Here is a 72,089-nt window from a genome sequence, read left to right as displayed (position 1 = left end):
CATGACAGGTGCTCAGAAAGTCAGAGCTGCTTCAAAAAGCGGAAATTCACATTTTTGTACCATAGTTTGTAAACGCTATAACTTTTACCCAAACCATTTTTTTTTACCCAAACATTTTTTTTTAATCAAAGACATGTAGAACAATAAATTTAGCGCAAAATTTATATATGGATGTCGTTTTTTTTGCTAAATTTTACAACTGAAAGTGAAAAATGTCATTTTTTTGCAAAAAAATCATTAAATTTCGATTAATAACAAAAAAGTAAAAATGTCAGCAGCAATGAAATACCACCAAATTAAAGCTCTATTAGTGAGAAGAAAAGGAGGTAAAATTAATTTGGGTGGTAAGTTGCATGACCGAGCAATAAACCGCTAAAGTTGTGGAGTGCCGATTTGTAAAAAAGGGCCTGGTCACTAGGGGGGTATAAGCCTGTGGTCCTTAAGTGGTTAACAGAGGTACCGGCTGCAACATAGGAGGAGTGCTGCCCCTATTTCCACATTTAGATATATATATATATATATGCACCAGCAGAAGGTCCCGGATTTGCCCGGGAATATTTCATCTATTTCATTTAATGTTTCTGTGTGTCGTTAAAAGGTATTGACAGTATCCCCCATAACAGTGACCTCTACAGCACCCCGCCCCTTTAACAGTGACCTCTGCAATGCCCACCCCATTAACAGTGACCTCCACAGCGCCCGCCCCTTTAACAGTGACTTCCACAGTGCTCCGCCACTTTAAAATGGGACCTCCAAAGCAGCCCATCCCCTTAACTTTGACCTTCACAGCAGCCCACCCCTTTAACAGTGAGTTTCACAGCACTCTACTCCCTTGACAGTGACCACCTCAGGGGCCCGCCCCCTTAACAGTGACCTCCACAGCTCCCGCCCCTTTAACAGTGACTTCCACAGTGCTCCGCCACTTTAAAATGGGACCTCCACAGCAGCCCATCCCCTTAACTTTGACCTTCACAGCAGCCCGCCCCTTTAACAGTGAGTTTCACAGCACTCTACTCCCTTGACAGTGACCACCTCAGGGGCCTGCCCCCTTAACAGTGACCTCCACAGAAGTTACCTCTTTAATTGTTGCCCCTGCCCCCTTAAAAGTGACCTCCACAGGGCCCACCCCTTTAACAGTGACCTCCACAGCGCCTGCCCCTTTAACAGTGACCTCTGCAATGCCCACCCCTTTAACAGTGACCTCCACAGCTCCCGCCCCTTTAACAGTGACTTCCACAGTGCTCCGCCACTTTAAAATGGGACCTCCACAGCAGCCCATCCCCTTAACTTTGACCTTCACAGCAGCCCGCCCCTTTAATAGTGAGTTTCACAGCACTCTACTCCCTTGACAGTGACCACCTCAGGGGCCCGCCCCCTTAACAGTGACCTACATAGTACCCCACTGCCTTAACAGTGACCTCACAGTACCGTGCTACTTTAACAGTGACCTCCACAGAAGTTACCTCTTTAATTGTTGCCCCTGCCCCCTTAAAAGTGACCTCCACAGGGCCCACCCCTTTAAAAGTGACCTCCACAGTGCCTGCCCCTTTAACAGTGACCTCCATAGTGCCTGCCCCTTTTACAGTGACCTCCAAAGTGCCTGCCCCTTTAACAGTGACCTCCACAGTGCCCGTCCCTTTAACAGTGACTTACACAGAGCCCACTTCTTTAACAGTAACCTCCACAGTGTCTTCCCCTTTACCAGTAACCTCCACAGTGCCGGCCCCTTTAACAGTGACCTCCACAGTGCCAGCCCCCTTAACAGTGACCTTCTTAGTGCCTGCCTCTTTAACAGTGACCTCCACAGTGCCTGCCCCTTTAACAGTGACCTCCACAGTGCCCGTCCCTTTAACAGTGACTTACACAGAGCCCACTTCTTTAACAGTAACCTCCACAGTGTCTTCCCCTTTAACAGTGACCTCCACAGTGTCTTCCCCTTTAACAGTAACCTCCACAGTGCCAGCCCCTTTAACAGTGACCTCCACAGTGCTAGCCCCCTTAACAGTGACCTTCTTAGTGCCCGCCTCTTTAACAGTGACCTCCACAGTGCCATCCCCTTTAACAGTGACCTCCACAGTGCCAGCCCCCTTAACAGTGACCTTCTCAGTGCCTGCCTCTTTAACAGTGACCTCCACAGTCAGTGCAGAAATAAAATGTATAAAACAGCCTTTAGTGCGTTGCCTTTCTTTTGGTGCGTCGCGAGTTCCAATTGTGAAGTGGGTACTGTTCTATAAATGCGTTTCTGTAAATGGACCGTGCTGCTCCAGGACAAAGCAGAAAAATACTCCCTTCCAGATCCCACAAAACTTCCGTGGATATGGGAAAGCGACCAGTTCACTCGGATTCACCTTTCCTTTGGGAACCTTTATGAGAAATCAAGGTGCCACAAATAGTGAAGTACAATCACAAGAGTTCCACCTGGAAGGCTTTATTGTACCTACAAGAAGGATATGGTAACAGGCAGTATGTACAAATCATTCACCCGACCCGGGTTTCGCTTTAGACAGCTTCGTCAGGGGTATCTCCTCCGCCTACCTAGGGGAGGTCTTTATATACCTGCCAGTGTGAATCTACCACACCTCCTTAAAACCGTCATAGCCTATACGGCTCAATACAAAAATTAAAATCCAATAGGGTGCATAAATTACATATCACAAAAAGACCTCCTTCGGGTCATCACATTAAATAGTTAACATGCAAAAATATCTGGACTAATCGCATAACATTCTCATAATTAGAAATATCCACCCACCCCATATAAGTTATAACCAAATATCTAGCCAATAAGCAAAAACACACTTCCTGGGAGCTGTCATTTCATTCATGAATAGCTGAACCTGTCCCCACCCACATAGTTAATTACAGCCACTAGTCAATTACACACAGCACCACCCTCCTTCATTCATGGGTATCATACGTGCCTTACCCCACGCGGTCCATTCCCACCAAAGAGGATATCACAAACCCACATGATTCATTGCAGCCAGTAGTAGTTTACACAACATGGGACCACCCTCCTTCATTCATGGATGGCCAAACTCGTCATACCCCACGGGACCCATTCCCACCAATGGTGAAATGCATCTCCTAGGGCAGCCTCCCTCCATCCATGAATGACTGAACGCGTCACGATCCACATGATTTACTCCAGCCATATGCGGTTCCTCCCACAATGCTGCCACAGATCCTTACATGGCTCAAATGGGAACTACAGTATATTCTTTCAGGTGAGACAGGGTTTCAAATCAAACTCCACATTCATTCCTTTTGATTGTAGTGAATCCATCTTGTAGATCCACTCAACCTCCCTCCTATTGATCCACTCGATAGAGTTCCCTCCCCGCCAATGTGGTTTGACCAGCTCAACCCTGGAAAATGACAGACCACTGGGATCTTTCTGGTGTTTGATTTTGAAATGCATAGAGACACTATGCGTCTCAAGTCCCTTTCTGATGTTTCGGACATGTTCTTGAATTCTCACTTTCAATTTTCTCATGGTTCGGCCTACATACTGGAGGCCACACGGGCACTCCAGCATGTAGACCACCCCTACACTTTCACAGGTGATGAATCCTTTTATTTTGTAATCCTGACCTTTCTGATGGCGGGCATATTTATATCTGCACATTAAGGTCTGACAATATTAGAACCAAAATGGAGATTCACATTACCTTTAAGAGGCTAAACTCTCTGTTGGAATAAGCCAGAGGAGGTCATCATAGTCACTGGTATACAATGTATATTGTTTTAAAAGTTTTTTTATACCAAAAAGGGGAATTAAATAGTGTTCAAATAGAGTATATAGGGGAATGTATTTTATTTATATTAGAAAATAATTATTTTAAATATAAGGATGAATTTTATCTACAGACATGGGGGCCGCGATGGGGACGAGGTTCGCACCGGGGTTCGCTAATTTATACGTTGGACGGTGGGAGGCGGATCACATACACCCCAACGGCGAGCTGTGGGCGGGCCTCGTCCTCTGGCGGCGTTTCATTGATGATGTCATTTTTATCTGGGATAGAGGGGAAAGTGCACTTAAATTATTTTTAGAGGATATTAATAAAAATTAATTTTATCTGGATTTTACTTTGACGCACAGTAATTATGAAATAAATGTTTTAGACCTCACTATTTATGTTACAGGGGACCATATTAGCAAAAAACCTATTCAAAACCCACAGATTAAAATAGTTATATTAATAGAGAAAGCTGTCATTTGCCCAGATGGTTAGATAATATCCCCAGGAGTCAATTCCTTCGCCTAAGAAGAAACTTCACCGAAACCAAAGAATATGAGAAAGAGGCAGAAATTTTAGGTAAAAAGTTTACAGCAAAGGGATATAATGAGGATATAGTGGAAGCTCAGAAAAAGGAAATAAAAATGATAGAAAGAGAAAAAATAATAACAAAGAATAATGAACATGAAAAACATAAGGAAATAGAAATGAAAGATAAAATACCACCTATTATAATCCCGTATAACACACAAACCTATATACTTAAAAAAATTGTAAGAAAATATTGGGCTATATTGAAAGAAGACAAAGTTGTAGGTAATCTCATACCAGCAAGACCAGTCTTCATATATAAAAGGGCAACAAACATAGGCAGTAAGATTGCTTCAACTAGTAAAGGAGCAGGAATATTGGGTAAAAAGATCAATATAAAAGGAAATCTCCCACAAGGCTTCTTTCCCTGTAAAAGATGTGCCCCATGCAGAAATACAGCAAAAAATACAGTTAAAATACAGCACATAAAAAACCATGAGGGCAGTTTTGAACAAAAGATAAGGGGTCATATCTCCTGCAATACAGAAGGGGTAATTTATGCCATCAAATGCTCCTGTGACAAACTTTACATTGGACGTACCAAGAGAAAATTAAAAAAACGCATTAGCGAACATATGAACAATATAAAGAAAAAATCTATAGGACATCCCTTATCTAGGCACTTCACGGAGGTACATAGAGGACAATTAGAAGGTATGTCTTTTATGGGTATATAAAAAGGTAGAACTGGATGCTCGGGGTGGAGATTATATAAAGAAGCAATCAAAAAAAGAGACAGAATGGATATTTAATCTAGATACAATGTTGCCAAAGGGCTTAAACTCAGAAATTGAACTATTTGGTTTTGAATAGCAATTACGGAGACAGGGGGGAGGGAGAGATGGACAGCATGGACTTTAAATGACAAGAACGAACGCAGTGAGTGTAACATTCCCTGACGAAGAGTGCCGTTGCACTCGAAACGCGTAGGATTGACTTCCACTGCTATCCGTAGCTCACCTGCGGTGACGTCACCAGCTCAGACGTGAGCACCAGCATAACAGGTAACGGGTATATTCTGCCACCGGCCGGGGCGAATTCCCAATACTTAAATATTAATATACAGCCGATGCTACAGCCATCCTTCCCTGGATCTGCTCCCCCCGCTCTGTATCATATACAGAAAAGACACGTGGACCGTCGCAGAACACTGTATCGCAACAGACACATCTGAGTGAAGGTAGGACCTGGACACAGAGATATATGTTTGTAGCGGTCTGTGTATTGCGTGATAAGGAGGAAGGCGCTCTGTGTAATTTGTGGCTAATTACTCGCATTATAGCGCGCAGTGTTACACTGTTTTATATAGCTATATATTTGTTTTAAAAGTTATTGCCAACAGATGTGGTATCTTAGAGAATGTAATGGGTCTCCCATAAACTGTCTCAACTACCGGCGTCAAGAGAGGTTATTGCTTAAAACACTGGTTTCTCTAAACATGTCTGTCTGAGGAACAATGGGTGTTTCATGGCTAAACCATGATCTGATAAGAGACGTCCATAAAACACATCTGGTGTGGAATAGATATCTATTCATATATATATATATATATATATATATATATATATATACACTCACCTAAAGAATTATTAGGAACACCTGTTCTATTTCTCATTAATGCGATTATCTAGTCAACCAATCACATGACAGTTGATTCAATGCATGTAGGGTTGTGGTCCTGGTCAAGACAATCTCCTGAACTCCAAACTGAATGTCAGAATAGGAAAGAAAGGTGATTTAAGCAATTTTGAGCGTGGCATGGTTGTTGGTGCCAGACGGGCCGGTCTGAGTATTTCACAATCTGCTCAGTTACAGGGATTTTTACGCACAACCATTTCTAGGGTTTACAAAGAATGGTTTGAAAAGGGAAAAACCTCCAGTATGCGGGAGTCCTGTGGGCGAAAATGCCTTGTTGATGCTAGAGGTCAGAGGAGAATGGGCCGACTGATTCAAGCTGATAGAAGAGCAACGTTGACTGAAATAACCACTCGTTACAACCGAGGTATGCAGCAAAGCATTTGTGAAGCCACAACACGCACAACCTTGAGGCGGATGGGCTACAACAGCAGAAGACCCCACCGGGTACCACTCATCTCCACTACAAATAGGAAAAGGAGGCTACAATTTGCACGAGCTCACCAGAATTGGACTGTTGAAGACTGGAAAAATTTTGCCTGGTCTGATGAGTCTCGATTTCTGTTGAGACATTCAAATGGTAGAGTCCGAATTTGGCGTAAACAGAATGAGAACATATATCCATCATGCCTTGTTACCACTGTGCAGGCTGGTGGTGGTGGTGGTGTAATGGTGTGGGGGATGTTTTCTGGGCACACTTTAGGCCCCTTAGTGCCAATTGGCCATCGTTTAAATGCCACGGGCTACCTGAGCATTGTTCCTGACCATGACCATCCCTTCATGACCACCATGTACCCATCCTCTGATGGCTACTTCCAGCAGGATAATGCACCATGTCACAAAGCCCGAATCATTTCAAATTGGTTTCTTGAAAATGACAATGAGTTCACTGTACTAAAATGGACCCCACAGTCACCAGATCTCAACCCAATAGAGCATCTTTGGGATGTGGAGGAACGGGAGCTTCGTGCCCTGGATGTGCATCCCTCAAATCTCCATCAACTGCAAGATGCTATCCTATCAATATGGGCCAACATTTCTAAAGAATGCTATCAGCACCTTGTTGAATCAATGCCACGTAGAATTAAGGCAGTTCTAAAGGCAAAAGGGGGTCCAACACCGTATTAGTATGGTGTTCCTAATAATTATTTAGGTGAGTATATATATATACATATATATATTCCTGTGTGCATTTATTTAGCGTTTGGACTTGTTAATGATTCATATATATTATGCAATATTGATGTATTATAACCAAACATTATTAATGTATCTTTATGTGTGTGTCTCTCACTGAGGAGATATATTCTAGGGGATATAGAGAGCGTAAGTTGTATTTTCCTAAATCTGATTTAGAGGAGCTGATGTTATTTCAAACATCATTACTCAATAGCTGAGACAATTAGGTGTATACAAACCAGGGAAAAGTTAAAAGATTATGGTTCTCTTATCTGACCATAAATAAGATGGTCTGTTAACTGTCAAGATGGATCCATGATGTCTGGGAAAGTGATTCTAAAGTGTCAAAGAAAAATCCCTCCTAATTGATTTAAGGTGGACAAGGTCAAAGTTTAAGTGGTGTAATAAAACCATATATATGTGTTAATTCCTAAAATATTTAAAATTGTTATATGATACAACAGTGCCATCAAGTGGTAGATGGACAGAAGTTTCTAAGGAATGCCAATTAAATTACATCATCCCCATGTTTAACATACGTCACACCCACCTTATCTAATTGGAAATCCCTAATTCAAGAGGGGATGGGCATAGATAAAGATGAGAATATAGGATCCAGTTTTTGGAGAGGAGAGATCACTTAAGACACACTTCAGATTCATTCATCAGCATCACTTCACACATCAGGAACATACCACAGGACGGGATATATCTAAATCTTGGAAAGCTGGGTCCCTTCTAAAAGCTCTTTATCCCAAAACCAGGGGTAATGTATAATTTATTTCATTTGCAGTAATTATAAATCGCTCCAATTGGCATATACAGTCATGTGAAAAAATTAGGACACCCTTTGAAAGCATGTGGTTTTTTGTAACATTTTTAATAAAAGGTTATTTCATCTCCGTTTCAACAATACAGAGAGATTAAAGTAATCCGACTAAACAAAGAAAACTGAAGAAAAGTCTTTTCAAGATCTTCTGTAAATGTCATTCTACAAAAATGCCTATTCTAACTGAGGAAAAAGATAGGACACCCTTGCCCCTAATAGCGAGTGTTACCTCCTTTGGCTGAAATAACTGCAGTGAGACGGTTCTTGTAGCCATCTACCAGTCTTCGACATCGGTCTGAGGAAATTTTACCCCACTCCTCAATGCAGAACTTTTTCAGCTGTGAGATGTTTGAGGGGTTTCTTGCACGTACAGCCCTTTTCAAGTCACCCCACAGCATCTCAATGGGATTCAAATCTGGACTTTGACTTGGCCATTCCAGGACTCTCCATTTCTTCTTTTTCAGCCAATCTTTGGTTGATTTACTAGTATGTTTTGGGTCATTGTCATGTTGCATGGTCCAGTTCCGCTTCAGCTTTAATTTTCTAACTGATGGTCTCACATGTTCTTCAAGCACCTTCTGATACACAGTAGAATTCATCGTGGATTCTATGATGGTGAGCTGACCAGGTCCTGCTGCAGCAAAGCAGCCCCAAACCATGACACTTCCACCTCCATGCTTCACAGTTGGTATGAGGTTCTTTTCTTGGAATGCTGTGTTTGGTTTACGCCAAACATGTCCTCTGCTGTTGTGTCCAAATAATTCAATTTTGGACTCATCTGTCCAAAGAACATTATTCCAGAAGTCCTGGTCTTTGTCAACTTTATCTCTGGCAAATGTCAGTCTGGCCTCGATGTTTCTCTTGGAAAGCAAAGGTTTCCTCCTTGCACACCTCCCATGCAAGTTAAACTTGTACAGTCTCTTCTGATTGTAGAGGCATGTACTTCTACATCAACAGTAGCCAGAGCCTGCTGTAGTTCTCGAGATGACACTTTAGGGTTTTTGGAGACCTCTTTTAGCATCTTGCGGTCTGCTCTTGGGGTGAACTTGCTGGGGCGACCAGTCCTGGGCATGTTGGCAGTTGTTTTGAAAGCCCTCCACTTGTAGACTATCTTCCGGACAGTGGAATGGCTGATTTCAAAATCTTTTGAGATCTTTTTAAATCCCTTCCCAGACTCTTAGGCTGCTACAATCTTTTTTCTGAAGTCCTCTGACAGCTCTTTTGCTCTCACCATGGTGCTCACTCTCACTTCAACAGTCAGGAGCACACCAAACTAAATGTCTGAGGTTTAAATAGGGCAAGCCTCATTCAACATGCAGAGTAACGATCTACTAATTATGTGCACCTGGTGTGATATACCTGTGTGAGATCTGAGCCAATTTAAGAGGGAATACATGTGAGGGTGTCCTATCTTTTTCCTCAGTTAGAATAGGCATTTTTGTAGAATGACATTTACAGAAGATCTTGAAAAGACTTTTCTTCAGTTTTCTTTGTTTAGTTGGATTACTTTAATCTCTCTGTATTGTTGAAACGGAGATGAAATAACCTTTTATTAAAAATGTTACAAAAAACCACATGCTTTCAAAGGGTGTCCTAATTTTTTCACATGACTGTAGTTGAGACCCCATTATTAGTGGGTCGATAGTGTTAAAACAATAATTTTATGGGAAATTTTATTGAACGTGCACATCATTAGAATTCCTGTAATATTGCTATCAGAGTGGGATCTCTGATCGGATTTTATTATCCATAGTTAGGCCAACGGGCGTATTTATAAGGTGACTTTTACTGCCATATTCTTTGATTGAGCATAAGGGATTTTCCACAGATTTATTTCTATAATTGTTTTTTGTTGTTGCATTATAATATTTTGATAACCAATACACTAATCGGTAATAATTTGAAAAAGGAAAAAGTAGTATTGTATTATACTTGGTGTAGTAAATTAAGTGAGCCCGGCGTAAACGGTAGAGCACCATCGTGTGGTAAATTTTGATATTATCCTTGTATTCATTTGTATCCCATTTTTACTGCTTCTACTTATAATAAATTCTATTTTATATAATTAATTGCACCCTGTTTCATTAGCTGCACAAATTAACTTTAGATCTCATCAATAAAAGAACTGGCGTTTATATGTCCGCCAATTACATTTTTCAGTTTTCATATTTCACAAAAATATGAAATCATAATTTTTATGATTTCATATCTTATATGAAATAAATACCCGACATATTTTGGAGGCACTGCTGAGATTGATTGAGATATTTCTATAACCAATTTGTGCAATTAGTGAAAATATTCCTTAATCCTTATTGGCAAGTCAAATTGTTGTTGTTATTGATTATTGATCAGAATCATGAGTGTAACAGGCAGCGACCCAGGTAATGGCCAGGCTTTAGCAGATAGTCCATCTGACCCAGAAAAGATAATCTCTAAGGTTATCAATTATGTTTATTCCCGTTTGAAGTTAGATAAAAATATAGATGAATGGACTAATGAGCTGCAGGAAAGAGCCTTTGAAGAACGTTGTGATGTATGGAAGTTAGGTGGCATGGTTGATAGATACCTGACATATATGGATTTGGCAAATGATAATACCAAGAGGGACCAACACCTCTTATGTGCATTGCCACCTGTTTTGCATGAATTGTTGGCAGTCAGTACTCTTTCTAAAGTTAGGTATGAGTCTATAATGGGTACAAAAATATATGTATCCAAGATGGAATCAGAACTAAAATCCGCAGAAGCGAAGATCAAAGACTTAGAGTACAACCTTAGTCACAGCCATGATGCATACCAAAAGGCAAAAAGTGATTTAGAGGATTTATATCTCCAGTATTCCAAAATTAAACAGACAGATGAATCAGCACATAATATAGTCAATGCTGAAAGGGATCCATCTAACACTGTGAGATCTCCTGACCCTCCATTTCTTACTCCCCAATATCCAGACATGTCATCACATGCTTTTAAAGCAGACCCCATCCAAAACACTCAGCAACCTGAAAGTGTTGGCATGATTAAACAGGAGGCATTAACCCAATTGAGTCGGGCATTCCAAACTGTAACCACCTTACTAGGTGCCGATATCATGGAAGCCCCTAGAAGTGTCTCTCCTCATATTCCCCTAGATAGACATGTTAGGGTTAGGGTTAAATCACCTGTGCGATATAAGTTTCATGAAAGTTGTGAAAGTGCATGTGAGTCTGACGGTGATGTGGGAAAGCGTGTGACTTATTCCTTGCCACAGAATCACAGGCGACCAACATATGCTAAGGTGGTTTCTAGGAAGAAAAATTCCCAATATTCAGAAAAGGATCAGAGCTCCTCCAGCATAATTAAGTTTTTAAATACTACAGTATCCAAATTTTCCAAGAAAGGTTCTTCTCAGATAGCCAATCACTTAGAACTGTATGAATCCACTATGGATTTTTTAAAGTTATACTCTGATGCTGACAGGATCAGATTCCTTCCATGGGTATTTGATAAATATCGTCATTACTTTACATCCTTTAAGGAGAGAGGAGTACAAGATTGGCCAAGTGTTTTGCATGAGGTTAAATAGGAATTCGGACCATACCGAACCACTACTGCTGCAAAACGGGACATATATAGCCTTACGTGTAGACCCAATCAGAGTCCCCGTGAATTCCTTTCTGTCCTCAAAAATGCCTATGGGTTGGCATATAGATCCCCAAATTGGGAATCTGAAGAATTCAAACAGTTATTCTATGATGCTATGCCAACCCAGATCAAACTTAACTTAGCCAGAGATCTGGATATTGATGCTCCCTTGGATAGGTTGGTGACGGCTGCCACCACGCTGTATAATATCAGTGAGTGCCATGCAACAGGTGAGAAAAGGTTTAAAAATTCCCCAGAGCAAAAGGTAGCTGAAGCTAAGGTAAACCCTAGCTTGGGATTTGAAAGCCAGCCACGAAGGTTCCCTCAGTCTACAGGACCTTCTCAACAAGCCCAGCAACAACAGGTAGGACCGCCCAAACAGACCAAACCCCAAAATACTAATGGATTAGTGGGGAATAATTCAGGTAATGGGAAGTCTAACTACCGTTCCTATTACAATAGCGGTCCCCAGGGATATAGGCCCTATAACATTAGAGGTTACCAGGGTTATAGACGTTGGGATAATAGGCCCAGACAACAGAGGGAAGATAGGCAGGAATCCTTGAATTCACCCAGGAGTAGGTCACCTACCAATAACCAGGGTGCCCAACAAAGCCAAAATGTGCCCAAACCAAACAGGCTTGATCAGCTGGTAGAGCAAGTGGCCCAGCTGAGCAATATGGTAAGTAAGTTGTCCCAGTTATCCCCAGAAAAACAGCTTAATCCTTTTTTAGGGGCAACTGCCGGTACCAGCAATTTAACATCATAAAGCAGATTGGGCCGGGTCAGAACCCAGGATAAGGATATTAAGTTGATTGTGGTAGAATCTGATGTGATTCCTAATTCTATATTTCCTTGCAGTACCCCTGACCCTGAAATTAGGGCCTAATGGATTAGATTAGAGGGGAATAATTCAGGTAATGGGAAGTCTAACTACCGTTCCTATGTCATTTGTCTTGCAGTCTAATTATGTCAATTCAGTTGACCAGATGTCTGTTCCAGTGTATAATCACATCGTTCCAGCATCTAGCCGTGAGCCAGCTGTGACTTGTGATGTCAAACAGCTTGTCCCAAAGGGGGGGGGGGGGGCTAACGCTGCTCCTCCAGCTTGTCCTGGGAGACCCAGGAATGCAGAGGTCACGGAGCTGCAGAGAGGTCAACCTCTCAGACAGCAGATGGGTAAACATCCTAACTTTCTCTGTGATTTGTTGCAGGTGGATGGCCGATACTTTGTGGATATATATCTACAAAATGAACTTATCGGACCAATCAAAGGATTAATAGATACGGGATCACAAGCCACCATTTTATCTTACACCTATTTCCAACAGGTTTCATATTTAACATCAAAGAAGCCACGATTAAGGTCATTTGATGGCTCTTTGATAAGTGTGGGTGGAAATGCCTTACAGGTAAAAGGAACATCCTGGTTGACATTTAAGATTGGCAAGAAGACAATTAGACATCCCGCATTGATTGTGGATCTTCCATATGATCGGATGATATTAAAAAGATTGAGTCCCATAGTTGATTTCATTAATGAAGCAGTATGGACTCAGGTGAAGGCACCCATTGCCTATGAATACTCTTGCAACACACAAGCACAACGCAGTTGTCATGTGATTGAAGAGAAACCTAACTCTATTGAAGTGCATTTCAGGAACAATCAAATACCGGAGGTCACAATCCTGAAGAATGGCAAGCCCGAGGAAGATGTCAATGGTGCTGCTCACACCATTACCATCCAGAGGGACAAAATCAAAAAGGTAACTCTGGATGATGATATATTAACCATTTCTCTTGAAAGGGGGAATCAAGAAGTCTTGGACCTGACCAGGCACATTCAATCGATGGTACGGATTGAAAAGGTCAATGAAAATTTATTGATTCCCGTACAGGTAAACAATATAGCCCGGGTGAAATATGCCAGGTTGGATTTGAAATCCAAAGCAAGTTACATAAGCCTAGGACTCTTAAAACAGGTCACCAATCATAAAATGATTAAAAGTTCCTCTCCACAGGACCAATGGGTTCATGATCTGGATGGAGATTCCCAGAGTCATAATGTTGTTGCAAAATGTGTTTTATCTATCTCCATAGGAAGTAAAACTACGGAGCATGTTTTCATTGTGATAAATGAACCACGGTATCAAATGTATATAGGTAACGACCTTCTGCACCGATTTGCCGCACAGATTGACCTGGTGAATAACACGTTATGGTCCAGATTGCCGGGAAACCCAGAGGGGTTCCAGGATGTAGAACAAGCCTTACGATGTGGACAACAGATGCCCTATGCCGTAAGTATCATGGTTGCTGAGGAAGTTGAAATTCATGAAGGATGCAAACCATTTCTTCTCCCCATTAAAGTAAAGAAGGGACAGAAGCTGAAGAACGCAGACGCGTTGATCTGTTTATCCAACAGAATGCAGCAACTCGGCCTAAAGGTAAAACTTACTCCCCTGATAAATATCCATCAGGATCCGTTACATATGGTAATTCATAACATGGTTCCCCATAGCATATCCCTACAAAAGGACACCGTAATTGGTTTAGCTATGGATTCTGAATACTACACATTTGGATTCCAAAATGATGTTATTGGAATAATTCCTGATAAATACCTGACAGAGGAACAAACAGTGGAACAAAATTTTTCCTCAACCCCTGAGGGGTTATTTAACATCCATTCTGTTTATCCTTTCAGCTCTGAAGAAGGTACATGCCACATCGAAGAGTCATCATTGGTTTTCAACCATGAGATCGATGAAAAAGAGTATGAATCATACCAGCAAGGAAAGGATAAGGTACGCTACACACAGAATGATTTAACTAGTGAGCTTGAAGAAGCTTACGAGTTAAGTCAGCCTGAGATTTTCCCAGAATTTCAGGAGCGGGTGGAAGAACAAATCTCCATGGCTGACGCATGCTCCGACGAGTCGAAGCGTCAACGGATAAAGGAGCTCTTCGCAGAGTTCCAGGAGATGTTCGCCAAGGATTCTTATGACTGTGGGGAAACAAACCTACACATTACAGGAATCCAGACAGATCCTGATGCACCCCCTGTTTTTGTCAAACAATACCGACTTCCTCTGGCGGCTTACGAGTCACTATCGGAAATCGTCAAGAACTTGGAGGAGAGGGGTATCATCCGTCCAGTACACAGTTCATTCAATCATCCGATACTTGGACTCCTCAAACCTAACGGTCAATTTCGTCTCTGCTCGGACCTAAGACAGTTGAACAAACGTGTTTATATGTCCGGATGGCCTGTGCCATATATTGACCAATGTTTGGCACAAATACAAGGATTCAAAATCTTCACTGCCCTTGACTGTGCACAAGGATATTGGACGATTAAGGTAGATGAAAGGGATCAGTACAAACTGGCCTTTACATTTGGCAAACGACAGTATGCATGGACCCGACTGCCCTTCGGGTACATAAATGCGGGCCATGAGTTTGCAGTGTTCATGCATAAGGCAATGCCTGATGCCACTGAACGAGGTACCTTATCCTATGTGGATGACATCCTGATCAAAAGTACAACTTTTGAGGAACATATTCAGGAGTTGAGGCATGTACTAACCCAGCTGAGGAAAGCAGGTGTAAAACTTTCTTTGCAGAAGGCTCAATGGTGTCGGACCAAGGTTAATTTCCTAGGTCATGAAGTCACTGCGGATGGAATTAACCCACAGAAAAAGAAGGTGGAAGCAGTGACCAAGACAAAATCTCCTACAAATCTCAAGGAGTTGAGATCATTCCTGGGCATGATGAACTACTCACGTAAGTTCATAGATAATTATGCCAAAATTACAAAACCTCTTTTACAGTTGCTAAAGAAAGGAGTAACATGGGAATGGAGTGAGCGTCATGAGCAAGCGGTAACTGAGCTCATGGCCAAACTTATCCAGGCTCCATGCCTTGCTTATCCAGAAGGGGGAAAACCTTTCTTCGTGGAAACAGGTTTAACTGATAAAAGCATAAGTGCAGTTCTTTTCCAAAAACAAGAAAACCGAAACAAGATCATCGCCTATGCCAGCAAGTCCTTGTCACCGGTTGAGGTAAAATTCAATGATTGTGAGAAAGCATTATTGTCAACTGTGTGGGCTTTACAATATTTTAGGAGTTTTATCCAAGGCGAAAGGATCATTGTGGAGACCGCACACCAGCCGCTGCAATACTTGCAGAGTGATCGTATAAGAGATGGAAACTTGTCAAACAGCAGGATAACCGCCTGGACAATGTCCTTAATGGGATGGCCATTAGAGATCAGGTACAAGCAAAATAATAAAAATCCAGTTGCTCAGGGATTATCAGAACTCCATGACTGTACCAATACGGAACGTAAAGGTGAGACAACGGAAAATGATTTCCTGGAGGAACAATTATCATCCCCATATAAATCTTATGAAGAGGAGTATTGCAAGTCGTTACCATGTGTGTACGTAGACGGCTGTTCCTTCCATGCCGAGGAAGGATCTGAACGTACATTGGTTGCAGGTATTGGAGTCGTATGGAATAATACATTCCTGTATGTATCCGTTGGATACAAAATTGGTTCCAAAAGCAGCCAGGTTGCAGAACTTACTGCTGTGTACAAAGCCGTACAAATGGCTATAGAATATGATGTTAAGGAGTTTATAATCATCACAGATTCTGATTATATTCGTAACAGCTTTGTGGAGTACTTTCCCGGATGGAAAAGATCCGACATGATGAGAAGCAATAGCAAGCCAGTAAAGCATGGTAAGATGTTTTGTAAAATTTATGAGATGGTTACCGTCCATAGTCTTACCATTTATTGGAAAAAGGTAAGAGGTCATTCAAAATATCCAGGCATGGATAAAGAGGGGAATGACCTAGCGGATTCCCTTGCCAAGCAAGCAGCCATTGACGGAGAAGTCTTTGACGTTGACGACCTCATGGGAACTATCCAAGTGGATGCTATGACAAGGAGTCAGGCACAAAAGGGAGCTGAAGCCAATGTGGCGCAGTGGAGCCAAGATTCCCCTAGTGAGGATCTCATTGCAAGCCAAAAGGGGGATCCAATTATTGGTCTTTTTTATAAGCACATTGAGGATCCACACAACTGTCCTATAACCACGGAAGACTGTATGGGCAAGGAGGATTTACGAATTTTGATGAAAGGTAAGTCCCAATTCTCATTACAGGATGGACTGCTGAGAACGGTATCACGCAATGGGTAGTACCTGCAGCATACCGAGGCCTGATATTGCAACATGCACATGATGCCCCAACAGCTGGTCATCGAGGTGAGAAAATAACGTACGAGTTACTACGGGACTACGCTTACTGGCCAAATATGTTACAAGATGTGCGAACATATTGTCAGGGATGTCTAATCTGCCCTCAATTCCAGCCACAAGGACCCACTCATCGGGCACCGCTGATGAAAAGGGGGATGTCCATGCCATGGTCAGACATCCAAATTGACTTCATTGGACCAGTAACAACCTAATCAAAAGGAAACAAGTATATGTTAACCGTAACTTGTCTGTTCACCAAATGGGTGGAATGTTTGCCGTGCAAAACATGCAGTTCAAGCGTATGTGCATCTCTGCTCATTAACCACGTATTTTCTAGATTTGGTCTTCCCCAGTGCATCGAATCCGATCGTGGAAGTCACTTCACCAGTGAGGTGATGGCAAAGATGTGGGAAATCCTGGGGGTAAAGAGGAAGCTACATATAGCATATCGACCAGCCTCTAGTGGTGGAGTAGAACGTTACAACCAGTCCATTGTAAACATCCTGAAAAAGTTTGTCAATGAATCTGGTAAGGACTGGGATGTCAAGTTGCCTTTGGTGCTTATGGCCATCAGAGCCACCCCAAGCGTAGCAACTAAGCTTTCTCCCTTCGAGATGATCAGGGGAAGGAAGATGGTGTTACCCCAGCATTTACTTTACAGAACAAAGGACCATAACTTGATCAATGCTACAACATCGCATCAGTATGTGGAAAATTTACGCAAGCACCTTCAGCATGCTTTTGCGTTCGCACAGAAGAATATAGAGAAAGCCGCAGTGAGTGCTAAGACATACTATGATCTGAAGACTACACAGAAGGAGTATCAAATTTCCGATCGGGTGTATCTCTATAACTTCGCTCGGGATCAAGTGAAGGAAAAAAAATTCCGGCCTTCCTGGAAAGGTCCCTATGTCATCACTGACAAATTATCTCCAGTGGTCTACAAGATCAAAATCCCTAAGGGGGATGAGTTTATTGAAAAATGGGTGCACATTAATCAGCTACGTATTTGTCATCCTAGTGCACGACTTTGAGAGATTGAAGGAGCTGGATGAAAAAAGGGGAAGAGACTTTATGGTTCCAGCTAAATACGGAAATAAGGATTGGTATCGTATGAACGGAAAAGTGTTATCTCTTATACTACATCTTTAACGCATACTAACCCATCCTGATATACGTTTCCTCTGTAACAAAATGTCTCCTAACTCACCTCTGAAACCAGAACTTACTCTGTCCAAGAAAATAACTTATGCCAATCAGAGGTATATGGTATTAGTAACTCTTTTCTTGCAGGATAAAGTTGAAAAATGTATGTACTCATATGTGTCATACAATATTTTAGGGGCGTAAGATGTCATCAAAGATGATTGCCATTATCTACGTCATCCTGATCTTGGGGAAGGAGTTCCATGCTGAGCCGATTGCTGTGCCAGGTCCTTCATCCGGGATCATGCTACAAGATACGGCGGGGTTCATCTTGACGAACAAGAGGATATTATCCCAGAAGGTCTACATCAGCCTGGATCCACGCGTTTTTGTTGAAAGGCAATTCAACGTATCCAAAATCCAGTCACCGGAAATCCAAGCCTGGTACCAGATGCACATCGGATACTCCCAAGAACGGATTACCCAGATCCTGGAGCAAGCAAGGAAAACCTTAACCAGAGAGCAATTCTCTACAAGCCAAAGACCAAAGCGATTTATTTCTGCGATCGTAGCCGCCATAATCTTTAGCGTAGTGGGCGCTGTTATTGCCACAAGTGTAACAGTCGCCAACTCCATCTCCATCAAGACATTAGAGCTCGAGATCAGTTCACTAAAAAGTAACTTGATGAGCATTCATGCGGAGATGGAAAAGCAGAAACAAGATTTATCGGATTTGTATACCGTAGTACAAGATACTGTTGTTACTACAAACTTACATTCAAAGTTATTGGACCATTCAATAAACCTTCATCAGAGTAACGAACAGTTTAAACAAGAACTTATATTATTAAAAGAACGTATTGATTTCCAAACTCAGGTTTACCACGATGAAGTGCAAAGTGGGATGCAAGACCTGAGGGAAGGACGTATTCCCCTTTATTTCGTATCATACGATATAGTCCGTAGAATGCTGCAAAATGTCAGCGGAAATAAAATAGAAGATATCCAGCTGAATTTAGCATTCAACATGGGGATTGTGATACCGTTATATGTTGATCCCGTAAAAATGGAGATCTGTTTTCTATTATCAATTCCCGTTGTCACTAGGGACAATATATTTCAGATGAAAAAAAATCATAATGTAGGCACCTGGAAAGACAACATTCATGTTAGGATTCAAACTCCTGACATCGTGGCATACCAGCCATGGAAGCCGGAATGGTTGTCTGTCCCTATTCTGGACAATTGTGAAACATTCCGGGACAACAATTTTCAATGCGAAGGTGATCCTTTTAATTATGATGCAACCAATGCGTTATGCGGTATCGAATATGAGAAACATGGATCAGAGAAATGGCAAGTGACCCTGTCAAAGATTGAGGAGGAACAGGTGAATGCAGTTTTGCTAAAAGATAAATGGCTTGTTAGCACACGCTTGCCAGATATGACTGTATTTTAAAATGACCACGTAATGGTGAAAGTCATCGCCCTGCCTTCTCATGTATCCATTATAAAAGTACCACGTAATTCCAGGATTATCATAGGGAATCGTACACTATATCCTGTGGACCTAGAGGATATTGAAGGAGAAGTGGAAAGTATTGATGCCTTCCAAAATCAGGAGATCTCCATAAATCCAGATTTAAAATTTTTGCTAGATAATAAACCTAGTCATACAGTTCGTATGGTAATCCGGAAGGATAACGTCACCATGGACACATTTCAGTATTCACCAACAGACAATGAGATCTTGTATCCCTCGATTTGGGCATGGGGTGGTTGAGTATGTTGACTATCCAAATGATACGTTGGATAAGATTTATAAAAAATACTGTGGCCAAGCTATGGTTAAAACATCACAAACAAAGCCTACGCTCAGTGAATCACGAAGAAAATATATGAAAAGCTTTTTATTACATTCCAAATACATTCACATTTTATGGAATATTTTGGAATGAAGGGGGATTTGTCGGGCATATTTATATCTGCACATTAAGGTCTGACAATATTAGAACCAAAATGGAGATTCACATTACCTTTAAGAGGCCAAACTCTCTGTTGGAATAAGCCAAAGAAGGTCATGATAGTCACTGGCATACAATGTATATTGTTTTAAAAGTTATTGCCAACAGATGTGGTATCTTAGACAATGTAATGGGTCTCACATAAACTGTCTTAACTACCGGGGTCAAGAGAGGTTATTGCTTAAAACACTGGTTTCTCTAAACATGTCTGTCTGAGGAACAATGGGTGTTTCATGGCTAAACCATGATCTGATAAGAGACGTCCATAAAACACATCTGGTGTGGAATAGATATCTATTCATATATATGTATATATACATTCCTGTGTGCATTTATTTAGTGTTTGGACTTGTTAATGATTCTATATATTATGCAATATTGATGTATTATAACCAAACATTATTAATGTATCTTTATATTGCGTGTATCTCACTGAGGGGATATATTCTAGGGGATATAGAGAGCGTAAGTTGTATTTTCCTAAATCTGATTCAGAGGAGCTGATGTTATTTCAAACATCATTACTCAATAGCTGAGACAGTTAGGTGTATACAAACCAGGGGAAAAGTTAAAAGATTATGGTTCTCTTATCTGACCATAAATAAGATGGTCTGTTAACTGTCAAGATGGATCCATGATGTCTGGGAAAGTGATTCTAAAGTGTCAGAAAGAATCCCTCCTAATTGATTTAAGTTGAGAGAGGCCAAAGTTTAAGAGGTATAATAAAGCCATATATATATGTTAATTCTTAAAATTTCTATATGATACAAGTGGTAGATGGGCAGAGGTTTCTAAGGAATGCCAATTAAATGACGTCATCCCCATGATTACCATACGTCACACCCACCTTATCTAATTGGAAATCCCTAATCCAAGAGGGGATGGGCATAGATAAAGATTAGAATATCTAATCCAGTTGGGGAGAAAAGGGACTTGAGATTCAAGGCACTTGAAATTCAGGATCACTTGGGACTTCTTCAGATTCATTCATCAGCATCACTTCACACGTCAGGAACGTACCACAGGACGGGATAGATCTAAATCTTGGAAAGCTGGGTCCCTTCTAAAAGCTCTTTATCCCAAAGCCAGGGGTAATGTATAATCTATTTTATTTGCAGTAATTATAAATCGCTCCAATTGGCATATAGTTGAGACCCCATTATTAGTGGGTCGATAGTGTTAAAACAATAATTTTATGGGAAATTTTAATGAACGTGCACATCATTAGAATTCCTGTAATATTGCTATCAGAGTGGAATCTCTGATCGGATTTTATTATCCATAGTTAGGCCAACGGGCGTATTTATAAGGTGTCTCTTACTGCCATATTCTTTGATTGAGCATAAGGGATTTTCCACAGATTCATTTCTATTGTTTTTTTTCGTTGTTGCATTATAATATTTTGATAACCAGTACACTAATTGGTAATAATTTGATAAAAGAAAAAAGTAGTATTGTATTGTACTTGGTGTAGTAAATTAAGTGAGCCCGGCGTAAACGGTAGAGCACCATCTTGTGGTCAATTTTGATATTATCTTTGTATTCATTTGTATGCCATTTTTACTGCATGTATTTATAATAAATTATATTTTATATAATTAATTGCTCCCTGTTTCATTAGCTGCACAAATTAACTTTAGATCTCATCAATAAAAGAACTGGCGTTTATATGTCCGCCAATTACATTTTTTATTTTTCATATTTCATAAAAATATGAAATCATAATTTTTATGATTTCATATCTTATATGAAATAAATACCCGACAGCCTTCCCTTTTGAGGTGCAGATCATCCCTATGATAGAGCCTATAGCCAACAGAGAATTTGTCCCAGTTCTCCAAGAACCCAAACCCCTCCTCAATTCTTGAGCCACTTGTTAACCTCACGAATCTCCCGCTGCCTTTCTTGTGTGGCTCGTAGTACAGGTAGTATTTCTGAAAAATATAGTTTTTCGGAAAAATATATCTAAATTATTTTTCAAGTTATTTTGAATTTTCCGACATATAATGACAATGATGACGAAAAATGTTCTTCCTCAGGGATACCAGAAGTATCCCTGGTCTCCTACTGCCGGCTCTGTGTGCTGAGGAAATCTCGCTCCTGCGCTGTCCCATTGAGTATTTAGCGCAGGCGCAGTAGTTTATTGACAGTGGGGCAAGGGTTAACTTAGTTGATGGTCAGTTCGTCCGTATGCATGGGATGACAACAAGTCAGTTAGAGAAAAATATTTCGGTGTTCGCAATAGACTCTGCACCACTTACTAAATGTTTGTCACAAATGGTGCAGGACATCCGTTTAATAGTGGGTGATTTTCAGGAATCCATTTTGTGTTTTGTTCTGGAGGGTCCTCCTGCTCCATTGGTTCTAGGTTTACCATGGTTGAGCAAACATAATCCTACCATTGATTCGCAAGCAAGACAAATACTCGATTGGAGTGATTATTGCATGGATAACTGTCTTAATACATCTCTTTCTGTCTTGACCACTAATGCTGTTCCCTTTTTTTATTTATTCCTAAGCGCCACCTCGGCAGAAAGGAGAAATAAGGTACTACCAATAAATGGCAAAAGTAAGTTCTCTGACTCCCCACCCACACCACCAAGAATGATATGGGAAAACGTTTTCTTCTTGTTTTCTCCTTGACACAGAACATAAGGACAAACATTAACAAAATGTCCCCTTTTCCCACAGAAAAAAACATACTCCCTTCTTATTACTAGAACTCCTGCAAGCAGGCCCAGGGGTAGCTCCCCCTAACTGCATGAGTTCATCACCAGGCATAAACTCAGGAGTCTCTCCTCCCAAAGAGTCAGAGGAAGCCGCCACGTTATATGATAGTTCATGTGAGGGACCTTTGATCTCTCTCTCAGGTGTCTATCCATATGAACGGCAAGGGACATAGCCGCCCTCAGTGACTCAGGATTTTCGTGAAAGGCCAAGGCGTCCTTTAGCCTCTCAGACAATCCCTGACAGAATTGACTACAGAGAGCTGGTTCATTCCACTCTGTATCTGTAGCCCATCTCCTAAATTCAGAGCAAAAGATCTCAGCAGAACGCTCTCCCTGTCATAAACCACGCAACTTGGTCTCGCCAGGGAGATACGATCTGGGTCATCGTAGATGAGACCTAGAGCTCTGAAAAATTCATCTACCAACCGGAGGGAATGTGATCCAGTCGGCAGGAGATCATCTCTTGATGCAGAACCCCTATTTGCAACATAAGGGGCTTAGTAACAGAAAGCACGGGTTCGGGAAGTGGCAGTCCATTTACGGAAGCCACTGATAGAGACCTTTCTAGACGGATGGTTGGAAGCCGGTACTGATGGACCAGAGCTTGCTGAATGAAGTTACCGGCTGATCCAGAATCCAAGAATGCAGGCACAGACAGTGTGACTCTCTTGTGAGAGAGAGTCACCGGAACTGAAAGTTTCAGAGAGGACTTCTCCTTTCTAGGACCACCTCTCCAACTGATCCTAGACATTAGCATTTCCCGGTTTCTGTGGACAATTACGCACAAAGTGGACCTTGCCTCCACAATACAGACACAGGTTCCCTGCTTTGCGGCATAAATGGTCCTGGTCAGACGATCGAAGGTGCTCTATTTGCATGGGCTCTTCAGATGGGGTGGACAGTAGAGGAAGAATCGGCCTCTGGAAGGATGGAGCCAAACAAGGTGGTCTTCTGGTGCATGCGACCTCTTTAGAACGTTCCCTGAAACGCATTCAGGTCATTCAGAGTAGACGGACGGTCACGACCAGCTAATTCATCCTTAATCCGGTCAGAAAGGCCCTCCCAGAACACCAGTTGAGCCTCATTGTTCCATGCAAGTTCGGCAGCCAGGGTACGAAACTGGATGGCGTACTGACCCACAGACGAGGAACCCTGTCGTAGAAGCAGCAGAACTGATGCAGCGGAGGACATGTGGCCGGGCTCTTCAAAGACCAGCCAGAAGGTAGCCAGGAAAGACTGCAGATTAGTCGTTTCAGGACATCCATGTTCCCAAATTGGATTTGCCCAAGCAAAGGCCTCATCAGAAAGCAGGGACACAATGAAGGCAACCTTGGACCGCTTAGTGGGAAACTTCTGTCCATGAAACTCAAAGTGGACCAGGCACTGGTTCAGGAATCTACGACAAGTTTTTGGATCTCCACCATAGCGGGATGGCAGAGGGAGTTGCACATCGGCAGTACGCAAATCCGGGTTCGCCGATGTGAGAATTACAGGAGTAGCAGCGACTGGCGACCCTGCAGTACCTGGAGAAGAGATGGCATCCAGACGAGCAGCAACATTTTGCATGAACTGCATCACGACGTCCTGACGTTCGTTCTGACACCTCACTTCATGTAATAATTCTTGAATGACAGGCTTGGGGTGACCAGCGGGGTCCATGGCCTCAGTGTACTGTCACAAACTAGATAGACTTTCCAGAGGGGAACACCAGGTCGCTACCTCGTGAGGAGGATAGACACACCAGGAGGTACCTGAGAAAGGTACCAGAGGAACAGGTGTCGTCAGCAGGCAGTGTCGTTACCAGAAGCAACAGTGTAGGACCGAAGGATGAGGCAGAGGCGTAGTCAGACAGGCAATAGGTCAGGGCAGGTGGCATAGGTAAAGGTCAGGCAATCCAGATTGGCAACAGGAGAGTCGAGTCAAGCAGACAGGGATGTAACAGGTAGCAGGGTCCAGGAATACAGGTATGGGTCAGGAACACAGGAACACTAGCAGAAATCAGGAACCTTAGCAGGACACAAGGACCTTGACACTGAGGCATCTAGGAAGGGGCTGAGCCACTGATATATGTGTAGGAGGGCTAGGATTGGTCAGCAAGGTCACATGACCTAACCCATAAAGCCCAGGAAGTGACGTGCACCGACCCTTAGGGAAGTGCTGCAAAAAACAAACAGCAAGCATGCTGTGGCCAGGGCTGAAAGGAAGCTGTGGAGCAGATTCCAGAACAATAGTACCTCCACAGACAGAGCCCAGGACTGCAGCGGTGAATGGGAAGCACCGGCCACAGGTCACCACTGATTACGGTGCACGGGACCGCTGTGGTAAGCAGGGAAACAGTGGCGCACAGCAGCCACTGTTACATTAGGACTAAGACCAAGTCCTATTTTGGCACAGATTGCGAGTATGGAAGGCACAATCTTAGCAAACCTATCAGGAACCTTTTTATCAAGGACTATTGTGACAAGGATAAACTTGCAGAATGGGCAAAATAAAGACGTTTTATGTTAATACACTCAGTCCATTTTCACAAAATCCTCCTGTAGAATTCAAGCTGAATAGATTCACTTGAGTCTTGTGTAAGCCCTGGCTAGCAGATCAGAGGAACAAGTACAATGTGGGGGCAAATTACTTAATGTGAGGCAGTGTGTGGGCAAATTATATAGTGTGAGGCAGTGTGGGGGGCAAATTATTTAATGTGGGGGCAAATTACATAGTGTGAGGCAGTGTGGGGGCAAATTATTTAATGTGGGGGGCAAATTACATAGTGTGAGGCAGTGTGGGGGCAAATTATTTAATGTGGGGGCAAATTACTTAATGGGGGCAGTGTGAGGGGGGGCAAATTACATAATGTGGGGCAATGTGGGGCGGAAATTACTTAATGGGGCAGTGTGGGGGGGCAAATTACATAATGTGAGGTAGTGTGTGGGGCAAATTACTTAGTGGAGGCAGTGTGGGGGCAAATTACTTAATGGTGGCATTGTGGGGGGCAAATTACTTAATGGGGCAGTGTGGGGGGGGCAAATTACATAATGTGGGGCAATGTGAGGGGCAAATTACTTAATGGAGGCAGTGTGGGGGCAAATTACTTAATGGGACAGTGTGGAGGGGCAAATTACATAATGTGGGGCATTGTGGGGGGCAAATTACTTAACAGAGCAGTGTGGGGGCAAATTACTTAATGGGGCAGTATTACTAATGAGGGCAATCTAGAAGGGAATTACTATTGGTGGGACTATGAGAAGCACTATTACTATGGGGGCACTATTATTTCTTCAGGATAGTATTTGGGGGTATTGGGGGGGGCACAGTGAGCAGCAGGATAACACTGGGAGGGGGTTCCAGGTTGGGGAATGATAGTAGAAAAGTGAGGAAGCTAAGATGTCCGTGTGTCACACTCTGCAGAGACGAATGGAGAAGATGATGGGAGAGAAGATCTACATCGGAGGAGACGTCACCCGGAGGCCCTGGATGTGACAGGTATGTGCTGCTGTATGGCAAGTGCAGCAAAATGCGGTGTGCGGGGGCAGGGTCGATTTAGAGAACTGGGCCATATTTATTGGGGCTTGGGCCTCGGATCTTCTGAGACACTAGCAACGCCCCTGACTTACAATTATTGGCTTCTGCGGCCGGCCGGCGGGTGACCTAAGCGGACTAAAGGAATGGAAGAGCCGCAGCGGGTGCCGCGGCCGCTCTGAGCCCCTCTCTGCCTCTTTGAGAGAGCAGTGGCTGCTGGGACTCGGAGCATGCCACCGCACAGACACGTCTTCTGAACGTTGCCAGCCCCAGAGCGCTGCGCAGCCACGCAGGGGAGAAGAAGAAGGAGCCAGGCCCTCACCTCAGTCCGTGTCTGGCTGCCGCCCACAGACAGACAGTGGTGCCCAAACAGTGACTATAAGCCCAAGGTACAAGATCCCCCTGACTGTGACATCACTGTGTGGACCCTGTACTCTGGTGTCACTCACTGTGCATGTTAACCCTGTACTGTTAATTACATTACAGGGTTAATATGCACAGTGATGTCACACACAGAACAGCCAGGGTTAATGCAATGTGACATCACAGTACAGGGTTAATATGCACAGTGACATCTCAGTATAGCCAGGGTTAATGCAAAGTGTTAACATGCACTGTGAATATAAGCCCTGTACTGTGATGTCACTGCGCATATTAACCCTTTACTGTGATGTCACTGCATATTAAAGGGGTACTCTGGGATAGGAAAATAAATCCCCTATCCAAAGGATAGAAGATAAGTGTCTGATCGGAGCGGTGGTCAACACTCCCCCTCCATGTATCTATGGGAACAGCACTTGTGTATCTCTGAGTCTTCCATAGAGACACATGAAGGGGGAGTGTTGACCACCGCTCCGAGCACAAGGAGATCCGGAGTACCATACAGGAGATCGTGGACGATCCCATCGGCCGGACCCCCCGATCAGACACTTATAGGGGGAGTGTTAACCACACCACCGCTCCGTGCGGTGGTTGACACAGCTTATTTCTTGAGGACTGAGCCGGGGCGCCGCACGGGAGATCACGAGCATCAGAACGATCTTCGTGGGGGTCTCATGTTAGAGTTTTGCCAAAGGCCTCACAAAGTCTAGAGCCGCCTCTGCATTCACCTCAATAGAAAGATCTGATGACGTCTACACTTCCACAGAAGAAAACTGAGCAGATGACTTTTTGGCCTTATTCTCTCAAGTACAGCAGCTCCTGAGTAGAGGTGAAGGTCCCCAACCCAGACCAGAACAGCTTCCCACATTAGGCAGGAGAAGACCTGTTCAGTAAGGAGAGGCGGTCTATAGTGAATCCGGACTGAACTGGATCATTTCCAGGATGTTTGCATTCGGCCATCATAGCTTTTTTCAAAGCTTCAACCACTTTGAAGGCCCTAGAACCCTACAGGTGGAGACCCCCTGGTCATCATCCGGGTCCCCCAACCGGTCGGACATGAACAATCTCTTTGTTACTTTCTTCCCTTAGAAGGAATATTCCCCTCTTTATTCTTCTCCTCCTCAGAGGAGGAAAACAGTTTATCCTGAATTCTCCCTCAGGGGCTTCCTCTTCAGACCTGCATTCCCGGGAACAATTACATCTCAGTCTTTTATGTCGTCCATAGGAGACTCTAGAGAGGTGACCACAGCTCTGTACAGACTATTATATCAGAGAACTACAACCCCCAGCATGTCCAGACAATAATATATCAGGAGGAGAGAACTACAACTCTCACAATGTCCAGACTGTTATATATCAGAGGAGAAGAGTGCAGAATGTTATATGATATCTCAGAGGTAACACTCCAGGCTGTTATTGTAGGTTTCAGAGGCGAGAACTACAACTCCCAGCATTTTTCCAGTTCTGTAGGAAAGAGATCATAAAATGCTTTCTCCATGCAAGGATCATCCCTCACGTGTCACATGACCACAATTACAGCTCCTCCTCCTTATCGCCTCTCTACAGCTGACCACGCCCTCTTCACTGATCACATGATGGTGACATCATCACAGGTCCTTCACCACATCTTCTCCTCTCCACTGCTGAGGCCCGCCCCCTGCACTGATCACATGACAGTGACGTCACCCCAGGTCCTTCACCACCTCTTCTCCTCTCCACTGCTGAGCCCCGCCCCCTGCACTGATCACATGACAGTGACGTCACCCCAGGTCCTTCACCACCTCTTCTCCTCTCCACTGCTGAGCCCCGCCCCCTGCACTGATCACATGACAGTGACGTCACCCCAGGTCCTTCAGCTCTGGCAGTGCAGCAGACACTGGGCAGGTCCTGGTCGGTAGTCAGGGCTCTTGTTCTCTCTGGTATCAGCCATTCCTCCAGCCTGCAGGTAAGATGAGCTGTGAGGAGACAGTGTGGTGGAGAGCTCAGACATGTCACCTCTGGAGATTCTCCTCCATTACACACAAGGAATCATTCTCTGCTCCTCAGCTTAGTATGATGGGGGAGGAGTAGTGGGGATAGTGGGGGTTGTCATCATTCGCTGGCCCCTGACTGTCCTGGTGAGGGGCCCCTGCCTCCAGGAGGAGAATGAATGGAGCGGGGCCCGGCCTGAGCTCAGCTCTCTCCAGTCTCTTCTCTAGGAGCTCTGGACACAGCTGAGCACAGCCCAGAGGTGGGACCTGCATCTATCAGACATTTATCTCCTGTGGAGCCACCAGAGATCTCCATGTTGGGGCCCCTGGAATCCATGTGGTGGGGGCCCTGAGAAGCGGGGCCCCTCCAGGCTCAGGAAGTGCGGTTCTGGAGGTGACATCTGGTCTTGTCCCCTGGATTATTTCCTCTCCTCTTCTCATAAAGGCGCCTGCAGTCCTAGAAGCCTCCAGCTCCTCCAGTTCTCTCCTCTTCACCTGAATGACCACCAAGGATGGACAGGAAGGAGATCAGCAGAAGAATATTAGACCTCACCTTGGAGATCATCTCCCTGCTGAGCGGAGAGGTAAACTTCTCTAGATTTCTCTCCTCTGTATTGTATTCTGTAACAAGTCAGACATCGGGGAGGAGAATCCATCATAGGGAGTGATAGGAAGAGTCCAGGGTCCTGGAGAACGGCCTCCAGACCTTCCAAGTGATGGAGAACCTGAAGATCAGCCCCAATATGGTGAGTGATGTATCATGTGACCAGTGACCAATAGTCATGTAGGAGCCATGAGAAGGTAAGTAGGCACGTTGTACCAGGAGGAGAGGGCTGGAGGAGAGCACATGGCCCCTGAAGGGTTTATTCCCTAAGTGTCTCTCTCCATCCACAGGAGCACACAATAGTGAAGAAGACATCGGGGGACTGTGTGACTCCCATCATCCATCTCCAGGAGTCAGGAGGGCGGAGCAGGACCCCTCACCCCATCACAGAGCCTCCCCCTCATCCCCTGATACATGAGCAGAAGATCCTAGAGCTCACCCACAAGATGATGGAGCTGCTGACTGGAGAGGTGACACTGCTGGGAATGCTGGGAAATTCTCCAGTAACAGCACTGGAGGGGTCTGGGTGATGACCGTGTCATTGTGTTGTCAGGTTCCTATAAGGTGTCAGGACGTCACTGTCTATTTCACCATGGAGGAGTGGGAGTATATAGAAGGCCACAAGGATCTGTACAAGGAGGCCATGATGGAGGAGCACCAGCCTCTTATATCACAAGGTAAGAGCCGTCATGTGCAGTGTATACACGTGTGTGCAGTGACATGTAATGGAGGAGCACCAGCCTCTTATATCACAAGGTAAGAGCCATCATGTGCAGTGTATACACGTGTGTGCAGTGACATGTAATGGAGGAGCACCAGCCTCTTCTATCACAAGGTAAGAGCCATCATGTGCAGTGTATACACGTGTGTGCAGTGACATGTAATGGAGGAGCACCAACCTCTTATATCACAAGGTAAGAACCGTCATGTGCAGTGTATACACGTGTGTGCAGTGACATGTAATGGAGGAGCACCAGCCTCTTCTATCACAGGGTAAGAGCCGTCATGTGCAGTGTATACACGTGTGTGCAGTGACATGTAATGGAGGAGCACCAGCCTCTTATATCACAAGGTAAGAGCCGTCATGTGCAGTGTATACACGTGTGTGCAGTGACATGTAATGGAGGAGCACCAGCCTCTTCTATCACAGGGTAAGAGCCGTCATGTGCAGTGTATACACGTGTGTGCAGTGACGTGTAATGGAGGAGCACCAGCCTCTTATATCACAAGGTAAGAGCCGTCATGTGCAGTGTGTACACGTGTGTGCAGTGAACTGTAATGGAGGAGCACCAGCTTCTTATATCACAAGGTAAGAGCCGTCATGTGCAGTGTATACACGTGTGTGCAGTGACATGTAATAGAGGAGCACCAGCTTCTTATATCACAAGGTAAGAGCTGTCATGTGCAGTGTATACACGTGTGTGCAGTGACATGTAATGGAGGAGCACCAGCCTCCTATATCATAAGGTAAGACCCGTCATGTGCAGTGTATACACGTGTGTGCAGTGACATGTAATGGAGGAGCACCAGCCTCTTATATCACAGGGTAAGAGCCGTCATGTGCAGTGTGTACACGTGTGTGCAGTGACATGTAATGGAGGAGCTCCAGCCTCTTATATCACAGGGTAAGACCCGTCATGTGCAGTGTATACACGTGTGTGCAGTGACATGTAATGGAGGAGCACCAGCCTCTTATATCACGAGGTAAGAGCCGTCATGTGCAGTGTATACACGTGTGTGCAGTGACATGTAATGGAGGAGCACCAGCCTCTTATATCACAGGGTAAGACCCGTCATGTGCAGTGTATACACGTGTGTTCAGTGACATGTAATGGAGGAGCACCAGCCTCTTATATCACAGGGTAAGAGCCGTCATGTGCAGTGTGTACACGTGTGTGCAGTGACATGTAATGGAGGAGCTCCAGCCTCTTATATCACAGGGTAAGACCCGTCATGTGCAGTGTATACACGTGTGTGCAGTGACATGTAATGGAGGAGCACCAGCCTCTTATATCACGAGGTAAGAGCCGTCATGTGCAGTGTATACACGTGTGTGCAGTGACATGTAATGGAGGAGCACCAGCCTCTTATATCACAGGGTAAGACCCGTCATGTGCAGTGTATACACGTGTGTGCAGTGACATGTAATGGAGGAGCACCAGCCTCTTATATCACAAGGTAAGAGCCGTCATGTGCAGTGTATACACGTGTGTGCAGTGACATGTAATGGAGGATCTCCACAGTTTCTTCTCACATTACATTATAGGCTACGTGTTCTTTATATGTCAGTCATGTCCATAGGGCTCCAGTCACATGATGAGAGCGTGTCCTTCTGGCCTCCATCGGGCCGGTATAGTAGACTATACTACAGAGTAGTGTTGAGCGAGCATGCTCGGCCGAATACCTGTTTGGCTCGAGCATCGCTATGCTCGGCACATGGCTGTACTCGTTCGAGTACCGCGTGTGCTCGAGCGCCATGCTCGAGTCTCCTCCCCGCACGTTTCGTGGCTGCTAAGCAGCCAATAAACATGCAGGTAAGTACTGCCATCACTGTAATGCCAGTAGCCATGTTGGCTACTGGCATTACAGTGATTGGCTGTCCTGGAACGTGTCATTGGGTGCTATATAGCACCTGATGACGCAGGTTCGGCTCATTCCGAGTCAGGGAGAGCAGAGCGTAGGAAGGGACAGACAGTTTCAAAGACCCAAAGTCCTTTTAAGCAGCAATTTAATCTTGCAAAGTAGTCTTCAATTATTATTTTTTTCCATACTTTGCGATTCTTTCTCTATATACAGTCGTGATCAAAAATCATAAATAGGTTCAAGGAGGTCAGATCGAGGTGTATCTGCCTTCTAGATTATCCGGAATATAAGTGTCACTCTGAAAGAATAATCATCTTAAAACATAACATTTATTATCATTTGCTGATAAAATCCTAGATACTTGGTGCGAAAAGTGAATATAAAGAGATGAGCACGGTGTAGGACCATTAATAACTGTGGCCCATGGTCATCTCAGTATATTGATGGTAAGTTTAAAGTGCGCGGCGGCACTGTGAGGGTAACCAGTGGTTCCTACCGGTACCCAGGGGAGGTTGTCGGCTGCTCCAACACACGATATTCAAGTAGTCGTTCTTCCTGTATGGATGGTCGGATGAATCACTGGGGAGATAACAACCAGCTGACAGTCGGACACGTGTGCAGGGTCCCTAAGGAAATCCTATGGCTGTCTAACCGGTACCCTGTAACTAGAAGTGTGGTAGCAACCTGACCACAGGGCACTCGTCCTTGAAAGGACGACCCTGTCTGGAACCTTTCCCTAACTCTAGTAACTATATGTCCCTAACTATGCATGAGCATTGTCCCTACACGCATGTTTCACTGCCAGGACATAGGGCAGTTCATCAGGGGAGATGATGTGAAAATAAAGCAGGTCAATCCTAGATAAAGTGGTCAGGCCTGCAGACCAAAAATGACACGATCAGTCAAAATGGTCAGTAGGTGCACCAGCTCAGGGGCACGGCCATGGGTTGTTCCTGTGCGCCGTCTTATGCCAATCTGCTCCTGGGCTGGTGGGAGGCGACCGTCGTCTTTGGGGAGGGTGAACCGATGACCGGGCCCATCACTTTATGGGCCCGGTACATCGATGACATCCTGATTGTCTGGAATGCGGGCACCCAGGATTTCAAAAAGTTTGTGGACTTTCTGAACGTTAACAGTATAGGCCTCCGTTTCACTTACGAGGTTGGTGATAGTTCACTTCCTTTCCTTGATGTCCGCATCTCCAAGAACTCTGGTGGTGATCTCTCTACAACTGTTTTTCGTAAAACAACGGCTACAAACTCAGTCCTACACTGGCAGAGTAGCCATCCTCTGGGATTAAAGAGAGGAATACCTTACGGACAGTACCTGCGCTTGCGCAGGAATTGCTCTGAGGAACATGAGTTCCTACAACAGGCAGCCGACCTCCGGCAAAGATTCAGGGCCAGGGGTTACCCTGATAAGGTGCTGAGAGTAGCTTTCCAGAGGGCTAAAAACACCCCGAGAGAGACATTACTTACTCCAAAGAATAGACAGCAAAGTGACAGGAAGGTGAGGTTCATTACCACTTTTGATGGTTCTGCTAAGGAATCGAAAGAGATTTTAAAGCGACACTGGCCCATTTTACTTATGGACCCGGATGTCCGAGAAGTCCTGCATGAACACCCACAGGTGACGTTTAGAAGGGGACAAAGTCTCAAAGACTTATTGGTGCATAGCCATCTTGCACCACCAGCTAAGCCTAATATGTGGCTTAGCCGTCGGCCTGTGGGCTGTTACAGATGCAGCGGGTGTGTGGCCTGTGGTAATATCAGTCCAGGAAAAACCTTTTACAGCACAAACCTTAATCGTAGCTTTGATATCAAAGACTTCATCTCATGCAGAACTGTGGGGGTGATATATAAAATCACTTGCGTTTGCCAAATGGAATATATCGGAAAAACAAAGCGTGAGTTGCGTAGACGCATAGGTGAGCATCTCCTAGATATTGATAAGCGTCGCGATACTCCAGTGGCACGCCACGTCTGCGATCTACACCAAGGCAACCCTAAGGTCATTAAGGTTATGGGCATTGAGACCGTCAGCCCCCCAAAAGAGGCGGCGATTGGGATAAAATCCTTCTACAACGTGAGACACGGTGGATATTTCTCTTAAAAACTGTCACACCTAACGGTCTCAATGAACAGTTGAATTACAGCTGTTTCCTGTAGACTGACACTTTTGTGGGTTTATGTCACCGTTACCGCCGCCTCTTTGACAGCAGCCGTCATGTACTAGCCATCACCTACTTAATTTGCCACCTTCTGTTAGCTTTGAATACCTGAGACACCACTTTTGAATTTATGTGCGCAGTATGAACATTCATCTGTTATTAATTAACAGCATCATAATTCTGCACTATCAATTTACAGGTCAATTACCAACACTGACCAAGACCCTATGTGAGATATTATCTTATCTCCCATGACCATCCTTTATGATCTGTTTCTGTGCCTGTATCACGATCCGTCAGCCGTTCTGATCCCACAAGGGATGAACAGCCACAAATATCTTTAAAATAGAACCGATCGAGGTTCAATATGCTTGGATGTACCTATGAATGTCCGATCATTGGTACATCACTGCATACTGTGAAGCACTAATATACCTAATTCGCTTCCCATTTCTCTTGCTGTTTGTAACAGCTTCCGCGATATCAGATGCGAGTTCGCGCATGCGCAGGAGTGCATTCCGTACCAGGCACTTTCCCTGCGCTCCATGCCTCGTTTCAACTCTGTGATGTGCGCATGCGCCACGCCTACGTGCGGGCGGGCGGTGCACCACCTGACGTCTGTCATTGACGTCATCAGCAGCGGGATCCAGGCATATTTAAAAAAGGAGTGAACGCCAGGTTAGTTGGCGTCCCACATGCAGGTACATACATCTGTTTACTACACCATCCTTAACCCCCTATCTATGGGGTAGCCCACACAGGAGCCGACCACCTTCGTGCACCTACTGACCATTTTGACTGATCGTGTCATTTTTGGTCTGCAGGCCTGACCACTTTATCTAGGATTGACCTGCTTTATTTTCACATCATCTCCCCTGATGAACTGCCCTATGTCCTGGCAGTGAAACATGCGTGTAGGGACAATGCTCATGCATAGTTTTTTTTTTTTTTTTTTATTATATTTATTTATCATTTTTCATACATATGTTTAAAACACGAGACCAAAGAAGAGGCAAAAAAAACAATTCCAGGGGAATGTACATTGCAGAGTACAAAAACTTTACATCCTCATATATTTCATAATTACTAACTTCTAAGTTTAAATCATCATGTATTACACAGTTACTAAATAGCCTCACTTTTGCTACAAATACTCCCCGTATCTACTTCATTTTGCTTCACAGCAATAATATATTATAATACCTCAAAAACAAAAAAAGGAAAAACTAACCCACCCAACCCTCCACCCTCTTGGTTGTCCTGGGAGCCCCTGCAGGCAATTTGTTTCCATGATCCCTTTTACCAGGCATCTGTTTCAGACCAGTATCCCTCCTTCTTAATTTTTATTTATTTATTTATTTATTTATTTCTCCCCTCCTTGTTATCGCCCTTTTCTCCTGACTGATATATTCGTATCTCTGCACCCTCTCACATAGATTTTTCCATTCTTCCACATTTGGCGGGCTGCTCGCTCCCCATCCTCTAGCCAGCACCACCCGCGCAAGCATTAACCCTTTTTCCCATTTCCTTTCATTTTCTCTGTTCACCCCAATTCTTCTGGTGTCCCCCAGCACTGCTATGCTAATCTCCAGTGGGGCGTCGTGCCCCGTTGCTCTACTAAGGTCCTGGAATACTTGCGCCCAATATCCCTGCACAATGGGACAGTACCAAATCAGATGGTCAAAATCAGCTCCCTCCTTACTACACTTCCAGCACTTTGCCTCCCCTGTTTTATACATCTTGCTCAATGCCCAAGGAGTAATATAAGTCCGGTGGAGGATAAAGAACTGCGTCAGTCGAAAATTACTAGAAATGGTACTCCTTTTTATATTTTTATAAATACTTCTCCAATCCAGAATAGACGGTGTCACCTCTTGTGCCCATTTATTTTCACTATTAAATCTGATCACCCCTCCTAACCCCTTCTTTATTTTTTTATAAATCTGTGAGATTGATACTTTACTCCCTACTCCCTGATAACAAAATTCAGCAAATTCTGAGTGTTTAGTGTTAAAATATTCTCTATTTTCTGTTAAGTCAAAGGCATGTTTTAATCTACCATATCTAAACCATGTGAGACCATCTATATCTGTGTTAACCCCCATTTCCTCTAACGTCTTCACCTGTCCTTCCACCACCATCTGAGCCACAAACCTAATACCCTTTCTATCCCAAAATACATAGTCTTCCAACTTCCAGAACTCTCTTAAATTAAGATTTCCCCAAATAGGAGTAAACCTTAATGAGTGATTTATACCCAATAATTTTTTAACCTTAACCCAAACTAAGTGTATCATCTTACTAATTGGGCACTTCCTGCCCTTACTTATTAAAACACCAGTTTCTAAGAGGCTGACTATATTATATTGGAGACCTCCAATTTCCCCCTCCAGATAACGACGCAATCCATCATCCTCCATCATTAGCCACTGTAGCTGGGATGCATAATAGTAGCCACGAAAACAGGGAACAGACAGGCCTCCATCTTCCTCATCTAACCATAAATATTTTTGTTTCAGCCTGACCCTCTTTCTCCCCCAAATGAGATCGTTTATCAGTCTTTCTAATGAGTTAAAGAAGTGATCCCCTATCCATACAGGGCAGGAGGAAATAACATACAAAATCTGCGGCAGAAGGACCATCTTTATTATCGCAATTCGATCCGCCTGTCGGATTAACAGTTTTTGCCAGACACATATTTTTTCTCTAATCCTTTTTAAAAGAGGGTCAATATTTAGTTCTGGATACTCCTGTATCCTTGAACTAACCTTGATACCCAGATAATCAAACGACTCAGTGGATTTCAAAACTTTGACATTAATTTCCTCCTGCCCTATTTCATAACCGATTGGGAGCAATACCGATTTTGTCCAGTTCACCCTAAAGCCTGAAATTGAACCAAACTGGTTTACTATTCCTATGAGGTATGATACCATTGGTATACCCCCCTCCACAAAGAACAGAATATCATCGGCATAGAGGCCTATCTTATCCAGTACACTTCTTCCACCGAACCCCCTAATTTGGTTGTCCGCTCGAACCTTACATGCCAGCGGCTCCACAAATATGGCGAACAATAATGGGGAGAGTGGACACCCCTGACGGGTTCCCCTCTGTAGGGATATGGGCTCTGATATTACTCCATTTATTTTTACCCTAGCTTTCGACTTCTTATATAGCGTTTGCACCCATCCAATAAATTTTTCACCCAAGTTAAACTCGTGCATAATCCTCCAGAGGTACGCCCACTCCACCCTGTCGAACGCTTTCTCAGCGTCCAATGACAGAATGGAGTGGGCGCCCTCCCCACCCATCTGCAAATTCAGAAACGTCCGTCGAATATTTGTCTGGGCCTGACGTCTAGGTATAAACCCTGATTGATCCGGGTGTATTAACGTCTCAATAACTCTTTTTAGGCGATTTGCAAGTAGCTTGGCACATAATTTAAAATCTGTATTAAGAAGAGAGATGGGGCGATACGAGTCCACCCTTTTCTCATCCTTCCCCTTTTTTCCTATCAGACTTATTACAGCCTCCGTAAGGGAGGCAGGAAGTTCCCCCCTGTCCATTGAATCGTTTAAGACCTGCGCAAAAACTGGGAGAATAACATCTCCATATCTTCTATATATCTCAAAGGGCAGGCCATCCAACCCGGGACTCGTATTACCCTGAATGGTTTTCAGTGTGTCCCGCAATTCCTCCACTTCAATAGGACCATTCAGCAGGTCCCTCTCTTCCTCCGAGAGTCTGGGGGTCGGCACTCCCGCCAAGAAAAGTCCAATCTCCTCAATCCCCCCCCCTCCCTCGGAGGAGTAGAGGTCCCCATAATATTTAATAAATTCCTGTTCTATTTCTCCCTGGCTGGATGCCATCCCCCCATCTCTCCTCTCGACACCACCAATCCTGTTACCCCCCCTTTGATTCTGTACAAGAGTAGACAATAATCTCCCAGACTTTCCAGATTCCCTAAAATACCGTTCCCCCTCAAAAAACACTTTATGTTGTGCCTTGTCCATCCAATAATTTTTCAGAGCACTTTTCGCCTCATCCAGCTGTTCTGTCAACTCCGGGAGTTTCTTATTCATATGTTCTGCTTCTATTTTTTTAATCCTATCTACCAGCTCTCTCTCCTGTTTAGCAAATCTGCTCTTTAATCCCTTAATTTTACTTACCAGTATACCGCGCAGAAATGCTTTAAAAGCATCCCAAACATACCCTAGACCTGCAGAGCCCAAGTTATACTTCCAAAACTCCTCTATATCCGCCCTGATTCCCTGTTCTTCCTTGATTAAATTCAACCAATGTGGATTCAGGCGGAATTCTCGACCAACTCGTCTGGAGTTTGTTTTGAACAGCAAACAGACAGGAGAGTGGTCTGAAATACTATTTGCTTCATACCTCATACTTGAGATCTGATCTATCAATTCTGAGCTGATCAAGGCCATGTCTATTCTGGACATTATTTTATTTCCCCGACTAAAACAGGAGAACGCTCGCTTATCTTCATAAAGATACCTCCATACATCTATTAGGGAGAGTTCCTGCGATATTTTCCACAGCGATGTTTGTTGAGCAGGCTCCTGTTTATTTCTTGGGGTAACTGAGTATCTATCCAACTCACTATTCATAACGTTATTGAGATCCCCTATTATTACTATGGGGCATTTACCCCTTGAATCTACAAACTCCATTAATCTATGAATAACCGTTAAAGAAAAAGGGGGAGGTATATACACAAAGGCAAGGATACATACTATACCATTCCACTGGCAGTGGAGGAATACATATCTACCCCTCTCGTCAATTGCCTGGTCGATTGGGAGATAATCTACCTTATCATGAATATATACACTAACTCCACATGAGTAAGTAGAGAAACACGAATGGTATTGATACCGAGCCCACTTCCTCTTTAGTAAATACATCTTATCTTTTGTACTATGTGTCTCCAATAACCCTACTATAGCCGGAAGATGTCTAATTACATTATCAAAGACCGCAACCCTCTTGATCCTATCTCCAAGGCCCCGTACATTCCATGTCATTATTCTACTCATTTAGATCTATCCTTCTCCTTCTCCCTTCTCTGCCCTGTTCCTGCAGAGCCTCCCAAGACAACCGTTCCCACCTCAAACCTCCCCCCCCCCTCTATCTGGTCGGTGGAAATAGACATTTCCCCCACCTCTTACATTCGGCCCCTTCCAACCCCCACCCCCTATCCCCTGTGCGCCAATCTAATGCTGTTCATGTTCCAATTCCTTTAGCATCCAGCCAGTCCGCTACCTCCGCTGGAGAACCAAAAAAGCTAACCTGATCACGATATATAATACGAAGCTTAGTGGGATATAACAAGGCATATTGTATCTGAGCATCCGCTAGTCTCTTCTTAACTTCTTTAAACTCACGCCTTTTTATCTGTGTCGCTCTAGAGTAATCTGGATATATCTCTATATTATTCCCATTAAACTCGATTGTCTGCAGGTTCCTTTTTGATCGCATTATTACATCTCTGTCCCTGGAGCTTTGTATTTTAACTAAAATTGCCCTAGGGGGGGCCCCTTTTGGGGGGGGGGTCTCCCTGGTATTCTATGGGCTCTTTCCGCTGCAAACCCTTGAGATAAAGCACACTCTGTAAAATTATCCTGTAACCACTGTTGAATAAACCCAGTTGTATCCTCTCCTTCCACTCCCTCAGGGAATCCGACTATTCTAATATTTGATCTCCTGGACATATCTTCCAATGTAGTAATTCTCTCTAGAAGGATTTTTTTCTCACCATCTAACCCTTCCACTTTTTTCTTTACACCTTCTAGGTCCTTTTTCATACTTCCGGAGGAAATCTGCAACTCTTTCACCTTTTCCCTTACTTTATTCATGTCCTCCTTTATAAAGGAGAGGTCAACCTGCACCGAAGCAATCTTTGAGGACAGCTCCTCCAAACTATGATTGGTTTTTTGTACTGCGCCCAGAATTTCCATAAGCCTCATATCTACAGAATTAATTCTTTCTTCCATCCCCTCCCCACTGCCCCTCCTCCTTTCCACTCCACCACGTTCCTCAGAAGCCACCACTTCACAAGTTTCCTTCTGATTTTCCTTGTTTCCCCGTAGTGAGCTCTTCATTTTTGAAGGCGATCTAAGATATTTCTCCAGGCTTGTTGTAGTGATATTACCCTTGCCTACACCCGGCGAGGAAGCACCCACAGATTTTCTATTTACGCCCTTTGGAGGCATAACTATAATCTCCCCAGGGGAAGGAAAAGTGGAAGGGGTTAACTTGCCAAAAACTTGACAGAGAGAAAAAAAAGGGTTGAGAGAAAGTACAACATATATAGGTCTTTACCAAGTTCCTAATCCAGTAGGAGGCCGATGCACATTGCGCAGTCCCAAAATAAACAAAAGTAAACAAAATACACTTTTCACAAATGAAAATAATAACAGAAAATAATAAAGTACCATGCAGTATGTTACATTCCAAAAATGTCCTCAAAACTATGCATGCGTTTCAATAAATGGAAAACAGCAGCACCAGAAAAGGACCACACAAAAAAAAAAAAAAAAAAAAAAAAAAAAAGCCACTTGTTCTGTCCCGCTCTTTCCAGTCACAAGACCAATATGGATATAATGGACATTTGCTCCGGCCGGTCTTCTCCAGTCCACATACCAAAGGAAAATACACTTGTACTTCTGGAGTCGTCCCTTTACATGAGAGTGAATTAAATTGCTCATGTGCATAAGTGCATAAGTCCAAGGGACCTTACAAATGAATACTGCAAGGTGCCCCCTATTATTATTATTATTATTATTATTATTTTTTTTTTCCTTGTTCCCCTTCTCCGCTGCTTTATTTTATTTCACTTCTTATCTCCCCAATGTTATAGGCGGTTATAGGCGGTTTTCAACGCTTTTCAGCGCTTATCAACAGAGAGGCCCGCGGATATTGAGACCCTCTACCCCCCCCAGTTTTAAGCTCCGTTTTCAGGTGTTATACTTGTTGTTTACACCAACACAGAAATCAATAGTCTGAATCCCAGATATTCCAGCGGTGCTGCTTATCTTTATCTTTTATCCCCCTCCTCCTCTTGCTACCGGCTGCCCTGACCGTTCCACATTCTCCTTAAAAGATGAAGTTTGCTGCTGGGGCGCTTATCCCGCTACAGCTGCGTCTTCCAGAAAGTCATTACCCCGGTCCATTACCACACTCTGCACCAGAAGGACCGGACCTCACATACGCACAAAGGCCGCCAGGAGACAAGAGGGTACCTGTGGATTCTCCTCTTCACGTCCTCCGCCGTCTGCTTACTCCGGTCTGCAGCATCCAACCCCTGAAGGGGGAGAGGGGGGGGGGGGGAGCGTCCGCTCTCAAACCCTTGGCTCGGCTCCAAGGCGTCTCGGTCCAGGCCGTATATCTTCCAGCGGTCTTTCAGCCAACGTGGTTCATGGCACACAGGAGAAGGGGGGAGGGAGGAGCGCGGCACGTCGGCGTCTTCACGTCATGCCGCTGCGCCTCGATCCTGGAGCGACATGCTCATGCATAGTTAGGGACATATAGCTATGAGCTGTGCGCTGCGATTGGCCAGCACTGCAGCAAGGGACACGCCTCCTACAAAAATCAGTCCAGTACAACAGACGGAGCTGAGACACCGGAGTCTTTACCGGGCGAACGGAGCGGCGCCCAGGCATACTAGTAAGTGCAGGGGGACCCCTGGGCGCCGCTCTGCCCACAGATAGAGTTAGTTTTTAGTTTGTATACTAGTGAATGATCCTCTTTAAGTTTTTATAATAGCAATTTGCATATACTCCAGAATGTTATGGAGAGGGATCAGATGAATTGCATAGTCCTTCTTTGCCATGAATATTAACTTAATCCCCAAAAAACCTTTCCACTGCATTTCATTGCTGTCAGTAAAGGACCTGCTGAGATCATTTCAGTAATCGTCTTGTTAACTCAGGTGAGAATGTTGACGAGCACAAGGCTGGAGATCATTATGTCAGGCTGATTAGGTTAAAATGGCAGACTTGACCTGTTAAAAGGAGGGTGATGCTTGAAATCATTGTTCTTCCATTGTTAACCATGGTGACCTGCAAAGAAACGCGTGCAGCCATCATTGCGTTGCATAAAAATGGCTTCACAGGCAAGGATATTGTGGCTACTAAGATTGCACCTCAATCAACAATTTATAGGATCATCAAGAACTTCAAGGAAAGAGGTTCAATTCTTGTTAAGAAGGCTTCAGGGTGTCCAAGAAAGTCCAGCAAGCGCCAGGATCGTCTCCTAAAGATGATTCAGCTGTGGGATCGGAGTGTCACCAGTGCAGAGCTTGCTCAGGAATGGCAGCAGGCAGGTGTGAGCGCATCTGCACGCACAATGAGGCAAAGACTTTTGGAAGATGGCCTGGTGTCAAGAAGGGCAGCAAAGAAGCCACTTCTCTCCAAAAAAAACATCAGGGACAGATTGATCTTCTGCAGAAAATATGGTGAATGGACTGCTGAGGACTGGGGCAAAGTCATATTCTCCGATGAAGCCTCTTTCCGATTGTTTGGGGCATCAGGAAAAAGGCTTGTCCGGAGAAGAAAAGGTGAGCGCTACCATCAGTCCTGTGTCATGCCAACAGTAAAGCATCCTGAGACCATTCATGTGTGGGGTTGCTTCTTATCCAAGGGAGTGGGCTCACTCACAATTTTTCCCCAAAACACAGCCATGAATAAAGAATGGTACCAAAACACTCTCCAACAGCAACTTCTTCCAACAATCCAACAACAGTTTGGTGAAGAACAATGCATTTTCCAGCACGATGGAGCGCCGTGCCATAAGGCAAAAGTGATAACTAAGTGGCTCGGGGACCAAAACGTTGACATTTTGGGTCCATGGCCTGGAAACTCCCCAGATCTTAATCCCATTGAGAACTTGTGGTCAATCCTCAAGAGGCGAGTGGACAAACAAAAACCCACTAATTCTGACAAACTCCAAGAAGTGATTATGAAAGAATGGGTTGCTATCAGTCACGAATTCGCCCAGAAGTTGATTGAGAGCATGCGCAGTCGGATTGCAGAGGTCCTGAAAAAGAAGGGCCAACACTGCAAATACTGACTCTTTGCATAAATGTCATGTAATTGTCGATAAAAGCCTTTGAAACGTATGAAGTACGTGTAATTACATTTCACTACATCACAGAAACAACTGAAACAAAGATCTAAAAGCAGTTTAGCAGCAAACTTTGTGAAAACTAATATTTGTGTCATTCTCAAAACTTTTGGCCACGACTGTAGAAGGTGTCTGCAGTGACTTGTGACATCTGTTCAGCAATACCGTCTGTGTGTCAGGCCAGAGATAGGAAGAATATTAGTGAAAACAATTATATTTTTCCATAATTTATCCACATTTTTCCTATAAACAGTGTCTGCAGTGAATTGTCACATCTGTGCTTCAATAACGTGTGTGTTTCGGGCCCAGATATTGGGAATAATATTAGTGACAACAAATATGTTTTTTACATAATTTATCCATAATTTTCCTATAAACGGTCCCTGCAGTGAATTGTCACATCTGCTCTGCAATAGCGTCTGTGTGTGTCAGGACAAGAGATAGTAAAAATATAAGGGAAATCTATTTTCCTTTTTCCATACTTTTGCGTACTTTTTCCATATACTGTGTTTGCTGTGAACTGTGACATCTGTGCCACATCTTGTGTGTCAAGCGTGCATATAACATTTAATATGAAGAAGGCGAGCAGTAAGGGACGGGGCTGTGGCTGTGATGCTGATGGTGCACGCAGAGGCCGTGGCCCTGGGCGCGGTGAAACTGTGCCTGCTGCCAGAGCACAAGAAAAACAATCATCCACTATACCTAGCTTCATGTCCCAGTTTTCAGGGCGGCACAGGACACCACTCTTGAAGTCAGACCGGTGCGACCAGGTGGTCGGTTGGATTGCAGCAGATAATGCTTCCAGTCGGTTAAGCACCACCCTGTCTTCCACAAAGTCTAGTCTCAGTAGCCAGGAGTCTGGTCCACACAATCCTCCCCCTGATCCTCCTCCCTCCTATTTACAGTGTGGCCAAACAAGTGATCCCACACTCGGATATTACGAGGAGCTCTTTTCATCGCCATTAATTGGTGTGGCCCGCTCACCGAGCCCACTTGAATAGGGACCTGAGATCTTGTGCCCCGATTCCCAACCTCTTTAGCATCCAGAGTCACAAGAACATGACGCTGGGGAACAGCAATTAGTGTTTAATGAGGTGGATGATTATGAGACACAGTTGTCAATCAATCACAATTACTGTCTCAACAGGTTGAGGAAGAGGGTGACACACAGTTGTCAATCACTGAGGTTGTGGTTAGGTCAACAAATCAGGAGGATGATCAGAGTGAGGAAGTGGAAGAGGAGTTGCTGACCGACGAGGTCACTTCCCCAACCTGGGAAGGTGGCAACAAGCCGAGCGAGGACAGCAGTACAGAGGGGGAAGGATCTGCAGCACTGCAACAGGCTGGAAGAGGCAAAAGGTAGAAGGCGGGCAACACTGAACAGGCCCACAACTGTTCCACGGAGCACCCCCTCTCGTAAATCTCCCTTGACAAGGGGTATGTGTTCAGCGGTATGGCAGTGCGGACGACAAAAGAATAGCAGCATCCAAATGTCATTACCCCAAATGTCATTACCCCAAATGTCATTACCCCAGGCATTAGTGACAACAAATATATTTTATACATAATTTTCCTATAAACGGTCCCTGCAGTGAATTGTCACATGTGCTCTGCAATAGCGTCTGTGTGTGTCAGGACAAGAGATAGTAAAAATATACAGTGATACCTCGGTTTACGAACAGAAAAGTTCATAAAAATATGCCTCGGTTCACGAACAGGAGCCGCGGCCATTTTAATGCTATTTCCAGGCTGTCACATGGTCGTGACTTCCTGTAGGAAGACCGTGGAGAGAAGAAGAGACACAGAAAGAAGTACTGTGAGTACTCTGCAAACATTTTAAGTGATTTTTTGATTTTTGGTGTGCTTTTTAGCACATACAGTACTGTACAGTTCACTGGACACCCAATATGGCTCCCAAGAAGCATAGTGGAAAGAAGAAAGTGCGGAGCAGCAATGACGGTGACAAGAACAGAAATGCAAGGGACAATGTGCAAAGTGGAAATGCAAGGGACAATGTGCAAAGTGGAAATGCAAGGGACAATGTGCAAAGTGGAAATGCAAGGGACAATGTGCAAAGTGGAAATGCAGGTGACAAGAATGTGCAGCGCAAGCATGGTGGCAAAAAGAAAGTGCAGAGCAGTAGTAAAGGTGACAGCAAGGTTGTGAAGAAAATAACCATTGAGCTGAAGAAGGAAATTATAGAAAGGCATGACCGTGGTATTCGTGTGACTGATCTGGCCTCGGAGTACAAGATGGCAAAGTCAACAATCTCAACTATTCTGAAAAACAAAGCCGCCATCAAAGGAGCTGATGTTGCAAAAGGAGTAACAATGTTAACCAAGCAGAGGACGCAAGTGCTGGAAGAGGTGGAAAAACTTTTGTGGTGTGGTTGAATGAGAAACAGCTGACGGGTGATAGCGTTAGTGAAGCTATGATCTGTGAGAAAGCCAGGAAATTGCACAGTGATTTACTGCAAAGAAGCCCCTCTACAAGTGCAGCAAGTAACGAATTTAAAGCCAGTAGGGGGTGGTTTGAAAAATTCCGCAGGAGAAGTGGCATCCACAGTGTGATTAGACATGGTGAGGCTTCCAGTTCTGACAAGGCCGCAGCAGAAGCCTACAAGTTAGACTTTGCGGAATTCATGAAGACAGAAGGATACGTCCCTCAACAAGTGTTCAACTGTGATGAAACAGGGCTCTTCTGGAAAAAAATGCAGAACAGAACCTATATCACGCAGGAGGAAAAGGCACTACCAGGGCACAAGCCCATGAAGGACAGATTGACCCTTTTGCTGTGTGCCAACGCAAGCGCCGATTTGAAAATTAAACCACTACTGGTGTACCATTCTCAGACCCCTCGTGCATTTAGGGAACAAAATGTGAACAAGGCCAGACTGCCCGTCATGTGGAGAGCCAATGCCAAAGCTTGGGTCACAAGGCAATTGTTTATGGAATGGCTGCACGAGGTGTTTGCACCCACCGTCAGAAAATATCTTTCTGATAACCAGCTGCCTGAAAGGTGCCTTCTTCTGATGGACACTGCCCCGGCACACCCTCCAGCCTTGGTGGATGATATGGATGCTGAGTATGACTTCATCAAGGTAAAGTTCCTCCCCCCCAACACAACACTTCTGCAGCCCATGGACCAGCAAGTCATCTGCAACTTCAAGAATCTGTACACAAAGGCGCTCTTCACTAGGTGTTTTAATGTCACTGAAGAGACGTCCTTGACTTTGAAAGACTTCTGGAAGAAACATTTCAATGTTGTCCACTGCATTAACCTCATTGACAAAGCCTGGGAAGAGGTCACTCCCCGAACCCTAAATTCAGCCTGGAGGAAACTGTGGCCAGAATGTGTCGCTGAACGTGAACATGACTTTGAAGGGTCTGATGCAGAGGTAGTGGAGGAAATTGTGTCCATGGGCAAGAGTATGGGTCTGGCCATTGATGGTGCTGATGTGGAAGAGCTTGTTGAGGAACATAGGGAGGAGCTGACCACGGAAGAACTTTCTGAACTCCACAGTGAGCAGCAGAAGGCACTTCTTGAGGAGCATTCCACTGAGGAAGAGGAAGAAAGGGAGGAGGTTAGCAGTGATGCCATAAAATCCATTATGCAAAAATGGAATGAATGCCATGATTTTTTTGAAAAGCACCACCCCAACATAACTGTCGTGAACAGAGTGCTAAATCTCATGAATGATAATGTGGTCTCTCATTTCCGGAGGGTTATGCAGCGCATGAAGAGACAAGTGACATTGGACAGATTTTTCAGAAAAACTGAGCCTGCAGCTAGGAGACAAAGGAGAGAGGAACCCCCTGAAGGAGATCCCCCTGATGTCCTTATGGAGGGGGACTCTCCCTCCAAACAATAACTGCCTCCCACCTGCCTTCCTCCATGCCAGAAGTCATCTCAAGCAAGGTTAGTGTCCTCTCTTTATACATTACTATACTGTACTAATGTGTATTGTAATTTGTTTCATATTTTTGTGCTTCAAAAAAAAAAAAAAAAAAGGTCAGCACGGATTAACCGGATTTACATTGAACCCTATGGGAAAATGTGCCTCGGTTTGCGACCAATTCGGTTCGCGACCAGAGTCAGTTCACGAATTAAGTTCGTGAACCGAGGTATCACTGTAAGTGAAATTTATTTCCCTTTTTCCATATACTGTGCTTGCTGTGAACTGTGACATCTGTGCCACATCTTGTGTGTCAAGCGTGCATATAAATATTTTTTTACTTTAGTTTTGTGCGTAAAACCTTAATTAGATTGTGGGCCTGGTGATCAGTTTAAGGCCTTTTATGCTGCATCAGCAGCAGCATGGTGATAAAAAATGAGTGGCAAGGTGACATGGTGTGGAGATGGCAGCATGAGGAGGCCACATAGTGGCACAATGACTGAGTCTGGATAAAAGACTAAGGCCACAGATTGTTGAGAAATATGCAGATGGAAACAAATCTGTAGAACTGTATGATGGTCACCTGCAGATTAATGCAGCCATCAAAATCAAGTTGGGTTTGTCTGTTCTACCTCAGCTCACCAGCAAGCCCGCAACTCAAATCTTTTAAAGGGTCAGCTCACCTACAGGCCCTCAGCTAATTATACCTAATAGGTAATTTGCGCGCATGCTGCCTTGCTTGGATGTGGTAGCCGTTACCCAGGCTCCCTCTTCGGAATCAAACACTGATTCCCCGTTACCCATAGTTACAATGGTTTTGAGCTGACTTTTGCATCGAAAGTTGATAGGGAAGATATCCAAATGGATCGTGGACGTCGGGGAGTTACTGATGTGTGATCAGGCAGAAGTCAACTAGAGTCAACAAAGCGGCAGCAGGGCCTCTCCTGTCTAATGTTTCCTAATCCAACATACCACAGTGACATTCCCTGTAATTTCTTTACTACTCATTCCAATAACAGGGCATCTTAAGAGTCCTGTATTGTTATTTATCATCAGTAACTCCCCGAGTTAGGAGTGTGTGATTTGCACGCCGCCCGCTGCCTTCCTTGGATGTGGTAGCCGTTTCTCAGGCTCCCTCTCCGGAATCAAACATTGACTCCCCATTACCCGTAGTTTACAATGGTTTTGAGCTGACCATTACATAGAAAGTTTATAGGGCAGACAACCGAATGGATCGTCACCGTCACAGGGACGTGCAATCGGCGGCAGGTTAACTAGAGTCACCAAAGCGGCAGCAGGCCACCGCCCCATAATGTATTAGCTGGTCAGATCAGCAGGCTCTTGCTCCCAGCAGGCCATCAATCATAATTTTTCAAGGGTGTGTATGATGCCCTCCTTTATGGGTAACTAAGGGTGTATCGAAGTGCCTCTTCCTTGTAAAGTGTTTTCTATCAATTTTTCTTCTAAAATAGATTTTTTTTTTCCTTGGTTTTGTGCGTATTATTATCAGCAGCGACCAGCGAGTCCAAGATACATCCATATATCCTCCCCATGCTGTTACAGAACAATTTTGGTGGTGTTACCAACAATTTCGGACATTTCCTTATGAACCAGGCACCCTCCCCTCTTCAGAGCAGGGGGTACCTGGTTTAATGCTCGGGTACTCCCATTGACTTCCATTGTGCTCGGGTGCTCGGTAAAACACCCAAATATCACGATGTGTTCGGCCCGAGCACTACGGTGCTCGATCAACACTACTACAGAGACGTCTTGTACAATCCGTGTTCTGCATTGTATATATATTGTAGATCATACATGGAGTTTATGGGCAATGTCCGCCCTGTACGACTGTTTGTCATCGATGTAGAACAGGCGTGTGTTATGTAAGTCGTTGGGGTCTCAATAAAATGTGAAAAAATTTGTAGTAAAATTCTTGTCCGGCATCGGCTTTAAATTGCTAAATGTGACCATGTTGTCCATCACTTCAGCGATTATCTGCTCGTCCCCTTCAGACTGAACGTGTGACTTCTAGCAATAACTGCATGTCCCAGAATGTTCCAGCTGCATTAGAGCGTGTTCACACAGGGCACATTTATTGTAGACATTTCCATGTATTGGGTTGTTTCTGCAGCAGGTGCATGGATTATTACAAGCCACATTCAGGGCAGCGGGACAGTCACAGAAATGTCTGCAGCTGATCTGCTATGTGTGAACTTGCTGGTAGATAACCAGTGACTGATCTGTGCTGCTCTTATAATCTATCCAAAAAGGCGGGATTGTAAGGTTCCACATATAGAAACAACAGGCAGGTTCTGCAGGGGCGGGGCTTACGATGCTCCATTGTGACAGAAAAACAAACCACTAAGTGGTATAGAGGTAGACAGACTTGTGTAGCTGTGCAGCAGATCTGTCCTCCAGCCCAAGCTCCTGTGATAAATGTGGAGCATCTCTAGATTTACTCTGTACGTTTTAAACAGGATTAGTAAATCTGCCCAGTTGTTTACCCAATGGTTGCAGGGTGTCCAGACCATGAGGCAGCAAAGAAGCTCCAAATCATGATGTCCCCCTTCACCAGCTCAAACCATGATGTTCACTCCAGTAGCCCCAAATCATTATGCTCCACTTGATCAGCTCCAACCATGATGCTCCTTGTTTTATTTCAATGATGTCTAGTTGCTGTTGAAAGGCAAAATGTGTTGGCAGAGAGCAGGGCTTGTTTCCAGACATGGTCAGGGTTTTAAAATGTTTTAGTTTTGTTAAGTAATTTTTTACTGTGTGTAATAAAAGTCATGACCTGGTGTAAACCAGAATCCTGGACTTTGTCAGGATGTTATAGAAGCTTTGTAAGGGCTACTTTCACACTTACGGCAGAGTGAACTGCCTGCCGGATGGCAATCTGCATGCAGACGGACAGTATTTGTAGATGGATCCCTCTTTCAAATTAATTGCAAGAACGCATCCGTCACTCCGGATGTCATCCGGAGAAACTGATCTGTTATATATTTTTTCACATTTTTACCGGTCCCTGCATGCGCAGACCGGAAAGATGGATCTAGCATTAGGGTATTTTTAATGCCGCATTCGGCACTAATACATTTCAATGTAAATTAATGCCGGATCCGGCTTGGACGGAGATAATACCGCAGCATGCCGCAGTATTTCCTCCGTCCAAAACGCCGTTCAGTAACTGAACTGATGACATCATGATGCATCCTGAACAGATTTCTCTCCATTTAGAATGCAAGGGGATAAAACTGATCAGTTATTTTCCGGTATTGAGCCCCTATGATTGAACTCAGTGCCGGAAAAGAAAAACGCTAGTGTGAAAGTACCCTAAGGCTGGGATCACAAGTGCAGTTTTTTTGGCCAAAGTCAGTAATGGATTCCAAGTGAATGAACACTTCTCCTTCCTGCTGGATCAACTTCCAGCCTAATTGGAATGTAATAAGTTTGTCTACACTGTACAGTTGTGGCCAAAAGTTTTGAGAATGACACATATATTAGTTTTCACAAAGTTTGCTGCTAAACTGCTTTTAGATCTTTGTTTCAGTTGTTTCTGTGATGTAGTGAAATATAATTACACGCACTTCATACGTTTCAAAGGCTTTTATTGACAATTACATGACATTTATGCAAAGAGTCAGTATTTGCAGTGCTGGCCCTTCTTTTTCTGGACCTCTGCAAATCGACTGGGCATGCTCTCAATCAACTTCTGGGCCAATTCCTGACTGATAGCAACCCATTCTTTCATAATCACTTCTTGGAGTTTGTCAGAAGTAGTGGGTTTTTCTTTGTCCACCCGCCTCTTGAGGATTGACCACAAGTTCTCAATGGGATTAAGATCTGGGCAGTTTCCAGGCCATGGACCCAAAATGTCAATGTTTTGGTCCCCGAGCCACTTAGTTATCACTTTTGCCTTATGGCACGGTGCTCCATCGTGCTGGAAAATGCATTATTCTTCTTCCCTAAACTGTAGTTGGATTGTTGGAAGAAGTTGCTGTTGGAGGGTGTTTTGGTGCCATTCTTTATTCATGGCTGTGTTTTTGGGCAAAATTGTGAGTGAGCCCACTCCCTTGGATGAGAAGCAACCCCACACATGAATGGTCTCAGGATGCTTTACTGTTGGCATGACTCAGGACTGATGATAGCGCTCACCTTTTCTTCTCCGGACAAGCCTTTTTCCTGATGCCCCAAACAATCGGAAAGAGGCTTCATCGGAGAATATGAATTTGCCCCAGCAGTCCATTCACCATATTTTCTGCACAAGATCAATCTGTCCCTGATGTTTTTTGGGGAGAAAAGTGGCTTATTTGCTGCCCTTCTTGACACCAGGCCATCTTCCAAAAGTCTTCGCCTCACTGTGCGTGCTGATGCGCTCACACCTGCCTGCTGCCATTCCTGAGCAAGCTCTGCACTGGGGGCACTCCGATCCTGCAGCTGAATCCTCTTTAGGAGACGATCCTGGCGCTTGCTGGACTTTCTTGGACGCCCTGAAGCCTTCTTAACAAGAATTGAACCTCTTTCCTTGGAGTTCTTGATGATCCTATAAATTGTTGATTGAGGTGCAATCTTAGTAGCCACAATATCCTTGCCTGTGAAGCCATTTTTATGCAACGCAATGATGGCTGCACGCGTTTCTTTGCAGGTCACCATGGTTAACAATGGAAGAACAATGATGTCAAGCATCACCCTCCTTTTAACAGGTCAAGTCTGCCATTTTAACCCAATCAGCCTGACATAATGATCTCCAGCCTTGTGCTCGTCAACATTCTCACCTGAGTTAACAAGACGATTACTGAAATGATCTCAGCAGGTCCTTTAATGACAGCAATGAAATGCATGAAGTTAATTTTCATGGCAAAGAAGGACTATGCAATTCATCTGATCACTCTTTATAACATTCTAGGGTATATGCAAATTGCTATTATAAAAACTTAAGCAGCAACTTTTCCAATTTCCAATATTTATGTAATTCTCAAAACTTTTGGCCACGACTGTAGTTTGCAAAAAAAAAAAAAACTTTAAAACTAATTTTCATTTTTATCTTAACAGAAAATCTCAGTAAGAAATGTGAAAATGTCATGTTACCACAAGATGAAGATATCATGCAGCGCTCTTCAGGAAAAAACCTAATTTCCCTTAATGTACATCCAGGACTTCACAGTACAGATCTGTCCTATAATCCTCCAAATTATGAGGAACTTTCTCCTGACCAATCACAGATTGTTACCACAAGTACAAGTCAGAAAAGGATTAAAAGGTTTCATTGTGGTAAAGAATCCACAAACAGCTCAGGACTTTCTACACACCGAAGACGTCACAAAGGAAAGAAAATGCATTCGTGTTCAGAATGTGGGAAATGTTTCACACGGAAATCAATTCTTGTTAAACATGAGAGAATTCACACTGGGGAAAAGCCATATTCATGTTCAGAATGTGGGAAATGCTTTACACAGAAATCAATGCTTGTTAAACATCAGAGATGTCACACAGGAGAGAAAGCATATACATGTTCAGAATGTGGGAAATGTTTTAGACAAAAATCACATCTTATTAGACATGAGAGAAGTCACACAGGAGAGAAGCCATATTCATGTTTAGAGTGTGGGAAATTTTTTACACAGAAGTCCAATCTTGTTACACATGAGAGGATTCACACAGGAGAGAAGCCATATTCGTGTTCAGAATGTGGGAAATGTTTTGCAGAGAAATCACATCTTGTTAGACATGACAGAATTCACACATGGGAGAAGCTGCATTCAGAATGAGAAAAAAAAAATTGTTTCTAAATCCATAATTAGGGGTCATTAGTGAAGTTGCACAAGAGAGAAGCCATATGGCCACAATATAATGAAACAATATATCACTTGGTCATAGACATGATTTTATTTCAGGTTGTATATTTGTATATAAAAGCTTAATTGATGTCACATAACGGCTTCTATAAAACATCTGATAAATCCTGTTTAGGAAGACATATATTCTGTTCATGACTTACCGTATTTTTCGCCCCATAAGATGCTTTTTTTTAACACAAAAGTGGGGGGGAAATGCCCCTGCGTCTAATGGGGCGAATACTAATGAAGACCGGAGGACCAGGAACTGGTAAAGACTCTGTACTCACTGCTTCCTGGTCCATGGCTGTCGGCTGTGAAGGCTGCGTACTGCGTGAGGGCGCTCTGTGACATTTGATCAGAGCACAGCAAACAGCAAGAGGAAGAGTATCACGATGTAGGTGAGGAGCAGCAGCGTCCAGGAGCAGGAGAGGTAAGTGTTATTTTATTTATTGAGGCTGATGGGGGCTAATATAACATGGCTGGGGGCTGATGGGGCTAATAAAACATGGCTGGGGGCTGAAGAGAGGCTGCTGGCGGCTGAAAGGAGGCTGATGGGGCTAATATAACATGGCTGGGGCTAAAGAGAGGCTGCTGGAGGCTGGTGAGAGGAAATGGGGCTGATATGAGGCTTCTGGGGGCTAATGAGAGGTAATGGGGGCTGAAGAGAGGCATATGGGGGCTGATGAGAGGCATGGGGCTCTTATCTGAGGTCTGATTGGGGTCATTCACATTGGGGTTTGAGCTGAGGTCTGATTGGGGGTCTGATCTTAGGTCTTTTTAACATTTGGGGTCTTATTGGGGCTGTCAGCTGAAGTCTGATTAACATTGGGGGTTTGACTGCTGGTCTGACCAGAGGTGTAATGAAAAATATATTTTTTCTTATTGTCCTCTAAAACCTAGGAAGGGCGAAAGATACAATATATTTTAACCCCTTAGTGACCAAGCCAGATTTTGGAAATCTGACGTGTCACTTTAGCAGAGAATAACTTCGTAAAGGTTTGGCACATCAAAATAATTCTGACATTGTTTTATCGTCACATATTGTACTTTACTTAGGTGGTAAAATTTTACCGATAAAATATGCGTATCTTTATTAAAAAACTTAAAAATCTATGAAAATTTTTAAAAGTTGGCACATTTTCCTATTTTCAACTGCAATATTTGACATAATGCATAAATACTATTCAATATTTTTTATCAGAAATAATTTCCACATCTTTACTTTATTTTGGCTGCACTTACAAAAAACTTTTACTTTTTTTATTTAGTAGACTTACCATTTTTACATTAATTTTACAATTTTTGAAGTACATATTTTTTCCTGCAACAAGCCAAGTTTGGCTTATAAGTGACAGAATAATAGAACCCCCCAAAAGTGACCCCATTTTGAAAACTAGACCCCTTTAACGTATTCATCTATGTGTGTAATGAGTTTTTTGACCCCCTAGTTTTTTTAAGAAATTAATGCTAAGAAAGTGAACAAAATTTGTGTCAATTTAAAGACAGTTTTCTTTCTACAAAGCACATGAAAATGAAGAAGTACACCCCAATATGTATCACCCCATTTCTTCTGTCTTCAGTAATATCCCCATTGTGGCCCTAATCTTATGTCTTGACAAATGGCAGGACCCAAACATAAAGGAGCACCCAGTGGCTTTCAGAACACAAAATTTATTCGAAAATGTTTTAGGCTCCATTGCACACATATAATGGCATTGAGCTGCCAAAACAATAGAAAACCCCCATAAATGACCCCATTTTGAAGACTAGACCCCTAAGGTATTCATCTAGTGGTGTAGTGAGCTTTTAGACCCCCTAGTTTTTTGTAGAAATTAATGCTAAGCAGACGAAAAATAAATATTTTTCATTTTTTACACAAGTGTCAATTTAAAGACAGATTTTTCTTCTACAGAGCACATGAAAATGAAGAAGTACACCCCAAAATGTATCACCCCATTTCTCCTGTCTTCTCCTGGGGCCTTTCAGATAATAAACTGAAAATGGTTCAGGCCCCATTGCACACATGTAATAGCGTTGAGCTGCAAGATGATAGAAAACCCGTATAAATGACCCCATTTTAAAAAACTAGATCCCTTAAAGCATGCATCTAGTGGTGTAGTAAGCATGCGGTATGCAACATTATTATAGGATGAAATAATGAGTATATATGTTTTTATGGCATAAAGAGACATTTTCGTGTTCAGGAATAAAGGACTTTAAAGTAAAATAAAGGACAGTTTGTAGTACATGAACTCTAAAGTATTTAAAATGAAAGTCATTTATTACTATTGTATTTAAAGTGAAAGTCATTTATTGCCTGCATTTATCGCTATTGCATTTTAAGTGAAAGGTCCTTTTAATATTCATGGAAAGCTAAAACAAGTAAGTATAAAAAGGAACTTGAGTGATATGGTAGAGACGGTAGAAGAATCTGAATCAGAGCTTATGCAGCATATGTCAACTTGTGGTCATCTACGACACCTTTCCAGGAGTTTGTAAGGAACATGGACACATGTACTGTGGTCACTTAAGACTTAGTAAAGCTCATAAGAGAACTATCATCTGCAGCAAACTGATGAAGTTAAAGCAAGAAGGAGAATGAACAAGCTTTTTATGAGAGACTATGCTAGGTCCTTAGGTGGAACCATAATTACAAGTGGGACTTCCTTCACTAGCAGAAGTGCCACCCCCATATCAGAGTCCTCAAATACTTCAGCCAAAAGAAAGGAATTAGCTAAACAATTTGCTGTCAAGAGAGCAGAAATTGATATGGAAGCTGTCATCAACGCGCAGCGTCAACTGGTGGCTAAAAAGGAAGCTGAATTGAAAAGTCTGGAAAGGCAAAAAGAAGTTAAGAATCATAGAAACCAGACTCAGAGTACACAAAGATGATATGAATCAGAGTAGTCATAGGTTCAAATATGTACTAAGTGAAGAAGCAGACTCCTACTTTCCTACTTATGCTAATGAGAATGGAAGGAAATGTCCAACACTTAGTGAGGAAATAAGTCATTATCAGTCCATTCCTGCTCAGAAAGACAAAGAGAGGCCTAGTCCAGTGTTAGGAAAAAGATGTGTGAATTTACTTTCTATCTCTACCGGAAAAGATGACGAGAGAGACTCGCCTAATTTAGAACTAAGTGAGAAAATAGAACCGGATGATTCTATCCCTAGATGTCATTGCAATGCTCAGGAGAGTGTTACAACCATTGTCCCAGCAAGACAACAGAGAACAGTCCTTGCTAGACTTCCCGTTCCGGAGCCTACTGTATTTTCAGGAGATGTACTGAAGTTCATAGAATGGAAGGCAAGCTTTGTAATGATCATTGAGCATCATTGCTTCAGTCCAGTTGACAAATTATTCTATATATAAACTACAAATTGGCATGGTAATGAAAAGCACGAAGTGCTCAACCCCATATGCAGTGGCACATCTATACCGTGGGGGCAGATCCTGCACTTGTGGTCCGCTGCTAATGGCAATTTATGCAAAAATGCATAAAATGGAGGATGCACACAGTGGACCACAAGTACCACAATAGACATCCTACACAGGATAGCAAATGTGTGGATGTGATTAAAGGGTTTCTACCACCAGAAATACTGTTATGTAGCTGACTGACAGCGATGCGCTAATGTCAGCACTACATAACAGTATGTTTGTTACCTTTCTCCCTGCAGCCATTCTGCTAAAACAAGCACTTTTATAATATGTTAATGAGCCTCTAGGTGCTATGTGGGCGTAAAATCAGCACCTAGAGGCTCTGTCTACTCACCCTTTATCCTGCCCAGGTCCCCTGTTCTGCCCGCCCCGCTCCTCTTGATTCATGGCACGGTTCGCTGCATCGTTGACGAAATCCCGCGCCTGCGCTGTTCACTTCTGTATTCGGCGCCGGCACAGTGAGGAAGCTGGCATCAGGAGAGCGACCTTCACTCACTGCGCCTGGGCAGAATATAGAAGTAAACGGCGCAGGATTTCGTCAACAATGCAGCGAACCGTGCCATGGATCAAGAGAAGCGGGGTGGGCAGAACAGGGGACCTGAGCGGGATAAAGGGTGATTAGACGGAGCCTCTAGGTGCTGATTTGACACCCACATAGCACCTAGATGCTAATTAGCATATTATAAAAGTCCTTGTTTTAGCAGAACGGCTGCAGGGAGAAAGGTAACAAACATACTGTTATGTAGTGCAGCGCATCGCTAATGTCAGTCCGCTACATAACAGTATTTCTGGTGGTAGAAGCCCTTTAACAATAAAACAAAATAACAATAACTTTTACAAAGACAGGTGCACTCTGCGGTTTTACTAAACCCCCATACTGATGTAAAATTGACATGTCTGAGCCCGAGCACTGCGCCAAGGTTTCTCAAGTAGCTTGAGATCTAACGCTAAACCTACCTGTGCCTTATGGGCAATACCAGGAGCCCGTGGGCAAGTTACAGGAGCGCAAGGTCCGACTCACGGCAAACTCCCAGTTACCTCCAGCATGCAATCATGCTTACAATGGGAGGAAGGAGAGAGCTCTGAGCCCCACCCAAGACTGGCTGATATAGCCCGGGCCTCACAAGTGCACCAGAATGTTGCCTGTATATGGAAATAAAGACACATTCAGACTAGGAGTTTTTACACCCCCAAAAATTCTATATATAAACTACAAATTGGCGTGGTAATGAAAAGCAGAAAGTGCTCAACCCCATATGCAGTCGCGCATCTGTACGGGGGGGGGGGGGGGTTTCAGATCCTCCACAGTAGGATATGTTGGCTAATCTCTCAATTTTACATCAGTATGAGGGTTTAGTAAGACCGCAGAGTGCACCTGTCTTTGTAAAAGTTATTGTTATTTTGAAAAATTATTCTACCTTCAAAGATATGTTGGTGGAAAAGCAAAGGAAGTTCTTGAAGGTAACTTCTATAGAAAAGATGAAGAAGCCTACAAGCACGCTTGGAAAAAAATTTATGCAAGATGTGGTCATCCTTTCTTAGTACAAAGAGCCTTTAGAGAGAAACTAAATAACTGGCCTAAAATAGGTCCTAAAAAACACTACAGACTCCAAAAGTATTGTGATTTCCTGCAAGCATGCAGCAATGCCATCCCACATATTCAAGGACTGGAAGTACTGAACGACTATCTAGAAAACCACAGGATGCTAACAGCTACCTGAAGAAGTGGCTTCTATATGGAATTGCTATGTGACTGAACAGTTAGATCTAGGCAAGAACTTCCCAAGTTTTAAAAAGTTCTCTGATTTTGTCAATAAGGAAGCACGAATAGCATGTAATCCAGTATTGGCATCTTATGTCTTAAAATCCTTAGAAGAAAGGCTTTGCAACCAACACAGCAGCTAAAGGTCCAGATACCTATGAGAGCAAGTTCAAAGTCACTACTGGGATCAGTAGAGAGACAGAACCAACAAATCTTCTGACTACTTTCAAATGTATGTTCTGTGGAGAGAACCACTCCATACACAAGTGCCAACAATTGAAGGAGAAGTCCCCAGAAGAAAAAGTTTGTCTCAGGAAACTTATACCAGCTTGAAAAATGTAGTATAAGTGACCCACACCGGAATTTCGAGCGCATTACGCGAATAATACATTGCCGATTTTCGCAATGAAGAATATAATCTCGAATTTGCGAATATATGATGAATATTCTACAAAATATTTGTGAAATATTGCGAATTCGAATATTGCCCCTGCCGCTCATCACTATTAGAGAACCACCTCGTCTGTCAAATAACAGAAATCTTGCCCTAGCAAGATTGAAATGTTTGAAGAAAAGTATGGGAAGAGATCCCAAACTCAAGAATGATTATTTGAAATTCATGGAAGGCATCCTCGAAGAAGGACATGCAGAGAACGTTAATAATCAACCTAAAGAAGAAGTGTGGTACATCCCACATCAAGGTGTTTACCACTCAAAGAAACCAGATAAGATTAGAGTGGTATTTGATTGCTCAGCAAAGTACGATGGTGTTGCATTGAACGATCATCTACTAAAAGGACCAGATCTTACAAACACTTTGCCTGGAGTACTCTGTAGATTCAGAAAGTATCCGGTAGCGGTCATGTGTGACGTTGAAAAGATGTTCCACCAGTTTCATGTAAAGAATGAAGATAGAGACTTCCGGAGGTTTCTATGGTGGGAGGATGGAGATACAGAGCCAGCAGAATACAGAATGAAAGTACACTTGTTTGGAGCAGCATCGTCTCCGGGTTGCGCCAATTATGGTATGAAGTACCTGGCCAATTAGAATGAAAAGGATTGCCCATCAGCATCAAATTTTCTGAAGAAAAACTTTTATGTAGATGATGGTCTCATAAGTCTAGAGTCCACAGAATCTGCAATCGAACTAGTAAAAAAAAGCCAAGAGTTATGCCCAAGAGGAAACCTGCACCTTCACAAATTTATCTCAAACAACAGAAAGGTACTGGAAGCCATCAGTGATCATCTGAACGTGCAGCAACAATGAAGAATGTAGATCTCTATTATGATCATCCTCGAGTCCAGAACATACTTGGATTGGGATGGAATGTAGAGAATGACAAGTTCTTCTTTGAAGTATCTATTGAAAAGAAAGTTGCATCTAGACGTACCATTCTTTCCGCAGTGGCTTCTATATATGATTAGTTATGAGCGACCATGCTTGGCTGAATACCGGTTAGGCTCAACCATCGCTATGCTCTGCACATGGCGGTAATTAGCTGAGTACTGCATGAGCTTGAGCGCCATGCTTGAGTCTCCTCCCCGCACGTTTCGTGGCTGCTAAGTACTGCCATCACTGTAATGCCAGTAGCCATGTTGGCTGCTGGCATTACAGTGATTGGCTGGCCGCAACACGTCATCGTGTGCTATATAGCACCCGATGACACGTGCTTGGATCAGTCATAGGGAGAGCAGAGTGTAGGAAGGGAAGGCAGTGTAGGGAGCGAAATTCACAGTTATTATTCTAAGAAAGTTCTCAAAGACCCAAAAGTCCTTTTAAGGACTACTGTGCGTGTGTTTTAGAGCAGCAATATATTTTTACCTGCACTAAATTGATCAGTCTCAGGGGCATCAGTGCTGAGGAAGGGACACATAGTGCAGGGAGAGAAATTTGCTATTTTTACTACCAAAAGCTTTTCAAAGACCCCAAAGTCCTTTTAAGGACCACTGTGTGTGTTTGACAGCAGCAAGATATTTTTCTTTAATACCTATTAGTGACATATACTGTACATCATCCGCAGACGGTGTCTTTTTGCGTAAATTCAAATAATCAGCGCCACATTTATTGTCTATAGTGTGCGATTAATACACATCCGTGACATATACAGTACTCCATCCGAAAACTGTTTCTTTAGTGTAAATAAATTAAATAATCAGTGGCCAGTCCTCATCTACTTCAGAGCAGGGGGTGCCTGGTTGTCTCCCATTGACTTCCATTATATTCGGGTGCTCACGACTATAGCAATGTGTTTGGGCTGGACACCCAAATACTTTGGTGCTCGATCATCACTATTAGTGATGCCTCTTGCTTAGGTGCTGCAGCCTTTGGGGCCTTTCAAAAAAAGGTGTGTATATGTAATGACAGATCATGTGACACTTAGATTGCACACAGGTGGACATCGTTTCACTAATTATGTGACTTCTGAAGGTAATTGGTTGCACCAGAGCTTTTTATGGGCTTCCTAACAAAGGGGGTGAATACATACGCACAGGACAATTTTCTGTTTTCTATTTCTAAACAATAGTTTTATTTATATATTTTTCCTATTTCACTTCACCGACCAAGACTATTGTGTTCTGGTCAATCACATAAAATTTTGATTAACAAAACATTGAACTTAAGGCTGTAATGTAACAAAATACAAAAAAAAGTCAAAGGGGTGAGTAATTTTACAAGGCACTGTAACCTTTTAAGTGCCCAGTTCAGACTTTCTCTCTGTGTCAGACGAGCCCCGAGCACTAAATTAAAGCCACATTACACTATTAAATGCGGTCTAAAATTCCATTCTTAATAAATGACCCCCTTTATTTTGACTTTTTTTTTTTTTTAGGCCCTCAAGTGGACCCCAACATGCAATCATTACATTGCAAATTGTATGAATTTTATCCATTGCAATATACAAAGATGTATTCTAATACAGTGCTACCACCTGCAGGCCTGAATTGGAATATATCAGTAATAAATCTAAAAGCCTAGTACAGGCTCTGGCTTATTACTGCAATAGAACGCCTTCCCTGATCTCTTCCTGGAGGAGGCATTCCTGCCCGACAATCACACAAATTTCTAATGTGACCACGGCATCTGAGGGGTATGTCTGCCATCAGCACTACTGCCGATCGCAGACATTAGCCCGGGTGTCTGCTGCGTAAAACAGCGGGCAGCCAGTAGTTATGGTGTTCGCTTGGAAGCGGGCGCCATCTTTAAAGACTCAAAATCCACCGTAGATTAACATAAACTGAAGACATTGTTATGGGTTTGATTTGGAATTGAATATGTAGCATCTCCAGAGTATTTGCCTTTATGGAAAAAAAAATTATGATTTTGCAATTTATCTGCTTTTTTTTTTAAACTTGCTGGTATTTTTTGAACACTACTGTACGAGTTATAATTATGCTATGATTTCACATTTCCACTGGTTCTATGTGAGTGTCGTCTTGTCATGTGCAGGGGTGTAGCTACAGAGGAACCAGGGGAAAAGGTTGTTACAAGGCCTGAACTCGGAGCCCACCTAGGAGGAGGACTAAAAGATTTATTGTCAGGGCCCCCTCAACATGTTGAAATATTCAACAAGCCAGTACTTATCTGAAAAAAAAAACCTCAACGACAAAAAAAAAGTTTAAAAAAGCCAGATGGAAATGTCAGATTGCTGCAAAACTTAACCTGCAGTTATGTCTCAGGCAGATATGTACCTGATTACAGTTATGGTCTGACCTAGATGGTAGACGCAGTGGTTACATAAGCATGAGCAGCTCCCACAGTTTCATTGTCCACCATCCAGAAAGAGATGGTACCTTCATTACACCATTTCTGTTAGCAGATAGAAATTTGGTGTTACGAGGCCAATTACGTGTCCTGCTATTGACAACCTGCCACCATCTCCTTTGTTTGAAGTAGTTTTATGAACGAGAAACCTGGACTAAAATTGATCCAGGTTATGTTTGGGATCCGATAATGCTTGGTTTTCAGTTTGGAAGCCTCATGGTGGGTCTTCAATCCTCTGCGACACAATGCTCCAGCTGCTGGTGTGATGATCTGGGAGGTATCCCTACAACAGTTTGTCACCCTTAGTAGTGACAAGAGGGACACTAACAGCTCAACAATATGTGCAATACATTCTGACGCCACATGTGTTGCTTCTCATGGCAGGGCTTCCGAGTGCAGCATGTAATGCTCCCCAACACACATCAAGGGCTTTCCAGGAATGTCTCTGCCAGATTGCAACACTTCCTTGGCCTGCCCGGTAGCCACATTAATCGCCTGTCAATAGAGATGGGTTCGCCGAACTTCAACAAGAAACTCGATTCATTACGAATTAATTCATCACAAATCTCTATAAATCAGGTATACCCAGGCCAATCTGCCTAAAAATAACAGTGGCCTGTAATGCCGACGCACAGTAACCCTACAGCTAACAGAATGGATTAGCCATGAATATTGGTGCACTGCACAATTATGTGCACGGTGATAAATTGTAGCAAAGTCTCTAGTTCAGCAGTCTAGTACTCTCTCAAATATTGTCCTACACTCTCTGTTAATAGTTTGCAGCAACACTGTCCCTAGTGCATGAGCGTCTTGTCGACCAAGCAAGATGAAGGTTTTCTCTGCCTAGCTGTGACATAACAGGGGGATGGCCGCCTATGGTTTGGCTGGCTGCTCGGCATTATAGGTGATCTTGCAATCCCTGGCTTCTCTCTACACTTACTTTCACTTTCTAACATGTTCGTTACCACGAAGCGCAAGGAAATTCGGATTTATTTAGAATCAAAGTTACCCTAAACTTCATATAAAATTCCGCTTTGGATGCTTGACTTTGCTCAACACTACATTTATGGGACTAGCTGGGATGCCTTGGCAACCTAAGAGTGTGCAGGATCTACAGGCCCAGATGCATCAACTGCGGGCAAAAAGACTTTGTCCACAGGTGATACAGGTGAAGATTATGCCTCCATGCCCAAGTGCATCTGATCTTGTATGCAGGCTACAGGCTGCATTTCATCTTGTATCCAGACAGAGGTCGTATCTCATCTTGTATCCAGGATAAAGGCCGTATCTCTTCTTGTATCCAGGCCAGAGGTCGTATTTCATATAGTATCCAGGTTAAATGCTGTATTTCATTTTTTTAGCCAGGCTAGAGGCTGTATCTCATCTTGTATCCAGGCTAGAGGCTGTATTTTTATCCTGTACCCAGGTTAGAGGCTGTGTCTCATCTTAGGCTAGAGGCCATATTTCATCTGGTATCCAGGCTAGAGGTCCTATCTCATCTTGTATCTAGGCCAAAGGTCGTATCTCTTCTTGTATCCAGGCCAGAGGTCATAACTCTTCTTGTATCCAGGCTAGAGGTCGTTTCTCATTTTATATTCAGGATAAAGGCCGTATCTCTCTTGTATTCAGACTAGAGGCTGTATCTCATCTTGTGTCCAGTGTGAGGCAGTGACAGGCCTCATATATGAAGGACTGTATGTATCTCCAAGAATGGTGCAAGAAACCAATTAAAGAGATGCATATTGAGGTTTTGCTAGGGTGCACCTGAGACGTGCCACCAAGGTGCCCGGCCGTGGTGGACGCTCTTGTTAACTAGCATAGCTGGTTTCAGCTAATCCAGGCCTGGCTTTTACTGGGAGTAAGCAAAGAGCTGGGCAGGTGCCTACTCCCCACGATCCACTGCAGGGTTTATACGTGGCCCATTTCCACGATTGCGTTTAAAAGTGAGCAGCAGGAAGCAGGGTGTTTCTGTTGAGAGAGAGGCTGCAGATCACACACTGCAAGGCACGTGTGAAGGAAACACTGGCCTATGGACTGATTACCTGACACGGCTGCGATCTGTAACTGCGAACTGTAACTGAACTGTAAGTTTGCTGGAACAAGCAATAAACCATGTTAAAGAGACTTTGTGTGTGTCACTCCTTTCTTCAAAACTGGTCATAGGAGCTCACGGCATTACATATGGTGGAGAATACAGACAGACTAGTAAGACAAACACAGTGTACGCATGTCCGCGATTGAACCAGCAAAGTTCCAACCTAAGCCAGCAGCTTAGATGAAGGAAATTCTGAAGCAGCTTCTGCTGGCCAATGCGCAGCAACATGCCAATATTCAGCAACAGCAGGCCTATGAACAACAGCAACAGACCAACAGCCTGTTGCTACAGCAGATTGCAGCCCTGAGGTAGACCCCACCAGCGGCGACCCAGCCCAGCCAGCGGCCTGGGATAAAGTCCTTTCAGCTTTGAGGAAAATGACTCTGGAAGACGAAGTGGAGGCCTTCCTTATGGTTTTTGGAAGTACTGCAGAGAATCTGATGTCCGACCAGTGGGCTGAAGTTGTGCCTCTGTTTCTGGTGGGGGACGCACAGAACGCCTACTTTGACCTCATCCGTGAGGACGCCCAGAACTATGGGAAGCTTAAAAGTAAGGTCCTGGCCCGCATGGGGGTCAATACATATGTGCGGGCCCAGAGAGTGTACCAGTGGGCATTTGTAGAATCTCGGCCTGCTGGATCGCAGGCTTATGATTTGTTGCACGTTGTAAAGAAGTGGTTCCTGCTTGAGACTTTGGGCCTAGCCCAGATGATAGAGCAGGTGGTGGTGGACCGATTTGTGCATACTCTGCCAGTCTCCATTCACCGTTGGGTGGGTCAGGGGGACCCGGGAAACCTCAACCAGGCTGACCAAGAATACATGGCCATCCAGGATTTGGTGCGGGAAACTTCGCAAAAAACGTGTGACCCCGACCCCCAGCCTCACTTATAGAGACTGGGAAAAAGTCCCGATCCCAAGCAGGGCATAATGCAACCCAAAGGTCCATTAAGCGCACCCTGTCGGCTCTTGAGGACACATTTATCCGATGCTGGTGGTGCCAGGGGCCTGGACATAGAGCTGATAACTTCCCTTTGACCACTGAGCCCATGGACTGCTGGTTTGCTCGGCATTCCTCATTCTACGCCAGGCCTGTATGTACCACAGACACCCTGCTGAGCGCTGGTGAACCTCCCATGTGCCAGGTTTCCATTAACGGGTAACGTATTAACGCACTGTTAAATTGGGGGAGTCTAGTGACCCTAGTGCACGGGTCACTGGTTTGTCAGAAAAATCCCTCTGAACAAAAGGTCTCCATTATCTGTATTCAAGAGTATCCAACAGCGATGGTTGTCATGGCCACGCCAGGTGGGGAGGTACAGCACGTGGTGGGAGTGGTAAAGAATCTTCCATACGGGGCTATTTTGGGAAGAGAGTTACCCATATTCTAATCCTTATGGAAGGATGGAGCTCGATCTATTGTGGAGAAAGACTCTCCGGGCCCTGAACCCAAAGACTCCAATTCCGGGGTACCGGCCGTAGGGGTCCCCATCATAGGGCCAGAGTGTAACCCCGATAAGTTTCCCCTAGAGGTATTGGCCGGTAAGGCCACATCTATCCCGGAGCTGGAGGTGTCCAGGGACACGTTCTGGACTGCCAAACTCCAGTACCCCACTCTGGTACAGGCCAGAGAGTCACTGTAATCAATGGGGTAGCACAACATCCCCATATGGCTGTTTCCCAGGACCTTTTTGTACCACATTGACAAGATCCGACAGGAGGCAGTGGAGCAGCTAGTAGTTCCCCATCCCTACTGCTGGGCAGTATTAGACTTAGCTCACCCACATGTAATGGGAGGTCATCTTGGAGTTAAAAAGACACTAGAGCGTATACTCCAGCGGTTCTTTTGGCCTAGTGTCTATTAAGAGGTTAGGAGGTTTTGTGAGTCGTGTCCAGTGTCAGATTACTGCTTCTACAGCGAATTTCCATAGTCCACTGGTACCTCTTCCCATTATAGAGGTACCTTTTGAGCGGATCATTATGGATCTTGTGGGGCCCGTGGTAAAGTCGGCCCGGGGCCACCAACATATATTAGTAGATGTGGACTATGTGACTCTGTATCCGGAGGCCATTCCTCTCCGCCATACTTTAGCCAAACTTATTGCCAGGGAACTATTTGCCGTGTTTTGCCGCATTGGGTTGCCCAAAGAGATCCTTACGGATCAGGGTACTCCTTTTATGTCAAAAGTGACAGAGGAGTTGTGCAAGTTGCTTCGAATCAAGCAGTTGAGCACATCAGTTTACCACCCCCAAACAGGCTGGTGGAAAGGTTTAATAAAACCCTAAAGAGTGTTTTAAAAAGGGTAGTATCCTAAGATGGAAAGGACTGGGATATGTTGCTGCAATATTTGCTGTTCGCCATCCAAGAGGTACCCCAGTCCCCAACTGGGTTTTCCCCATTCAAACTGTTATATGACAGATATCCTAGAGGCCTGCTGGACATTGGGAGCAGGAGCCTACTACTCATAAGAGTGTAATAAAGCGCATTGCAGATTTGCAGTATCGGATTGCATCAGTGATGTCCATTGTGAGAGAACATCTAGTAGAGGCTCAGGCAGCTCAGAGCCATGGGTATAATAGAAAGGCCACAGGCAGGTCCTTTTCCCCAGGAGATAGAGTTCTCGTACTCGTACTCACTGCTGAGAGTAAGTTTCTGGCCAAGTGGCAAAGGCCTTATGAAGTTCGGGAAAAAGTGGGCATCGTTAATTATAAAATATATCAGCCTGGGCGGAGAAAACCAGAACAAATATATCACATAAACTTGCTAAAGGTGTGGAAGGATCGAGAATCCCTCTGGGCCACTGAAACGCTAGTTGAGACTAGTGTAGACCCTCCAACGTCAGCCCCGACAGAGGTCGGAGTACAAATAGCAGAAACCCTGTCAAAACAAGTTAGTGCAGCAGAATACCGATGTATTTTCAGAAAAGCTCTGTCGTACATCAGTGATCCAGCATGACATTGTCACCGAGCCGTGGGTAAGGGTACAAGTAAAACCGTACCATGTGCCAAAGGCCCGGAGACAAGCCATTACAGAAAAGGTACAGAAGATGCTTAGCCTAGGAGTTATCAAGGAATCCAAGAGCGAGCAGGCCAATCCCATTGTGTTGATTCCAAAGCCGGACGGATCGTTACGATTTTCGGAAATTGAATAAAGTGACGAAGTTCGACCTTTATCCAATGCCCCAAGTTGACGAGCTAGATTTAACCAAGTGTTACTGCCAGGTAACTCTGACAGAGTCAGCAAAGGAAAAGACCACCTTTGTCACACCGGAGGGACTTTACCACTATGTCGTTTTGCCTTTTGGGTTACATGGAGCCCCCGCCAGGTTCCAGAGGCTGATGGACATAGTCTTAAAACCTCATCAGAAGTACGCATCCGCCTACTTGGATGATATTATTATTATCCATAGTAGCGACTTGCAGTCTCATTTGTCCCATGTGCAGGCAGTCGTGGACTCACTCCCAGATGCGGGCTTGACCGCAAATCCTCCAAAGTGTACCACAGGGCTAAAGGAGTCTCGTTATTTGAAGTACGTGATTGGCCGTGGGATTATCAAACCTCAAATAAACAAAGTCGAGGCCATTAAAATTTGGCCCCGACCCCTCACGACGAAACAAGTCAAAACGTTTCTCGGCATAATTGGATATTCTAGGCGGTTTATACCCAATTTCGCCGGGAGGGCTGCACCCCTGACCAATCTGCTTAAAGAAAGGAAGTCAGTCAGGATTCGGTGGAATCCTCAGGTAGAAAATGCATTTCAGGCCCTGAAATTGGCCCTAGGTGAACAGCCCGTCCTGTCCAAACGGACGTGTCTGAAGTAGGGCTAGGAGCCGTTCTGTCTCAAAAGTGACCGGAGATGAACATCTCATCACTTATTTGAGTAGAAAGCTTACCCCAGCAGAAAAGAACTACAGTGTAGTGGAGAAGGAGTGCTTAGCCATCAAGTGGGCCTTGGAGTCCTTACGGTGCTACCTGCTGGGGCAACATTTTTGCCTGCTGATGGACCATTGACCATTAGTCTGGATGAGAAATTCAAAGGAGAGAAATGTTCGGGTAACCAGGTGGTTTCTCTCCTTGGAGAATTTTAATTTCTCTGTGGAACATCGAGCAGGAAAGTTGCGGGGTAATGTGGATGCCCTGTCACGAGTATCATGTTTTGGTGAAGGTGTTCACCCCCACAGGTTTGAACAGGGGGGGGGTTATGTGAGGCAGTGACAGGCCTCATATATGAAGGACGGTATGTATCTCCAAGAATGGTGCAAGAAACCTATTAAGGAGATGCATATCAAAGTTTTGTTGGGTGCACCTTAGACGTGCCACCAAGGTCAAAAGCCGTTAGATTGTGCGTCCACTAGAATAGATAGTGGACGCTCTTGTTAACTAGCATAGCTGGTCTCAGCTAATCTGGGCCTGGCTTTTACTGGGAGTAAGCAAAGAGCTGGGTGGGTGCTTACTCCCCACGATCCACTCCGGGGTTTATATGTGGCCCCTGTCCACGATTGCATTTAAAAGTCAGCAGCATAAGGCAGGGTGTGTCTGGTAAGTGAGAGACACATGTAAGGGAAAAACTGACCTGTGGACTGATTACCTGACCCGGCTGCAATCCAGCTGTAACTGAACTGTAAGCTTGCTGGAACAAGCAAAAAACCATGTTGAAGAGACTTTGTTGTGTCCCTGCCTTTCTTCAAAACTGGTCATAGGATCTCATAGCATTACACCAGACTAGAGGCCACATCTCATCTTGTATCCAGACTGGAGGCCATATTTCAAATTGCATCCAGGCTAGAGGCTTTATCTCTTCTTTTATCTAGGCTAGAGATCATATCTCTTCTGGTATCCAGGCTAGAGGTCATATCTCATCTTGTATCCAGGATAAAGGCTGTATCTCATCTTGTATCCAGGCTGGAGGCCGCATCTCATCTTGTATCCATGCTGGAGGCCGCATCTCATCTTGTATCCAGGCTGGAGGCCGCATCTCATCTTGCATTCAGGCTGGAGGCCATATTTGAAATTGTATTCAGGCTAGAGGCTTCATCTCTTCTTGTATCTAGGCTAGAGGGCATATCTCTTCTTGTATCTAGGCTAGAGGTCGTATCTCTTCCTGTATCCAGGCTAGAGGTCGTATCTCATTTTGTATCCAGGATAAAGGCTGTATCTCATCTTGTATTCAGGCTGGAGGCCTCATTTAATTTTGTATCCATGCTGGAGGCCGCATCTCATCTTGTATCCAGGCTGGAGGCCATAAATTATATTCAGGCTAGATGCTTTATCTCTTCTTGTATCCAGGCTAGAGGTTGTATCTCTTCTTTTATCCAGGGTATAGGTCACATCTCATTTTGTATCCAGGATAAAGTCTGTATCTCTTCTTGTATCCAGGCTGGAGGCTGTATCTCATCTTGTATCCAGGCTGTATGCTGCATCTCATCTTGTATCCAGGCTGGAGACCGCACCTCATCTTCTTTCCAGGCTGGAGGCTGTATCTCATCTTGTATTCAGGCTAGAGACAGGTACTAAAGCCTCCTTTCTATTGCACATTTTTCGCCAACATTTTCATCTGATTTTAAAATTGTAATTACTTAAGGCCATTTACACGAGTCATTTAAAAACTCGTAAAATCAATAAAGTGATCAATTATCGGGTAGTGTAACAGAGAAAAATAGAACAACAAGCAATAATTAGTTTGATGTTAGTGCAATCGCTGATGTAGACACCGAAATCATTCACCGACTCTAAAAGTATGATGTTGAAACGTTACTGACTCGAATAACGATTCATTTGTAGCTCAGTCAAATCAATTATCTACTCATGTAATGAGGCCTTTACAAATATCATTACAATCACACAAAGTTTCGTTCCATGCCAACATATCCTTCTTGGTGCGTAATTTTTTTGTTTATTATCACAGATCACCCGGTCAGATAAATCAGTGATATAGTCATCATGCCACCAATATCACTGTCTCCGCACAGGAGGGTTAGTCTGTAGGAGCAATAAAGGTCACAGCGCAAAGAGAAAGTATAATATGAGCCAAGAAGACAATGTCTGTCAGTGACAATGGTGACGCTGTCGTGGAGAAAATAGAAGAGTTTATTTTAACTGTAAATACTGTTTGGATGAAGATGAAATATTATGTCCACATACGTTATAAAACTATTACACGGAGAGTCGTTAATTCTCCCTCATGTCACTCTGGACTCTCCCGCAGTGTGGGTGGAGGTGTGAATACAGTGATAAGAAGCAAGGTCCATGGGGACAGTTCATTCACACTGCTCTGGAAGTAAACAAGGCTCTTCTCCTCCTTACATCCACAATACATTTCCTCCAAGGATCTCAGTCACAGCTGACGTCAAAGAAATATAATTTGGTTGTTTGGCAGATCCAGTATAATTCCACCCAAAAATATTGGATTACACTTACCGGTAATCTGCTTTCTTTGAGCTTATGACAGCACCCTGGAGGGACCGCCTCCCCCTCCTCAGGACAGGAACCAGAACCGCCTATTAAAAGAGGGACCATCCCATCTATCCTCAGTCCTTCCTCAAGAACGAAGTAACATAACATCTTTATAAACCTAAATATTATATATTCATCTTTTTCTTTATATTATATTATATATATTTTTTGGGGGGAAGGGAATTAATCAGGTGCTCAAAGAAAACCGATTACCGGTAAGTATAAGGGCTTGTTCCCACGACCGTTCCGTGTTTTGTGGTCCGCAAATTGCAGAACGGAACGGACGGCCCTTTATAGAAATGCCTATTCTTGTCCGCAAAACAGACAAGAATAGAATTTGACTCATAACTTTTGCAGGGCCACGGAATGGAGCAACGGATGCGGACAGCCTTCGGAACTGAACTAACGTCCTAAAAAATACAAACCGGATTCCAAAAAAGTTGGGACACTAAACAAATTGTGAATAAAAACTGAATGCAATGATGTGGAGATGGCAAATGTCAATATTTTATTTGTAATAGAACGTAGATGACAGAATTTTCTCGGTGTCAACAAATCCCAAAAAAGTTGGGACAAGTAGCAATAAGAGGCTGGAAAAAGTAAATTTGAGCATAACAAAGAGCTGGAAGACCAATTAACACTAATTAGGTCAATTGGCAACATGATTGGGTATAAAAAGAGCTTCTCAGAGTGGCAGTGTCTCTCAGAAGCCAAGATGGGTAGAGGATCACCAATTCCCACATGTTGCGCAGAAAGATAGTGGCGCAATATCAGAAAGGTGTTACCCAGCGAAAAATTGCAAAGACTTTGCATCTATCATCATCAACTGTGCAGAACATCATCCGAAGATTCAGAGAATCTGGAATAAAATGTGCGTAAGGGTCAAGGCCATAAAACCATACTGGACGCCCGTGATCTCCGGGCCCTTAAACGACACTGCACCACAAACAGGAATGCTACTGTAAAGGAAATCACAGAATGGGCTCAGGAATACTTCCAGAAACCATTGTCAGTGAACACAATCCACCGTGCCATCCGCCGTTGCCAGCTGAAACTCTACAGTGCAAAGAAGAAGTCATTTCTAAGCAAGATCCACAAGCTCAGGCGTTTTCACTGGGCCAGGGATCATTTAAAATGGAGTGTGGCAAAATGGAAGACTGTTCTGTGGTCAGACGAGTCACGATTCGAAGTTCTTTTTGGAAATCTGGGACGCCATGTCATCCGGACCAAAGAGGACAAGGACAACCCAAGTTGTCATCAACGCTCAGTTCAGAAGCCTGCATCTCTGATGGTATGGGGTTGCATGAGTGCGTGTGGCATGGGCAGCTTGCATGTCTGGAAAGGCGTCATCAATGCAGAAAAATATATTCAGGTTCTAGAACAACATCTGCTCCCATCCAGAAGTCATCTCTTTCAGGGAAGACCCTGCATTTTTCAACAAGATAATGCCAGACCACATTCTGCATCAATCACAACATCATGGCTGCGTAGGAGAAGGATCCGGGGACTGAAATGGCCAGTCTGCAGTCCAGATCTTTCACCTATAGAGAACATTTGGCGCATCATAAAGAGGAAGGTGCAACAAAGAAGGCCCAAGACGATGGAACAGTTAGAGGCCTGTATTAGACAAGAATGGGAGAGCATTCCTATTTCCAAACTTGAGAAACTGGTCTCCTCGGTCCCCAGACGTCTGTTGAGTGTTGTAAG

The 72,089-nt window shown here is 43.9% G+C and overlaps 1 protein-coding gene across 1 annotated transcript; it reads left to right on the top strand.

Moving 5' to 3' along the window:
- Window positions 1–29,868: 29,868 nt before the first annotated feature.
- On the top strand, window positions 29,869–53,329 carry LOC122924992 (gastrula zinc finger protein XlCGF67.1-like). Its single transcript, XM_044276539.1, has 2 exons — window positions 29,869–29,918; window positions 52,086–53,329. Exons 1-2 carry the CDS (start codon window positions 29,885–29,887, stop codon window positions 52,799–52,801), a joined length of 750 nt encoding a protein of 249 aa, XP_044132474.1. The 5' UTR covers window positions 29,869–29,884; the 3' UTR covers window positions 52,802–53,329.
- Window positions 53,330–72,089: the final 18,760 nt, after the last annotated feature.

This window comes from Bufo gargarizans, chromosome 1 (assembly GCF_014858855.1).
Source record: "Bufo gargarizans isolate SCDJY-AF-19 chromosome 1, ASM1485885v1, whole genome shotgun sequence".
NCBI classification, from domain to species: domain Eukaryota; kingdom Metazoa; phylum Chordata; class Amphibia; order Anura; family Bufonidae; genus Bufo; species Bufo gargarizans.
The sequence above is the reverse complement of the archived record's forward strand: the minus strand, read 5'-3'. Positions and strand labels throughout refer to the sequence as shown.

Excerpts from the sequence above, each read along its gene's own strand:
- LOC122924992 (XM_044276539.1), top strand. The coding sequence starts at position 29,885 with ATGATGGAGGAGCACCAGCCTCTTATATCACAAG. Across the intron at positions 29,919-52,085 it reads CCAGCCTCTTATATCACAAG|AAAATCTCAGTAAGAAATGT; the intron begins GTAAGAGCCGTC and ends TTATCTTAACAG.